This window comes from Phodopus roborovskii, unplaced genomic scaffold (genome assembly GCF_943737965.1).
Source record: "Phodopus roborovskii unplaced genomic scaffold, PHOROB, whole genome shotgun sequence".
Taxonomy (NCBI): Eukaryota; Metazoa; Chordata; class Mammalia; order Rodentia; family Cricetidae; genus Phodopus; species Phodopus roborovskii.
Window position 1 is genome coordinate 3,135 of NW_026126265.1, and position 62,569 is coordinate 65,703.

The 62,569-nt window shown below is 39.4% G+C and overlaps 2 protein-coding genes across 3 annotated transcripts; one reads left to right on the top strand and one right to left on the bottom strand.

The window, feature by feature from the left end:
• Positions 1-4,396: 4,396 nt before the first annotated feature.
• Positions 4,397-45,335, top strand: Acot9 (acyl-CoA thioesterase 9). 2 transcript variants are annotated; one of them, XM_051179684.1, is made up of 16 exons: positions 4,397-4,538; positions 9,670-9,767; positions 10,941-10,967; positions 11,841-11,886; positions 13,956-14,126; positions 14,385-14,422; positions 25,537-25,620; positions 25,939-26,042; positions 36,148-36,224; positions 40,778-40,845; positions 43,021-43,132; positions 43,285-43,375; positions 43,534-43,619; positions 44,168-44,255; positions 44,406-44,556; positions 45,174-45,335. In XM_051179684.1, the coding sequence occupies exons 1-16, from the start codon at positions 4,519-4,521 to the stop codon at positions 45,260-45,262; spliced, it is 1,350 nt and encodes a 449-aa protein (XP_051035641.1). In that variant the 5' UTR covers positions 4,397-4,518; the 3' UTR covers positions 45,263-45,335. The 2 variants fall into 2 exon arrangements, with proteins under 2 accessions (XP_051035641.1, XP_051035642.1); XM_051179685.1 differs by lacking the exon at positions 10,941-10,967.
• A 4,537-nt stretch (positions 45,336-49,872) lies between these two features.
• LOC127218669 (E3 ubiquitin-protein ligase RNF168) lies at positions 49,873-51,252 on the bottom strand. The gene has a single exon (XM_051179689.1). It carries the CDS (start codon positions 51,250-51,252, stop codon positions 49,873-49,875), a length of 1,380 nt encoding a protein of 459 aa, XP_051035646.1.
• Positions 51,253-62,569: the final 11,317 nt, after the last annotated feature.

Genomic DNA, 62,569 nt, shown 5'->3' on the forward strand with positions numbered 1-62,569 from the left:
CAACAGATCTGATTCTCTCATCGAACATCTATGGACAACTGCATTCATGTGCACATTTCTAGACATACACAATCATGATGTGTATGTATTCCCTAAATAACTGCCATAAAAACGGAGAAATTCTAGAAGGTCACAGAATGGCATTTCAGATTTATGGGACAGATTCAATGGAAACTGTGTTTTAGAGTCCCTGCCAATTCCAGCATTATTTTTCTTCCTAGATGGATTCTGGGGAAATATTTTCTCTTCTATATTATTCATATATGTTTTATAGTAATTCCATAACATTTAGCCAGAGGGAAGGTAAAGAGGGAATTTGTACCATTTGTCTTTGCCCCAATTTGCTAATGAAATTTGCTCAAATAATTCATGATAATGGTGTGATAATTTTTTCTTCGATTTTGCACTATAGCTTTTATTTTTAAACACATCACAACTTGATTAATTAGAAAGTGTGTCCTGTATTCTCACCCAAATTTTCAGTTTTGACTGTGAGAGACAGGGTTAGTGACTTAAAATATCTTGTTTTGATCTTAGGATCCTTGGACTAAAGTTCTGGTTCTGCCAGTATTGCTTTAGGCAAAGCTTCTAATTTCTATATGACATTTCCTTGTAAAAAGTTGTTATAATAAATATTGATGTTGCTATTAATTGGTAATTAATAAAAATGGAAGTAAGAGGTGAGATCAGGAACCACCAGGAACATAAGCAGTGAGGATTAAAGATAAAAATGGATCAGAAGTGTGTGATGTAAAGGCTTTCTTTATAACTCAGAAATTTAATGCATGCATGATTGCTGAGTTGAGTTAAGCTGAACTCATTCATTTCTTGATCCTACTTCTGCTCACCTCCACCTCCAGTCCAATAATGATTGACAGTATGGCTTAGATAATTACTTAAGACATTATAAAATCTCAAGAAATCATATTTAAATGGACCAGCTAACAGTCTCTTGATCTTGAGTGAAACTGTTTACAGAATAATGTTAATCTAGGATTATTATCAGAATTCAGTTTTCTCTGAACTCTCAGTTTGCATATTTTGCTGGATACTGACCCTCAAGCATGTTATATTTCCATTAGAGTTTAGGGACATTCATGGCTCCAGGCATTGTCTATGAACTTTGACATGTGACAAAAAAACTGCAGCAAGTAAGACATGCTGAGAAAAGGTGAATTAGTCTTTCCTAGGAACGAGCCTTTTAATTGGTCAGCACAAAATCATACACATACAAGCAGCACTAAACTCAACATGTTGTATTTATATATTTGTGTATGCATATATATAGATCTATACATATGTGTGTAACAAATATACATATATTTGTGTGTAATGATAGTAAACAAAATAAAGAGGTCCTGAATTTGAGAGGGAGTAAGAGAGTATGTAGAGGAATTAGATGGAGGAAAATAAAGGGGGAAATGAGGTAATTAATTATATTTTAATTCAAATAAAAATATATAAGAAAAAAAGGATGAGAGGGCTGGAAAGTAGCTTAGAAGTTAATGGCACTATGGTAGTTTGAATAAGAATGGCCCCCATAGGCTCATATATTTGATTGCTTAGTCACTAGTGAGTGGCAATATTTAATGGGTTTGGAGGTATGATTGTGTAAGCATTTTTTTGTCATTGGGAGTGGGCTTTGAAGTTTCAAAAGCCATGCAGGGCCTAGTGTCTCTCTCTCTCTCTCTCTCTCTCTCTCTCTCTCTCTCTGCTTATGGATCAGGATGTAGAATTCTCAGCCACTTCTCCAGCACCATGTCTGTCTGCCTGCCACCATGTTCCCTGAAACAATGATTGTTGGAACACAGTTCTCAAATGAAGCTGTGTGAGGAGAATTCTGATTGCTTGTAAAAAAACAGGACAAGAGTCCTATGGCCTCAGTCCTCCAAAGCATAGGGTTGTTCTAGGAATATGCTTTTGTGCCCCTCCCAGGATCATGGTGTTGCCTCCTTGGTCATGATGTCTCTTCACAACAATAGAATGGTAACTAAGACAGGCAGGCACTGTTCTTACAAAGGAACTAAGTACAGTTCCCAACAATCACATCTGTTGGTTGACAGTGGCTCACAAACACCTGTAACTCCACTTCTGGACTCCGCAGGCACCTGCTATCACACACACACACACACACACACACACACACACACACACACACACACGTCTAGATACACACACATGATGAAAAACTTTAATTTTTTTCCTGTAAATAAATAAATAAATAAATAAATAATAGTTTGAGAAAGATGTTTTAGAAGGACAGTCAGACCTACTTGTAAGATGGTTCATTCACATAGTTCTTAACAGGAATAATAGAAAAGTAGCTAAGATGATCTCCTAGTTTATTCTGTACCCTTTTCATAGTCTTTGGCATTAGGGCTCAATTACAGGACCAAACACATGCTAGGCAAATACTACCACTGAGCTAACATCTCAGCAACATGGCCCCACTTTAGTTTATTTTGAGACAGAGTCTCACTATTTTATGGAGACTGGCTTTGAACTAATTGCAAATCCAAGACTAGCTTCAGAACTTGTGATCCTCTCACCTCATCCTCTAAGTAGCTGGTATTTCAGACATGCGCCATCACATCTGCTTCATGCAGATAATTTTGGATAAGCTATGTAATGTGAGAAGTAAGCTAATTTTAAAACACAGTATCTCTAGCCTATGAAATCATACCATAAATCAGTTTGAAAGCTGGTGACATAGTCTCTAAGGAAAATTCTTTATTTAAACTGGATACCCAGAATCTATATGGTTCTCAAGGAAATACATTATTAAAATTTTTGATCATATTAAATGACTGAATTATAATGTTTTATTAGATTTTTTTATTTATTGTTCTACTTGTAGGTACCATCCCTGATTTCCAAACTATTATACATAAATGCCTTACGACAGCAACAAGAACAACTGAGACATCAGGGTTGCTAAGACATCAAAAGAATTAAAAATATTTTTATGTGTATGAACCTTTGCATGTATGCATGTATGTATGTATGTATGTATGTATGTATGTATGTGTACTATATATGTGGCTTGGTATGTGCAGAGGCCAAAAGAAGCCACCAGATCCCCTGGGATAGTTTTGCACTGCATGTGCGTGCTGGGCATGAAACCTTGGTCCCCTGCAAGAACAGCAAGTGTTTATGACTGCTGAGCCATTTTTCCAGCCTGGCTAAAAAATTGAGATAGAGACATACATGAATGCTGGTTTTAATATGGCTTCCCTGACTTCAGAACTAAGACAAGTGAGCCAAGTATTGAAACTTTTCCTACTGCAGTGGAGTCTATGGGGTTCATCGCTCAGGACTTTTTGGGTTTTGTTTGTTTGTTTTTTTTTTTGTAAAAAAAAAATAAATATTTTTCATTCTCACTAATGATCACTAATGGGCTCATCTCTACTAGTAGATTGTGACTCAGAACCTGGTGGTGGGACTGGGTGAGGGAATTCCTGTTAAGGACTCACATTCCTCTAGGAATGTGCCTTCATGCCTAATTCCTGAAGATTTTATTTATTCTGTCTTTTTTTTTTTTTTTTTTGTCCTTATTTGGTACTGGACTGGAACTAACTCTGTTGTCAGGCAGATCTTGAATTTGTGATCTTCCAGCCTCACTCTCCTTGGTTGCCTAGATAACAGGCATGGGCCTCCTTTGAAAAATTCCCTTGAACTTAATTTTTCTCTCTAAGCATTTTTTAAACCAAAGCTTCAAATAAAAACAGGAACAAAAGCCGGGCGTTGGTGGTGCAAGCCTTTAATCCCAGCAGAAGGAGGCTGATCTCTGTGAGTTAGAGACCAGTCTGGTCTACAGAGCTAGTTTCCAGGACAGTCTCCAAAGCTATAAAGAGAAACCCTGACATGAAAACAAAACAAACAAACAAAAACAACCAGGAACAATATTTCTTATGGCCTAGACCTCACTTAAGCCCAGGCTGTTCTCTATCTGGAGGCTCTTCTCTGGCCTCAGTCTACCTATTGCTGGCAAAACAAGCTCGGTACCCCTGTTTTAGAAAGCTGCTCAGATAATGCGAAGGGCAACAACCACGGACTGGGAGTAAACCTGCAAGAGTCAAGAACTAAAGCGTTCAAGTCCAGCAGAGGTTCACCCAGCCACTACGTCACTCCGCTCTGCGGAGGTGTGCAGAGTGGTTCACTTACTTCACAAAGGAGGTAAGAATTCGGTCTGTTAGTCTAGGACCCCACCTAGCTGATTGAATAGGAAGTTCCATTGACTCCGTCTCCAGCTGCCCGCCAATCAAACATCAGGACCTGCGTTCTCTACGCGGTAGTCCCGCCTTCCGTCAGCGTAGCCCGGCCCTTCCGACAGTGAGGCCCGACCCCTTCTGGGTGCCCTAGTGGCTTAGGCTCCGAGGTGGGGAAGCAAGATTCCATACTGCGCGGTTTTTGGTGTTTGGACTCAGGCTCACACTCACGCTCTTTTGCCATCTGTTTGCCTCCGCCCAGGAGTGCGAGTGACTTGATTGTCCACCCGTGGCTAGGCAGTGAATTGCCATGAAGCGGGCAGCGATTCGGTAGGTGGCAGGGTGTGGTAGGGTTACTTCGGAGGGACGCTGTCCGGGGATTCCCACGCCTTTGCCGCGCGGAGCTAGGCGGAAGAAGCCTTGGGCGGGACAGAAGCAGTGGTTGTTTGACTTGACTGCAGGAAAAGGCACCCGCAGCCCGTAGCCAGGCCCACCAGTCAGCCTAGCCTGGAAGAATGCCACCCTGCTTTAGCTACAGTTGGCACTCTTAAAAGGGAAGATGCAGGGTGTTCCCTTGAAATTCCCGTCCTTTTGCTCACCAGGGGTGTGGCTGGAACCTTGGGTTAGCCCCTTTTCCAAAAACAAGCCAGTCAGTATTTTCAGTTCCACCTTGCTTTGCTAGCCCTTTTCTCTTTGAAAAACATTTTGGAGGTTACACACTTGACACACTTGGAATCTGACTTAAGTATGTTATCACGTGTGCAAAGATTGTAGAGTACCGTTTGGCTCTCATAAGCTGATTCATCTGTTTTTATGTTTTTAGTTTTATTTTTGTTATTTTATATGTAGAGTGTTTTCCTTGCAGGTACGTCTGTGCACCACATGCATGCCTGGTGCCTGAGGAAGTGGTGAGCCTCCATGTGGGTGCTGGGAATCAAACCCAGGTCCTTTTGCAAACAAGTGTTTTTAACCACTGAGCCAACTTTCCAGCCCCTTGTTTATTTTTGAGACAAGGTTTCACTATGTAATCTTGGTTGGCCTAAAATTCAATACATATATCATCCTGACTGGCCTCACACTCAAGAGATCCACTTGCATAGGGCTTTCCAATGCTGGGGTTATGGGCATGCACCACTACTTCCAGTTCTTATCTGTATGTTTATTAATTGGTCTGAGAGAAAAAGGCCAAGCAGTACTACTGGCTGGTCTCAGACTTATGACAGCCCTTCAGCTTTCAACTTTTCCAAATCTATTGGGATTTACAGATGTACATTATCATGGCCAGTTTAGAACATGGCTTTGATAAGTAGAAAGGTGCTTGTAATGAAAGTGCTCCATTGGACCACATGGGTGATGAGAATGTCTTTGGTAGATATAATCTTTCCAACTAGCATAGTTAAGGACCAAGATCTTTGGACTGCAGGGCATATCTGGCTGTCCCTAACCCACAACATGCATGTTTTTTTCTACTTACCTGGTTTCCAAGAGATGACCTTGACATGGGTCCTACTAATTTGCTAAGAGTCTTTGATCTGCCTTTATTGTTCCTAGGAATCTTGCTATCAGGTGAATCAAGTGGGTTATCTCCCCATTCACCAGCACCTAAGCTTTGTCAGACTATTTGAAGACAGGTTGAAAGTCATTAAAAGAAGGGCATGATTCCCTTTAAACTTCTTTACGTTTTGCGGCCTTGCCTTTGTGCCTTCTTCCACAAGACCTTTTAAATGTTGCAAAACTTTATTTTCATGTGTATGAGTGTTTTGCTTGCATGTATACATGTGTTGCATAAGCATGCCTGCTGTGGAGGTCATGAGAACATGACATCCCCTGGAACTGGAGTTAAAGATGGTTATAAGCTACCATGTGAGTACTGTCTCCAAATTCAGGTCCTCTACAAGAGCAGGAAGTACTCTTCACTGAGCAATAGAGTTGGCCCCATTGGCTGAGGATAGTGGCTGTTCTTCCAGTTGAACCTGGTTCAAGGACTCCAGTTGTAGGAGATCTGAACTCCTCATTTGGCCTCTTTAGGTGCTGCATGCATGCAGGCAGAACACCCATATACATAAACATAAAATCCAAACTTTTAAAAAGAAGCAGTTGTAATTATTGAGCTATCCCTCTAGACCCACAACACCTTTCTTGAGCTCTTCTACCAGTTCAGAAGTACTTCCTTGCACAATATACCTTTGTGTTCTTTTCTTGGCAGTCCTATTGAACATTAACTACTGTCAATGTCTAGTAGAGAGTAATCCCTACATTAGTACAGACTGTCTGAGCGGATGATATTATTTGGTGTTTGCTTGTGTAGCTTATTCCTGGACATATATGAGTCATCTTACTTAATTTAGTTAGTCTCCATGTTGAGGCATTTTTTTCAAAGTAGTGGACATATATGCCTCTGCTATTATAACTGAGGTGAAGCCCAGGCTTTCACTTATGCTAAGCAAGTCCTCTACCACCGAGCTAACAGCCACTCCCACCCCCCCCCCGCTTGAATTTTCTGACAATTTCTTGCCATTTTCTCCATATTTAGAACCTAAGTTGGAGCCAACCCATTTCTTTTCATATTTGCAGGTGACTCTGTAAGCTCCCTAGGCAAGCCATGGAGAAGTGGAAATTCTCGGTCATCTTTCATTAGAAAGGTTCAGTCTTGGGGTCCTGTGACCTAAGTATCCTAAATGACCCATGACAGTTTCCTCTAAAAGCCTAGGGATTATGTTTGGTAGTCTTGGGGGTTTATCAGAGATAAGGGAGAGCACAGTGCTGTTAAGAGATTTTTGTCATTATACAACATCACAGAGTGTATGTATACAAACCCAGATGACACAGCCTAGACCAAATGTTATAACTTATAGTTCCTGGGCTGTAAATCTATAGCACAGTACTGTATTAAATGGTGGGAGCAGTTATAACACATGGTGAGTTGTTTGTATGTCTAAAACAGAAAAGATGGAATGTTAATATGATGTGGAAAATAAAAAAGGATGCACTTCTTTATCATTAAGGGAGCTTATGGGACTAGAAGTTGGTCTAGGTGAGTCAGCTCAAAACACTAATATGTTACAGCTGTTAAAAAGCCATACTTTTTCATATAATGGTTCTATAAACCTTTTTTTCCCAATTTTAAGATACACAGTTCAGGGACTAGAGAGATGGCTGTGTGGTTAAGAGTACTTGCTCCTCTCCCAGAGGACCTGAGTTTAAATCCCAGCACCCAAGTCAGACAGCTCACAACCACCCATAACTCCAGCACAGTAGAGCCATTGCCCTGTGCTGGACCTCACAGGCACCCATAAACACACCAACATGCATGTCCACATACCCACATACAGATGTACACCTTTACCTCTTGAATGTTGTGATTGCAGGCATGTGCCGCCACCCTTGATTTTATGTATGCCGGAAACTGAACCCAGCACTCAACCAACTCAGCTATATGCTCATTTAATACAGTATTTTTAAAGTGTTCAAATTGCCTTTGGATATATTTCACATCTTTTAAGGCTGCATACAAAACTTAGGGCTATGAGACTAATTTGGAAATATGTTGACCCAGGTGTCTGTATTCAGTTAACCCTTTTTATGTTACTGGGGTTTGAACTCAGGGCCATTTTGTCTTTTAGCTAATGGTAGCACTGGAAATGATTAGCTTTTCTTTTTGCAGTGTGTTCTTCATATTTGTGTGTGCATATGGGTGGAGGTGTGTGCACATGTATGTTTGCAAGAATGTTTGTATGTTTGCATGCAGAAACAAGAGGAGGCCACTAGATATCCTGCTCTATCTGTGGCCTTATTTCCATGAGACAGGAGCTCTCACTGAGAAGAGAGTTTATCATTTAGGCTAGACTGGCTGGCCAGCAAGCCCTGGTACTCTTCCTGTCTCTGGGGTTAAAAGCATCCATGCAGCCATACCTGACTTTTTTATGCTTGTGGATATCTGAACTCACTAAGCTATCTACTCAACCTCTGTAATCTTTTTTATTTAAAATATTATTGTGTGTTTATATGTATAGTCTAATGATATATGTGTGTGTATGTGTGCCATGGTGTGCATGTGGAGGTCAAAGGTCAGCTTTGTGGAGTCAGTTCTTTCCTTTACTTTTCTGTGGGTCCTGGGGATTGAACTCAGGTTGCTAGGATTGTGACTTTATCACCCTCCATCCCCTGTATGTTCTTTAAAATTAGTTATGTTCTGTTGCAGAATCCTGGTTTATGAGACGGCAGGATACAGGAATACATACCATACTTCTGCGAGTAATAGATTTGAATTTACATAAAATGTATACAATGATGAAAAACAGACAATCTAAGTCATATTGTGAGAAAATTCAAATTTGAAGGTGAAGATCAGAAAGACTAGAATATTAATCTGTGTAGAAAAGTACAGAAAAGGGAAAGGTTACTGTGTGAAAACAAATGCCAAGTGACTGGCAGCCATATTGATGAAGAATAAAGAGGGCATAAAGACTAAAGTCCTCTGGAGAGCATTTTTGTTGTAGTGGGCCAACAGGGATTGTCTCACAGCTAAAGAAGATGACCAGGTGGCTAAGGAGTTAAAATCCAGTGAGCAAGTGTGCATAATGATATGTTCTGCAGCTGAAATAATTGGCTTGGTGAAAGGTCAAAGATTTATTCTAGCAGCACATAATTATCAACTATATGTAGGTAGATTTTTAGAAAGGTTAGTGAGTGACTTTCACTGAATACTGTAACTCAGTAGCTTATTCTAACAAAAGGTGAAAATGTAATGTTTTGGTTAGTCATTATCCTCACATTATGTATCAAGAATTTGCTAGTAACTTGAGCTAGAATGACTTGACAGTATTTAGAATTCTTGATCCCTTCAGTTAGTTTGCGACTTCCACAGATTAGTTTGTTAAATTCTAGTGTGGTGTGTGTGTGGGGGCGAGGGGGGGGGGGAGGAAGAGACAGACAGAGAGGGGAGGACTGAGAAGAGAGAGAGAAGGTTTCATTATTTACCCCTCGATGTCCTGGAACTCAATGTGTACATCAGGGTGACCTTAAACTCACAGGGATCTGCCACCATACCAGACTAATATATGTTATTACCAATATGGAAATAATTTAAGTGTATATAAGTGTACGGTTGTCAACACTTAAGCAAGAGTGAGCTAACATCAGCTTATCCAGTTTATTTTTGAGAGGATTAGTAAGGCTCCTTTGGGTACATAGTTTTTATTTTCTTTCATTAGGGTCCTAGGAAATTTCTAGACAAGCCTAGTAGGTACTTTTCTTTGACTACAAAGGGCTGATTCAAAGTTCAACAATGATTAGTTGGTAGTTGAGTTGATCTTACTTATCAAGGAAATTGGTGTGATAATTAAGAACAAAGCATGTACTAAAACTGGTGTGTGACTGTATACTCTGGAGGAGATAATGCCTTGCAGATTCCCAGAGAAGCAGCTCTGGGAATTTAAGTATGCTTTCTCTTGTTTTCCAGGCTTTGTACCTTGAACAGGGGACTTCTTATTCATGGCAGAGGACTGACACAAGGATCCCAGTACACCCCAAAACAAGGACCCTTACACATACGTGAAGGCAAGTATGATTGTGCTTACCTTTTGTGCCTCCGTGATAAACAAGCCCATTTCCCTTGGCCTGTGCACCCAGTCATGGCAACAGTAATGAACTGTGCATGTTAAAGATTGACTTTTAATTAATTACACATATGTGGGGGTGTGGGTGGAATTTGCACAAGAATACATGTGCATGCAGAAGTGTCACTTTTCCTTGGAGTTATAGGTGCTTCTGAACCACCGGATACAAGTTCTGGGAACTGAATTGAACAAGAGCAGTACATGCTCTTAACCACTGTGTCATCTCTCTGTCCCTGAGGCATACATGTTAATTGCCAGTATTTCATAAACATCACATGTATAAAATAATGAAGATAGTTACATAATAGCTTGAGTTAGAAATCAGAGTGAGAATCTGAGGTGTTCCTAGTAGCTTTTGGGAACTGAGGTGTTTCTTCTTTCCACTTCCTGTGTAGAGCTACAGAAGATTGGAACAGAGATATAGTCATGAGGAAGAAATGAGCCTGCCATTTGTTTCATCCTAAGTGCTCGTTTGTAGTTTTGTTAGAGGGACCATATTAATGGATGCTTAATTGCACTTAGTTTTACTTACTAAATAGTATATGCAGACTATGGTGTGTCTTAGAAATTAGAAATACTCATACAAATTAAAATTGTCACTTTTTTAAAGTGAAAGAACATGAATGTGTGTAAAATTAAAATTTCTAGGTCCTCAGCACCTACTGCCTTTCACATTGACCAAACTAGTGAGAACTATTTTATGTCAGTGACTCATAAGTAGTCTGTATAGTGTTTTGTGCTATTTTGTATGCATTCTTTTATTTAGGAGGAAATTCAGAAATAAGATTAATTTACTGATGGTTATGTTTTGCAATTCTTTATTATTTAACCATAATTAGTTAAATTAATTAAATTAGCACCAAGTATGTGATGTATATGCAACAGTCTGATAGCAAATCCACTACTTTCATGAGACTGCATGTTATTCTTACCACAACTTTTTTTTGATTCTTTAGTTAATGAAGGACAAAGTATAACTATATTTAATTTCCCATGACTGGAATGTATATTTTAAAATGCTAGAAGATAAACCACATTATTTGAAATATTGTATATTTACTTTCTAATTTCAAATTACTGCCAGTTGTCTAATTACTTTCCCCTTTCCATATAGCATGTTCATCTATCCATGTGAATCATGGTGTGTGGTAATTAGTATCAATTTTTCTCTTCAGCGCTTATGTTTTGTTTTAAGCTAATTCACTCCTGCATAGTAGAATTAAATCACATTCTTTGCTTTACATTGACCCAAGTCTTTGCTTCATTTTTGTGGCTTAAATTGTTCTAATTAGAATAATATAAATATATACGAAAACAATTTCAATAAAGCTCAGTTTTGGATATTAGTAGTAGTTGCTCAGCTATGTCATTTGATCTAATATGACCTATAAGAAGATGGGTGTAGATCCTATTTATAAATGTCTTTGTTGATAGACTGGGAAGATATCTCAGTTGTTAAAGTACTTGCCATGCAGGCATGAGAAGCTGAGGCTGATCCCTAGTACCTGTGTAAAGAAGCCATGTGTTGTGGCTTATGCTTGTAATCCCAGCACTGAGGATGTGGAATCATGGATACTCAGAGCTCATTGGCCAGTTATCCTAGCCTACTAAGCAAACTTCAGGCCACTGAGAAACCCTGTTTCTAAAAACAAACAAAATGGATCACACCTAAATAATGATACCTATGGCTGTTCTCTGACCTGTACATGTGTGCATACGTGCACAAAATATTCTATCCTAAAGGGATTGACTTTGATAAAGCCCTTTGGGTGAAAATTTGAAAATTTTATGATTTATTTAAATAAACCCTAGTAATTGGCAAAAAAAAGTACGTTTATTTGCACTAAAGAGACAGTATAGTTGTTAACCGTTTTGAGATTGCAAAGACCTGATCCCATCCCTGAGCTGTTGTAGCAGAATCTTGATACCTTTTGAGTGCATGAGCAGCTTTACTTAGTTCCTGAGCATTCTGCCCTAACCCATACATGGAGTAATGTCTTTATTTTTGTTTCAGTTCGGGATAAATTACGGGAGATAGTAGGAGTATCCACAAACTGGAGGTATGCACTTTGGTATTTCATCCCCAAGGAATCATGTTATGTTGCTGATCCCCTTCTATGGATGGGGATCCCTGTGGAGATGGGGCTTTCCTGTTGGTGGGGGGGAAGAGCAACATCTTAATGTATTACTCAGTTGATGCATTATCACCATGAAAACTGCAATTTATGTATATTGTGCATTTTCAAAACCTGTTTAGGTATATTCACTGATTCTTGGAAGAAAACTTGTGACGTGTGTATGGCATACTTTCCTATTCCTTCTTTCTTTTTTTTATCTTTTTCTTTTCTTTTCTTTCTTTTTTTTTGAGCACAGTGAAACTGAAACTCACAGTTAAGGCTTGGGACTTGAACTCAAGTCTTTTGATTTTGCTCTTTCATGTAACATGATTCCTTTACTCAAAGATATATATATATATATATATATATATATATATATATATATATATATATATATATATATATATATATATATATATATATATATATATATATATATATATATATATATATGGGCTAGGAGAGTCCTGTGGTTTGGGCAGTGGGTGGGGCAGATCTTGGTCCAAGCCTAGGGCTCCCTTGTTGTGAAGGCAGAGAAGGCCAGACTACAGGACTAGAGTGGTGAACTGTCTGTGGGATCCAGGCTCAATCTCGAAGGTTCGGGGAAAGGCTTGGATAAATAGGTCAGGGATACTCATCAGACTAGTCAGCAGATAGGATGCTTGCTTGTGGAAGTCTAGAGGTTGGCTGAGATGCATATAGGTTTGAATGGCCAGACTAGGTCCAGGAACTTCCAGAAGAACAAACATCAGGTTGTTGGAAGTACTCACCAGGCTAGACCCTGGAGGAGAACTTCTGACATCTGTGTATGGAGTGGGGTGGTGAAGATGGGGCAAAGAGACCTATGTGTGGATTCAGGTGGTACATTGGTACAAGTCTAGAGATTGCTTGGGGTGCAAGAGGAGGTAGACAGACTAGGACTAAAGTTTTTAAAACAACATCAAGATTCAACAACAGTTTTAAAAGTTACATCTGGTGGTTTTTAACTCTTTATTCTCCCTAATCTAGATTAATTGGCAGTTTATATCTGTTTTTCTCCATGAATTTGACTTTCATAGGGATAAGATGTTTGTATTGAGAGTGTTGCACATTCTCAGCATATCTAGTACCTCTTAATTTGTTTCATCTGCCTTTAATATTTTTTGTAAGCTGAACTTTCTGGCAATAATAGTTTATCATTTAAATTTGGAAAGACATCTTATGTAATGGTGCTACTAACGTTTTAGTTTTCTGTTTGTTTCTCTGTTGTCTTCTCCTTTAGCCTTTTCTTTCCTCCCTTCTGTCTTTTAAAACTGTTTTCTTCCATTTTTGCCCTTTATTCTCCTTTGCATACTTCCTATGGATATCATTCATTTATCTCACTTGTCTCTTTTCAGAAATTGAATGGATGGGAGGGGAGGGAAAGAGAGAGATAGTCAGAAAAAAAGAGAGAGGTAGAGGAAAATGAGAATATGAGAATGAATATGAACATGATAGGACACAGAATCTGAGAGTCCTCTGTCTCTTGCCAGCATTTATGTATGTGTACCATGTGTGTGAAATGCCTGATGAGGCCAAAAGATGGTATCAGAGCCTCTGGAACTGGAGTTGCAGATAGTTTTGAGCCACCATGTGGGTACTGGAATTGAATCTGAGTTCTCTGCACAAGCTGACAGTGCTCTTAACCACTGAGCCATATCTTCAGCACCTGAATACACTTTTTTCATAAGCTGAATATGTGATCCATGTAGGTGTATCTCTATCGCTAAATATGTGTTTCTTATGTATGTGCCCAGTACCCAGGTATTTCAGTTGATAGAGCGTGAAACTCATATCCAAAAGCCTAAAATTATCAAGAGATATGCTCAATGCACTAAGTGCTTCATGGGAAGGGAGTGAAGGAATTAAAGATGAGACAGGCATTGATCCCTTCTTCCATTTATTATGTCTGACTGACCTCTTTGAAGGAGTAGATACTAGAATTGTGGGACAGCACTGTTCTTGTTTTATGAAGCCTCACCTTTTCTTCTCAGAGACCATGTAAAAGCAATGGAGGAAAGAAAGTCACTTCATAACTTTTTGGCTAAATCACAGAAAGCCCTACCACCCAGGAAAATGAAGGACAGTTACATTGAAGTTCTCCTACCTTTGGGTAGTGACCCTGGACTACGAGATAAATATTTGACTGTTCAAAACACAGTAAGGTAACACTGCATTATTTTCATTATTGTCATTTGTTGTAATTTTTCCTTTTAAAATAACTACTGTGAGATAAAATTCATAAACCTTACAGTCCACCTATTTGAGGTATATGACTGTGTAGTTTCAGTATAGTGAAAGACTTGTGTAACTATTTCTGTAGTCGATTTTAGAGCTCTTTCTTTATCCTGAAGTACATTGTGAAATTTTAAAGGGATGTCATAGTGATTTTCATTTAATTCATATTTTGCTTTATTTCACAGATTCGGCAGGATTCTTGAGGATCTTGACAGCTTAGGAGGTACAGGTATTCGTATTATTTACAGGTAGACAGTGAATCCCTGATAGAAAGGCCCATTTTATTCTTTATACTTTTGTCTAAAAGGACAAAAAAAGTTTTCATTGTCATTTTGTTTTTCTTATGAATATGGATTTCTATTTAATGGAGTTACCATCCAAATGAGCCTTCTTGATGATGATTTTTAATTTTCAAATTTAGTTTGGATGCTGGGGATTGAACCCAGGTCCCCAAGCATGCTAAGCATGCACTCTAGATGTAGTTTTTTCCTCAATGTCAGGGAACACTATTATCTAGGCATGACATGGCCATTGCACTATTGAAATTCCTGCAAGTTATTGCCTGCAAAAAACCTATGTAAGATTGGGTCCTTTGGCATTCCATCATAGAGGGGTAAAGGATTTAGAAGGGCATGTCCTGGAATCTCTATGTGCATTTAACTGCTGTTATGTGTGAGGGGCTTATGAGGCCCTACTCCTCCCTGAGGATCTATAGACAGTGGTTGTTGGGGAAGGAAGAGAAATTTTCTTCATTGGTGTAGTCACTGGTAAATTTTGCTTGTTCATGTAAATGTGCTTATGCCCATGTAAGCACCCCATTTAAACTCACTGGGTCACTAAAATTTTTAAAAGTTTTGGGGAGTTGTTGAGGATGGGGAGGACAGGGTTTCTCAGTATAACAGCCATAGCTGTCCTGGAACTCACTCTATAGACCAGGCTGGCCTGGAACTCACAGAGATCTACTTGCTTCTGCTGCCTGAGTGCTGGGATTAAAGGTATACAACACTCCCACCTAGCTTTTTTTTTTTTAATTTTATATAACAAAGTCCAATTAAATGAAAACAAACATTTATACACAATATTTGGGAATTTGGGCGTCGTTCTTTCCAAACTACTTCCTGCTGGTAAGGGGCACTGTCTTGGGGGATTCGAAGAAGATTCAGATATCCTAGCTGTAGTCTGTAGGGCTGCTTTGTCCAGCTGTTTGGAATGTAGGATCAGCTTGTACTCTGTTTCAGGCGGTCTGGTGTGATCAAACCACATTAGTCTGTAAGGAATCCACATCTTTTCATTTTCTGTGGAAACAAAAATAGAAATACTTTTCCCCAGTAACTTGTTCTTCAACTTAAATTTTGGAGTCAAAGCGTTTTTTTTTTTTTTTTAAATTTATTATTTTACATGTCGATCCCAGTTCCCTCTCCCTCCCTCCCTCCCTCCCTTCCAGCCCTCCCTCCCTCCTTCCCTCCCTTTTGCCCTCTCTGCCCTCTCCCATGCACTCTAAACACCCTCCCTTCCCAACCCCCCACCACAATACCATATATAGGGGAATGCCATCCAGTTGGGGTCATGTAGATCTGACAGGTCCTGTGAAGTAGGGACTAGGGCTTCTCTCCTATCTCTAGAATAAGGCAGTTATCCCTCCATGGGGGATATGTTTGCAAAGTCCTTTTGTGCACCAGGGATACATCCTGGCTCCACTGTCTGAGGTCTCTTAGACTGCTCAGACCTTCTGGCTAAGACCCATATTCAGGGGGGTCCGAGTCAGTCCCCTGCTGGCTTCCCAGCTATCAGTCTAGTGGCCCTTAGCTCCTCCTTTTCAGGTAAGCTGTCTCTATGTACTTCTACCGCATGGTCTTGTCCTCTCCATCTGCTTCTGGGTTCTAGTTCGGCTCAGTGTTTATGTATGGGTGTTTGCTCCTGTTTTCAACAGGCATTAGTTGAGGACTCCATGGAGATGTTAGTTGTTGATCTCACTCTCCGGGAAGGGCATTTATGATAGCCTTTCCACGGAAGCTGAGATTGTTAGTTGGGAGCAGTCTTGTAGTTCCCTCGACCTTTCTTTGTGTTCAACTTTATCTTCAAACCAATATTGGCTCCCTCTTTTATGTTCTCTCTCTCTGCTCTCTCTCTCTCTCTCTTTCCTATTTTCCATTCCTAACCAGGCTCAATCCTCCTGGTCGCACATGCCTTCCTCTCCTCCCTCTCATTTTCTCCTACTTCTCTCTCCATTAGCTGTCCTCCCCCACTATACCTGAGGTCTGGGGGACTTGTCCCTTCCCAGTTCTGTGAGGGACTTTATATGAATCTCTTAGAATACAACTTGTATCCTAGTGCCTCTGGTGATGTGAATTATAGGCTGGTGATCATTTGATCTAGTTCTAAAATCCATATATGAGTAAGTACATACTGTGTTTCTCTTTTTGTGACTGGGTTACCTCATTCAGGATGGTTTCTTCAAGTGCCATCCACTTGCCTGGCAATTTCAAAATACCATTATTTTTTTCTGCAGTGTAGTATTCCATTGTGTAGATGTGCCACATCTTCATTAACCATTCTTCAATTGAAGGGCATCTAGGTTGCTTCCAGGTTCTTGCTATTACAAATAGTGCTGCTATGAACATAGTAGAACAGATGTCTTTGTTGCATTGATGTGAATCCTTTGGGTATATGCCTAAGAGGGGGATTGCCGGGTCCTGTGGTAAACTAATTCCCATTTTCCTGAGGAACCACCATACTGATCTCCAAAATGGCTGTATGAGTTTGCACTCCCACCAGCAGTGGAGGAGTGTTCCACTTTCTCCACATCCTCTCCAACATAAGTCATCACTGGTGTTTCTAATTTTAGCCATTCTGGCAGGGGTAAGATGGTATCTCAAAGTTGTTTTGATTTGCATTTCCCTGATAGCTAAGGATGTGGAGCATTTTCTTAAGTGTCTTTCAGCCTTTTTGATTTCCTCCATTGAGAATTCTTTCTTCAGTTCTGTACCCCATTTTTTAATAGGGTTATTTGGTGTTTTGTTGACTAGTTTCTTGAGTTCTTTGTATATTTTGGAGATCAGCCCTTTGTCGGATATAGGATTAGTGAAAATCTTTTCCCAGTCAGTGGGCTGCCGTTTGGTCTTGTCAACTGTGTCCCTTGCCTTACAGAAGCTTCTAAGTTTGAAGAGGTCCCATTTATTAATTGTTTCTTTCAGTGTCTGTGCCCCTGGAGTTATGTTCAAGAAGCGGTCTCCTATACCAATTTGTTCAAGGGTACCTCCTACTTTCTCTTCTAAGAGGTTCAATGTGGCTAGATTGATGTTGAGGTCTTTGATCCATTTGCACTTGAGTTTTGTGCATGGCGACAGACATGGGTCTATCTGCAGTCTTCTACACACCCTCATCCAATTGTGCCAGCACCATTTGTTGAAGATGCTGTCTTTGCCCCATTGTATAATTTTAGCTGTTTTGTCGAAAATCAGGTGTTCATAGGTGCGTGGATTAATATCAGGATTTTCAATTCGATTCCATTGGTCTACCTGTCTATTTTTATGCCAGTACCAGGCTGTTTTCAGAACTATAGCTCTGTAGTAGAGCTTGAAGTCAGGAATAGTGATGCCTCCTGAAGTTCTTTTATTGTATAGGGTTGTTTTGGCTATCCTAGGTCTTTTGTTTTTCCATATAAAGTTGATTATTATCCTTTCAAGGTCGGTGAAGAATTGTGGTGGGATTTTAATGGGGATGGCATTGAATCTGTAGATTGCTTTTGGCAAGATTGTCATTTTTACTATGTTTATCCTACCTAACCAAGAGCATGGGAGGTCTTTCCATTTTTGGTATCTTCTTTAATTTCTGTCTTTAGAGTCACAAAGTTCTTATTATATAGATCTTTTACTTGTTTGGTAAGCGTTACACCAAGATACTTTATGTTGCTTGTGGCTATTGTAAAGGGTGATGTTTCTCTGATTTCTTTCTCTGCCTCTTTGTCGTCTGAAAAAAATAGGGCTACTGATTTTTTTGAGTTTTCTTGTATCCTGCTAGTTTGCTAAAGGTGTTTATCAGCTGTAGGAGTTCCCTGGTAGAGTTTATTGGGTCATTTATGTAAACTATCATATCATCTGCAAATAGAGACAGTTTGACTTCTTCCTTTCCAATTTGGATGCCCTTGATCTCCTTTTGTTGTCTTATAGCATTAGCTAGAACTTCTAGTACGATATTGAAGAGATATGGAGAGAGAGGACAGCCTTGTCTTGTTCCTGATTTTAGAGGAATTGGCTTAAGTTTCTCTCCATTCAGTTTGATGTTGGCAGTTGGTTTGCTGTATATTGCTCTTATTATGTTTAGGTATGTTCCTGTTATCCCTGACCTCTCTAATACCTTTATCATGAAAGGGTGTTGAATTTTGTCAAAGGCTTTTTCAGCATCTAGGGAGATAATCATATGGGGTTTTTTTTTCAGTTTGTTTATATGGTGGATCACGTTGATAGATTTTCGTATGTTAAACCATCCCTGCAATCCAGGTATGAAGCCTACTTGATCATGGTGGATGATTTCTCTGATGTATTTTTGAATTCAGTTTGCCATTATTTTATTGAGTATTTTTGCATCGATGTTCATCAGGGATATTGGTCTTTAGTTTTCTTTCTTAGTTGTGTCTTTGTGAGGTTTGGGTACCAAAGTTATTGTGGCCTCATAAAAAGAGTTTGGCAATAAACCTTCTGTTTCTATCTTGTGGAACAGTTTGAGGAATAGTGGTAATGGTTCTTCCTTGAATGTCTGGTAGAATTCTGCACTGAATCCATCTGGCCCTGGACTTTTTTTCGTTGGAAGGCTTTCGATGATTGCTTCTATTTCATTGCGGGTTATAGGTCTATTTAAGTTGTTTGTCTGTTCTTGATTTAATTTTGGTAAGTGATAGTTATCCAGAATCTTGTCCATTTCCTTTGAGTTTTCAATTTTTGTGGAATACAGATTTTCAAAGTATGACCTGAAAATTGTCTGGATTTCCTCTGTGTCTGTTGTTATGTTCCCCATTTCGTTTCTGATTTTGTTAATTTGCATGTTCTGTCTCTGCTTTTTCGTTAATTTGGATAAAGGTTTATCTATCTTGTTGATTTTCTCAAAAAACCAACTCTTTGTTGCATTGATTTTTTGTATTGTTTTCCTGGTTTCTATTTTGTTGATTTCAGCCCTCAAGTTGATTATTTCCTGCCGTCTGCTCCTGCGGGGTGAATTCGCTTCTCTCTGTTCTAAGGTTTTCAGTTGGGCTGTTAATTCATTTATGTGACTATCCTCTGTTTTCTTCATATGGGCACTTAGTGCAATGAACTTCCCTCGTAGCACTGCTTTCAAGGTGTCCCATAAGTTCTGGTATGTTGTATCCTCATTCTCGTTGAATATTAGAAAGTCTTTAATTTCTTTCTTTATTTCTTCTTTGACCCAGGAGTGGTACAATTGCAGATTGTTAAGTTTCCATGAGTTTGCAGGTTTTCTGCTATTTGTGTTGTTGTTGAATTCCAATTTTAAAGCATGGTGGTCCGATAAGATACAGGGGACTATTCCTATTCTCTTGTATCTGTTGAGGTTTGTTATGTCTCCTAGTATGTGGTCGATTTTAGAGAAGGTTCCATGTGGAGCAGAGAAGAAGGTATATTCTTTTGTCTTTGAATGGAATGTTCTATAGATGTCTGTTAACCCAAGTTGAGACATAACTTCTGTTAATTCTTTTGTTTCTTTGTTGAGTTTCTGATTTGTGGTCCTTTCTAGTGTTGAGAGTGGTGTATTGAAGTCTCCCACTATAAGTGTGTGATGTTTTATATGAGCTTTGAGTTTTAGTAGTGTTTCTTTTACGAATGTGGGTGACTTTGTATTAGGGGCATAGATGTTCAGAACTGAGACTTTGTGTTGATGGATTTCTCCTGAGATGAATATGAAATGACCGTCTTCATCTCTTTTGACTAGTTTTGGTTTGAAGTCTAGCTTGTTAGATATTAGGATAGCTACGCCTGCTTGCTTCTTATTTCCATTTGATTGGAAAATCTTTTCCCAACCCTTTACCCTGAGGTAATGTCTATCTTTGGAGCTAAGATGTGTTTCTTGTATGCAGCAGAAGGATGGATTCTGTCTTCATATACATTCTGTTAGCCTGTGTCTTTTTATAGGTGAGTTAAGACCAATAATGTTGAGGGTGAGTAAGGTCCATTGATTGTTGATGCTTGTTTGGTTTAGGTTTGTTGTTGGCAGTGGTATTGTGAATATATTTGTTCTGCTTCACCCTAGGTTTCTGGTGTAGTTGGATTATCTGTTGCCTACATTTTTGTGGGCGTAGTTACCTTCCTTGGGTTGGAATTTTCCTTCCAATACTTTCTGTAGGGCTGGATTTGTAGATACATATTGTGAAAATCTGGTTTTGTCATTGAATATCTTGTTCTCTCCATCTATATTGACTGAGAGTTTTGCTGGATATAGTAGCCTAGACTGGCATCCATGTTCTCTTAGTACTTTTAGAACATCTATCCAGGACCTTCTGGCCTTGAGGGTTTCCATGGAGAAGTCAGGTGTAATTTTGATAGGTCTGCCTTTATATGTTACCTGTCCTTTTTCCTTCGCTGCTCTTAATATTCTTTCTTTATTCTGTATGCTAGGTGTTTTGATTATTATATGTCGAGGGGTCTTTTTTCTTTGGTCCAGCCTATTTGGGGTTCGGTATGCTTCTTGTACTTTCATGGGCATGTCCTTCTTCAGATTTGGAAAGTTTTCCTCGATGATTTTGTTGAATATGTTTTCAGCACCTTTGAGCTGGGCTTCCTCCCCTTCCTCTATGCCTATTATTCTTAGGTTTGGCCTTTTCATGGTGTCCCACATTTCCTGGATGTTGTGTGTTAAGGATTTGTTGGATTTATGGTTTTCTTTGGTCGATGAATCTATTTCTTCTAGTTTATCTTCTGCGCCTGAGATTCTCTCTTCCATCTCTTGAATTCTATTGGTTATGCTTGTCCCACCTAGCTTTTAAGGGAGTTTTAAAGGCAAGTTAGAGATACCATATGAAGAATTATTTTCCCTGAATCATATGTAAGATATTAAATTTTAGACTACCATATATTTTAGTTTATATTTCCTATAAAGTAGGAGATTTCTTACATGACCATAACACTACCATCAAGATCAGAAGCTTAACACTGTTTAATCCTCAGGGCTTTGCCAGTATTCATTGGTGCTCATTTATTAATGGAAGGCTCACTTTGCATGCATGGGTTACATTTGTCAGTTTGTCAGAAATAGAAACCCTGTCTTTCCTTGATTTTTGTAAGCTGATACTTTTGAAGGTTGCAGGCTGCTTTTCTTACATATTCGTATAGACAAGCCCTCTCTGTGGGCTTGCCTGATGCTTTCTCATAATTAGTGTCAGGATCTGTGTCTTTGGCAGGAACACCATTGAAGAGATGCTTTGTTCTTACTGTCTCTCATCAAGTGATGCTTGACTTTTTTATTTGTCTAATTCCTGATAAGGTAAACTTCCATTTAATGAATGTGGCATCTGGAAAATTTTCTGTAAAATTACTCCTTTCCCCTTTGCAGTAAATTAGTATAGTTATATAGGACACTATATAAATGTCCCGTTCCATGCAATTCTTTCCATTTTTATCATTATCAAATTCCTCTTCAGCATGTTAACAGTGCTGGAAATGGAGCCGATAGCCTTGTACATGGCAGATAGGTATTATTCCAGCACTGACCTACATTCTTATTCCCCCAAATACTGTTAAATTTTGAAATATCTTGCTGTGTGGGATTTTCCTGGATCTTGCTATGTAGCCCAGGCTGGCCTCATTTTATAGAACTGAGCCATCTTCTGTGTCCCCCTGGGCTTTAAAACTGTGTCTTCCATCATTCTTTGAATACTTTTAACTTTCTGACCAGTAAGACATTCTAGACTGATGTTATCCTTTCTCTGGCCCAGCCAGCCAGTTAGTCATGTCTCAGAGGAACCCTGGTTCTTTTTACTGGAGAATGACATTTAGAAACCAAGGTCTGTGTGATGGAAGTAGTTGTTGCTACTGGTTGTCACTATGCAAGGGTATTTATGTTCATATGTGTACTACTTATTAATCTCTCTATATATGTGGAAGCTGTGATTTTAAATAGGTACCTCCTTCAACTTTAGCACTGTATGGTTTGCACTTCAATATTTATAATTCCCTTTCCAGTTAGCTCCATTATCTTTAATATATGCACTAACTTGTCCAGCTTCCTTCCTGTAACCCATTTACATTGGACTCTGATACCCTGGAAAAAAGGTCCTTTCTACATGGTCACTCTCTTCATTGTTTTTAACATGCAGCATGTTACCATTACTTTTGTTACCTCTCTAACCAAGTATCATATTCATTGATAAATGTTGCTCTTCTTACTCCTTCCTATTGACATTTAGACTGAACTGTTGGGAAAGGGCTTAAAGAAAGACTCTGATGTCTCTTAAAGTATAGATGCGAGCCCGCTTACATATAGCTACCCTTCTCTAGATTAAAAATTCTTAGTGGTCTTTAAAAATTATATGCATTTATATGTCTGCATCTTTGATTTTCTTAGCTGTCCTTATATGCACAAACTCTTTGCCATTGCCCTCAGTTTTCTTTTTAAAATTCTTACGTGTGTGTGTGTGTGTGTGTGTGTGTGTGTGAGAGAGAGAGAGAGAGAGAGAGAGAGAGAGAGAGAGAGAGAGAGAGAGAGAGAGAGAGAGAGGAAGGGAGGGAGAGGGAGAGAACAGGCAATCAAAAGGAGTTGGTGGTTGTTCCTTTCTACCGTGTACCGTGAAGATTCTGGGGTTGACCTGAGGTTGTCAGGCTTAGCAGCAAGTTCCTTTGTTCCTTTAGTGGCTGAGCCATCTTGCTGACCCTACCCTTGTATTCCTTCTCATTACCTCCTGTCAGTAGCCAATCCCTTCCACCTGTTCTCTTAGTACATTTACTTCCTTCTTCAGGGAATGTGCCATTGCCATATCACTTAGACCTTTTTCTTTATATCCCAAGCCTTTCCCCAACTTTACTTTTCCTACATTTTATAAACATCAAGATTCTCCATCTCAAAATGAAAAGCAGAGAAAACCCCTTTTCCTTAAAAACATTCTCAGACTTTCTCCCCCCCCCCTTCATTAGAAAAGTCCTTTTGTTTCAGTGTCCCTTCATTGTGTGATCTACTAAGTCACCCCCCCTTCCTAATCTCTTTTATGGCTTGTGATATTGTTCCCCTCATTCTTGGTCTCTGGTGATGTTTCTTCTTGACACTTTGGCTGCTCTTTTCCATAGGTTCCTTTTTCTCTGTTGATCCATTAAATGTTTACTGCCCCAGTGATTTTATCTTCTGCATTTCTGAAGGCTACCTTTGTACATGCTGGAAAAATAATATCATCAGTTTTCAGCCCTTCAGTTGCTATGCATATGCTGAATGCCCCTTTAAAAGTAATTAAATGTCCTGGCCTCCCCTGAGTTCTTGCTTGTCTTCCTGTCTACTGGATGTCTTCGTTTGAATGTCTCAGTGGGTTTCTCAAATTCAACATCTTCAGCTGGCAGTTATAGCTCAGTGATAGAGTGCTAGTTAAGTGTGGTTGGAGTCAATTCTTAATTCTGAACAACAACAACAACAACAACAAAAAAAACCAAACATTGCAATGCAATTGTCCCATTCTGCTCTTGCTTTATTTTCTCCCACTCATCTAAGCCGAAACTTGAGTTTACTCAAGGCTTGCCAGATCTTTTTCTTACCTCTTGAATCTTTTTATCTCCCATTCTACTACAATGACACAGGTCAGAGTCACAAGCTTTCTGGGAACCAGACAGGATTTTAAATGGAGTTTCTTGCCTTTAACATTTCATGCCCCAGAATATCCTTTAACAGGTATATGGAGGGAAGAATTAACTGCCATTCAGCAAGTATTTATTCAGCAAACTTGGTCCTAAGGATGGATGAGACACATTTGAATGGATCATGGTGGGGAAAGCAAGGACACCAATCAGTGTATAACTGTAACACAAATTTAAATGAGTCCATATTCTTAAGCACATAGAACCATATTGACAAACATGTAATGTGTATTAAGATATAGAAAGTATACACAGGACTTAAGGACAGTGCAGGAGTCAAGAATGTGGTTGGGATAGCTAAGTAAAACAATAGCTTCGTGCCTGTGGAAGAATCAGGAGGAAAATAGGTAGCTGAGGCCTTGTGCTTAGTTCCACTCTTCTAAGGATATTTGCTTGATACTGTCAGTATGTGCTAGGTCATAACTCTCATTTAGCACTGTTTCCTTGGGGTGGTAACAAGGTCCTTGGTAGGTCTAGGCTTTGGAATTTAGTTTCCTTACTAAATAGAAAACCGAGGAACAGTCAGATTAAAGGATCTCCAGATTGATTCCATTTATAAAGTCTTTGATGCCAGCTATAGTAGTAGCACCCAAGAGACTTGAGACAGGGGCTGCAGAGATGGCTCAGTAGTGAAGAACACTGGCTGCTCTTGGGGAGAAGCCAGGTTTAATTTTCAACAGCTACATGGCATCTCACTCTGTATGTGACCCTAGTTCCAGGAAATCCAGTGTCCTCTTTGAACCTTGTGCTGGCCAGTTTTTTATGTCACCCTGACACAATTGTCATTTGAGAAAATTTGAGAAAATGCTTCCATAAGGCTTAGCTGTAATTAGTGATTGGTATAGGAGGGCCCATTCTATTATGTGTGGTGTCATTCCTGTGCTGGTGGCCCTAAACTCTATAGAAAAGCACTCCGAGCAAACCAAAAAGAGTAAGCCATTAAGTAGCACTCCTCTGTGGCCTCTACATCAGCTCCTGCTTCCAGGTTTCTGTCCTATTTGAGTTATTGTCCTAATTTCCTTTACTAATGAATAGTTATATGGAAGCATTAGCCAAATAAAACCTTTCCTCTCTAAGTTACTTTTTTATCATAGCAATAGTAACCCTAACTAGGTCAGAACTCTATAGGTTCCTGCACGAATGCAGTACAAATACATGCATGCAAGTTTGCACATATAAAAAGAGGGGAAATGTCTTTGTCATGTGTGGAGGCTCACATCTGCACTTCTAGTACTTAAGAGAATGAGGTAGAAGAATCACCACATGTTTGAGATCAGCCTGGGATATATATTGAGTTCCAGGTCAGCTTGAGCAACAGAATGAGACCTGTCTCAGTAAATCAAAAGAAAAAAGTCCTTGGTTCTAGAATAAGATCATTACTTGAGTATTAGGGGATTTTATTGAAAATAAGACCTTTTGTGAATATCAGGGAGACAATTGTAAATGGAAGAAATAATTCTGCTTTTCTGTAATTTTGTACTCTTGTGGTTTCCTACAGTTCTTGTTTGCTACATGCACAACAAAAATCATTCTGTTACGATGTCTCCTTTATCAATAGTGACAGCCCTAGTGGACAAGATTGGTAAGCAAGATCAGCTTCTATGCATACTAGAATTATTGGGATTGGGGAAAATTGTTTGCATTACAGGGGATTTTAATATACATATGAAACTATCTAGATGTTTAACATGATGCTTATATAATTAGGTGGAAGAGTTTAAGTTGTAGTTTGTATAGTCTTTGCATGCTCTCAAATTTTTAGGTTATTTTGTATATCAAAATTATTTTAGTTTTGAAGAAAAATAGAGTACAACTTGTCAGCTTTTCAAATGATATTGTTCACTTACAGTACAGATTTTACTGATATGGTTTGGATGTCTCTTGGCTTTCTATTTTGCAGATATGTGTAAACAGAGCTTAAGCCCTGAACAGGACATTAAGTTCACTGGCCATGTTAGCTGGGTTGGAAAGACATCCATGGAAGTGAAGATGAAAATGTTCCAGGTATGTATCCCTTATTTCAAATATAATCAGCTAGTCTCACTTGACCTAAAGCTGTCTATATTCATGGACAGGTGTAGCTTCAAAACAACAGTTCAAGGAGGGGTAGCATCTTCCTATACAAAGATGGACACATTATCAGCTACTTACATTTAATATATATATATTACTTTGTAATCATACACAGGTGTACATTAAGTTGCTTGTATTTGATTTTGCCCAGGAGTATTTCATAAAAGTCTGAGTGGTACTAGATGTGAATTGGATTGATTACTGTATTTTCTGTGATTGCTGTACCACACACTGGTGACTTTAAAATCTCAGCAATTTATGGTTTGAAATTGGAGTCTCTGATTCCCAAAGCAGGTTCATATATCCTGCAGGAAATTATCTTTGCTTAACTCTTCTTGGTTTCTGGAGGCTTTTCTGCTTTTGTCATTGTGTCCTGGTTAGAGTTTCTATTGCTGTGATGAAACACCATGACCAAAAAGCAGGTTGGCGAGGAATGAATTTATTTGGCTTATACTTCTCTATTTCTGTTCATCACTGATGGGGGTCAGGATAGCAACTCAAACAGGGAAGGAACCTGGAGGCAGGAGCTGATGTAGACGCCATGGAGGGGAACTGTTTACTGACTTGCTCAGCCTGATTTTACATACATATATACATACATACATATTAATTTATATATGAAACTGTCTTTTTTACATATTAATCCCAGTTCCCTCTTCCTCCCATCCTTCCATGTCCCCCATTGACCCCCCCATCTCACCCGAATCTACTCCCCAGGGAGGGTGAGACCTTCCATGGGAAATCATCAAAGTCTGTCACATCGTTTGGGGCAGGGCCTAGGCCCTCCCCCATGTATCTAGGCTGAGTCTGTGGGGCCTCTGGCGGTGGAACCCTAGTACATGAATGGACTTTGGGAGCCCATTTCCCATGGAGGGATACTCCCTCAGCCTGTTTTCTTATAGAACCCAGGATCGGGTGCCCAGGGATGGCCCCACCCACCATGGGCTGGGCCCTACCCCATTGATCACTAGTTAAGAAAATGCCTTATAGCTGGATCTCATGGAGACATTTCCTCAGCTGACACTCCTTCCTCTCTGATGACTCTAGCTTGTGTTGAGTTGATGACCAAACCTGGCCATTACACATTCCATGGTTTTCATGTGTCTGTGTTTCTGTCTTTTATCTTACTAATATGCTAATCATATTGGATTGAAGGACCACTGTGCTCCAATATGAACTAATTTTTGTGCTTTTTTTTTGAGATAAGGTTTCATGTGACCCGGGCTGGCCTTAAACTGGTCCTCAAGAATGTATGACTATCCAATGGAGGACTAGATTGTGGTGGCTTTGCCATCAGCACAACTGGTGAGGGAAACTTACAGAAGCAGTTGGAAGCTCTTATTTTGTTTGGGGGTTTTGTTTTTCTGTTATAAGTTCATCTCTGTAGTGTGTGTTAACTTCAACTCCTGATCCTTCTGCCTCTACCTCTCAAAGGCTGGGATTTGAGGCATATGCCACAATGTCTGGCTTCATTTTGTTTTTTGTTTTTTAAAAAAAGAGCCACACTTTGTAACACAGGTTGTCCTGGAACTCACAGCAGTCCTCCTGCCTTAGCCTAGCAAATGCTGGAATTACATGTGTGAGTTACTATACCTGGCTTTCATTTTATCTGTTGTCCCTTTTTTCAAATAATTCCCACCTATATGTCTGGAGGTTAGGCCTGCCTCATACTTTTTTGAGAAGAAAGACACTTCATCTCTTCTCTTTTTGTGGTACTGGGGATCAAACTCATGTTCTTGCACATACTAGGCAACTGCTTTATAACTGAGATACTTTATCCAGCCTCCATTAATAGTATTTGGGTGGCAGTTAAAACAGCTCCTCTCATGAGCACAACTCGGGGGATAATCAATGCAGACACCAAATAATTTAGAGTTTTCTCAGTATTTCACTGTGGAAAACTTCAGAGTGATTTATTTAATTATGCTGTGGTAGTCAATGGACTTATTCAGATGCATTTTGTTCTACTATAGAATTCTAAAGCATTTTACCTCTTGGTAAGAAACCAACTCTAAGACTTGAGAATTGCCTGGTTTGCTATGAATAGTAGTTTGGCAAAATAGGTAAATTTGCTTTTAGGATTTTGAAATTTTATTCTTTGGTAAGTTTGAACATGCATAAAAGGCATTTTAAACATATGTACCCCTATTACCCTTTTCTAACTACCTTTGAGTCCCACTGAACCACCTCTTCCCTTCTTTTCAGCTAGGTCACTTCATTCTTTTATGTCATCTTTTGTGACCCACTGAATTTAATTAAGGTTGCTGGCTTGAGCATGGGTGGGGGGCTATTTACTGGAACAGTGGCTACCCCACTGAGGAAAATGACTCCATCCCCACTGGTAGTCATTAACTGCCAATGGCTGCTCAAGGAGCGGGGAGTCCTCCCAAGCCCCTTCTCTATCCCTGATGGAATGTTTGAGGGACCAGTCTTTCTGGTCTTGTGCAGGTAACCATGGCTGCTGTGGGTTTGTGAGTGCAGTGGCTAGATACTGAATAGGAAACAGCATTGTGCATCACTTTTCCCCAACTTCTGAGTCCTAACAGGTTTTCTGCCTCCTTTCATGTGATGGTCCTCAAGCTTTGTGGTGGGGGAGGATATATAGGGCTGCATCCTCAACAGCCTCTTAATTCTCAGCACTTTTGACAGTTAGGTGTCTGCATTAACTATAAGTAAAGTTTTTAAACCTTAAATACTGTATCAAAGTGATTGAATTGTATTCCCATATTTATGTAATTGACAGTAATGCTGTTTTTTTTTCTTTTAAGAATACTAAAACAAAACACTTATAAAGTTGCTGTGGATGTTTTTATGATTTATAGACACTTATCAAAACTTACTGGTTAATTTCTACCATACTTATTGCTGTGCACAGTAGATTCCTGGCCTAGGGCCTGCATTCCAGGGAATCACAGCTATAAATAAGTTAGAAAAAGATACAGAATTGAGAGAGAGGAAGGGAGAGGGAGAGAAAGAAAGAGAATGAAAAGTCAAGTCATATGTACCTCTAGCCTGTCCTTTCTCTCTTGGTTTGCCCATGTTTAGCAGGTAAAATTTCCAAAGCTAATCTTAGATCATGTCATTCTAATTTCTAAAAACCTTCAGTGACCATTGGGTTAGGATGCATATTTCTTTGATTAGGTAGTGCCCAAGGTGCTCTATAAACTAGATGCAATCTACTTTTCCAACTTTATTCCCTTTAATTTACCATTTATGTATCTTTTCTTTTCTTTTTTGTTCTTTCAATGCTGAGTTTTGATTCCAGGGCCTTATGTATAATAGGCAAGTGCTGTACCACTGAGCCACATCACAGCCTGTATATCTTCTCAGTGCTCACTGGTGATCCTTGAGTAGTCTGTGAGTAGGAAACCACATATCTTTGCATTCCTATTGTGTGACACTAGCAAGTGTTAATTGCACTAAATCACAATATAAATATTTAGCAAGCAAGCATCTGTTAATGCCTTTTTCATTACCTGAAATGCCTTGTGCTCTTTTTCTGTGCATTCCCACTGTGCTTTAGGGTCACATCTTGTTTGACCCCTTCTTTGACTCTTCCAGCTTGAAACACTTGTTCCTTCTTGAAGAAATACTGTGTTTGTCCTTCCTGGTACCTGTTACTCTCTGCCCTACAAAACGGTATACAAACATTTTTTCTATTTCACTAGATAATATATGTATCAACAGCAGTACCTGCGTTTGAGTCAGCCAACCTACTTCCCAATATGTTCATGAAATCAATTTGGCCACCATAATTATGTAGCATCTCTTTTGTCCTGGGTGTAAGACAGTGAGCAAGACACACAGAGAGAGTTCCTTTCTTAAAGCTGAGAATGTGATTGGGACTTCTCATACTATGGCAGCAGACAAGTCTGGGAGCACAGTCCAGAAGCAGAAATGAGGATAACCTTTAGAATCCACTCTAGTGAAATAATTCTGCCACCTAGAGTCCACATCCCAATGGTTCCACAATGACCCAAAATAGTGCCACCAGCTGGAGATCAACTGTTAAAAGACGAGTCCTAATTAAAGGAGCAAGCATGAGTCTGTCAGAGACATTCCACATTCAAACCGTATCATTTCTCCTGTGATCCTCTAAGGCTCATAGGTTTACTCATAAAGCAAAATGCATTTAGTCTAACTTTAATGTCCTCTTAACAGCTTCAACTCTGTTTGGAAGTTGCACCTCAGGAACTTGATGGGTTGGAGAGATGACTCAGCAATAAAGGGTGGTTACTACTACAGAGGAATGGAGTTTGATTTCCTGAACCCATTCTTGATATCTCAGGATGGAAGATGGATGCCTCTGGTCTCTATGGGCATCAGTACTCAATTATACACACATACACCCACCCCTACCCACAGACACACAGACAGACAGACAGACAGACACACAGAAAGAGAGAAACAGAGGGAGAGGGAGAGAGAGAGAGCAAGAGCGAGACTGAGCTCTAGGAGGATCTGACGCCTTTGGTACAGACAGGGACACACAAGATTAAATACCATTTAAAAATTTTGAAGCTGTGAACTTATGTAAAATCAAAAAGCAATACTTCTTTTATAAATAGTACATGCTAAGCTTTCCCATTTCAAATTTCAAGAGAGGAATAAGAAAGTAACAAGACTGGAACCTAGTAGAACAACTATTAAACTCTGCAACTCCATGTCTAGTGCCAGAGCTATGGTGGCATTGTTGTATACATTGTATCTTCATATAATGTATTTTAATCATTTTCACCCATTTTTGTGCTCTTCTTGAACCCCTTTTCAACAAGTCCCATTCCTTTACGATCCAATGTTTTATCAAATTGCTTGCATGAGCATAGATAGGGGTTATTTACTGAAGCATAGGCAACATACTAGTGGCTATACCCCTGAAAATGATGATTCCTTCCATGACCAGGGCTATTAAATGCCAGTAGCTCCTCCCAATCGTTGATTGGTAATGTTGACAGCCAATCTTGTGCAGGTAAGCCCAGCTGCTGTGAATTTACAAATGCAACAGTGTGACATGTCTAGTGTTTCACAGCATTCCTCCCTACCCTCTGGCTCTTAAATTCTTTTGGCCTTTTTTCTACTTTGTTCCTTGGTTGGATGATGATACAGATGTCCTATATAGGGCTGGAGCTCATTAATTTTTATTGTTTTGCTTTTGCTTTTCTGTCTCTCCCAAGTTGTTCTGTAATTCTCTGGGTAGACGAGGCTGACCCGAACTCACAGAGCTTCACCTGCCTCTGCCTCCTGGGTGTTGGAATTAAAGGTGTATGCCATTACACTTGTCTTTATCTCATTAATTTTAAATTGAGACTCGTTCAAATTACAGGACACACACACACACACACACACAGATTCTTTGCCAGAATGTAATAGGAATACACACACACACACACACACACACACACACACGGATTCTTTGCCAGAATGTAATAGGAATACACACACACACACACACACACACACATACACACACACACGGATTCTTTGCCAGAATGTAATAGGAATGGCCTGTAGTTCAGGTCCTGATAGAAGCCTTATTCTCATCTGAAACTCCATAAGCTTAGTTTTACTACCAACAATTCCAATAACATTCTGGTCTGCTGAACTGTTACCAGAATGGTTCAATAAACAAGACTGAAACTGTAAATATTGTCAGGTCTTTCTGTAAACCATTTCTAAATGCCCAAGAACAGCATAGCCCAGTTTGTCACAACCATCTTTCTTCTTGATACCAGTTTTCTGCACTGGTTACTTCTGTTTCTATTTTCTTTCATTTTTTTTTTTTTTAGATTTTTGTTTTACTTTATTTGCATGAATGTTTTGTCCTCGAGCATATATGTGCACCATGTGCATACCTGTTGAATCTCCTGAAATTTAAGTGACCTATGATGATTTTGAGCCACCATATGGCTGCAAGAGCAACAAATGCCCCCTCCCCCCCCTTCAGTCACTTTTCTTGTTACTATGACAAAATACCTGGAAAAAAATCAGATTTATTTTTGTTACTGGAGAACTGGAAAATGACTTCTCCTTTGCATAAGGTGATCTAATGATAGAGGACCCTTCCCTGTAGTGTTTCTTCTTTCCTAGACAAAAACAAAACAAAACAAGTCACTAGAGACCAGAAGGAAAGTTTAGGAAAACTAATGAAACCAGAGTTCAACACAAGGCAGTTGAGTCAGCAAATAGAGAGCCAGTTGCATCAGCTCACCTCAACATACATTAAATTTAGATAAAAGAATATAATGTCTTTAAGAATTTTGAAGGCAGTTAGTAAAAGGATTTACCTGATGGAACATAGGTAATGGTGAGCACAAGTAAATAATAATAATTCCAAAAGTAGGAACTATGAATCCCAGGTCCTCATATCATCTGAACTTGTCCCCTATGGTTCATTTTGAAGAGAAATACAACTCCGTGACTGGTGGCTTAACTGTTTCAGTAGGGTCCCTGTATCTTACCTTAAACAGTCACAGGTGAACCCTGTCAGTAATTCTTTGGAGTTTGGCAGCTGGTGGAGTACATCTTAAATCAGCTGAAGTTTGTTGCATAGACGACTATCTTTTAGGAGCTTATAGAACTGTTCTTTTATTTCTTTTTCTTTCCTTTTTATTCCTTCCTTCTTTTCTTCCTTCCTTCCTTTCTTTTTTGTTTTTTTCCGAGGCAGGGTTTCTCTGTGTAGCTTTGGAGCCTGTCCTGAAACTCCCTCTGTAGACCATGGTGGCCTTGAACTCACAGATCTACCTGCCTCTGCCTCCCCAGTGCTGGGATTAAAGCTGTGTACCACCATGACCTGGCTAGAACTTTTTAAATGAGTATGTGGTCATAAAAATTGCATTTATTATTTCAAGTTTCATATGCAATCACATACTTTAAACATATACACCCTCATTACAGAGATCTACCTGCCTCTACCTCCCCAGTTCTGGGATTAAAGGTTTGTGCCACCACCTTCTGGCTAGAACTTTTTAAATAAGTATGTGGTCATAAAATTGTGTTTATTATTTCACAGTTTCATATGCAATCACATACTTTGAACATATTCACCCCCATTATCCTCTCTTGTTTCCCTCTCTTTCTCTCCAGGTCATCCTCCTTTCAATGGAGTTTTGATGACCCACTGGGTTTAATTAGATTACATGCAGAAGCATGGGTGGAAGGTTATTCACTAGAAAATGGGCAACTTAGCCAGTGGCTATGCCATGGAGACATGGGATTACCCGTTGCACAACAATCATTAACAGCCAATAGCACTTTATGGAGAGGTGAGACTTCATGAGACCCCGTTCCTGGTGGAATATTGATTTGGACAGTCCTGTGTAGGTCTTGTGTAGTCACCAGCTCTTCTTTGAGTTCATGGGCACAACAGCCACATCATATCTGGAGGACAGAATTCCACAATCTTTCCATCTTCTGATACTTAATTTTTTTTTCTTCATTCTGTCTTCCATGATATTCCCTGACCCTTGGATAGGGTGATACAGATGTTGCCTTCAGGGCTGTCTCTAATTTTTTAATTAATTCATTAAACAGCTGAGGGTGTTAATGCCTGCCTGTGATCTTAGCACTTGGAAAGCTAAGGCATAAGGATCATGAGTTCAAGATCGCCGTTGCCTACATAGGAAGTTCAAAAAGTCAGGCTGGACTACATGAGACCATGTCTCATAATACAAAACAAAAGAAATTGATCAAAAGCATCATTGTCCACGTGCCAAGACTCATTCACCCCCTTTAATGAACCTTTATATACCTAGACTATACATATGTAGGTCTCAAAAAATAGGAATTTTTATCTAAGAATTATCTGAGCTGTCTAAATGGTTTTCTCTAGTTGTTGGAGGGGAAACCTGGAAAACGGAAGATTTAGTCCTGAAAGGGGAGCGGTTACTGAACTGAAGACCCTTCCCTTCAGAGGGAAGGCATTTTTGCTTGAGTGATTTCTGTGTTTACAGAGAGGCCTTCCTGCTGAGCTATCATGCCAGCCCCATTTTCAATCAGAATTTGTTTTTGTTGTCCTCCCACTTTCCCCTTCTTCTGCATTACTGACATCTTTTGTTCCTTCCCACACTTAGTCCCCCCCCCTTTTGGTTTTTCAAGACAGGATTTCTCTGTGTAGCCCTGGCTGTCCTGGAACTTGCTCTGTAGAGCAGGCTGGCCTCGAACTCACAGACATCGTCTTACCTCTGCCTCCCAAGTACTGGGGTTAAATCTGTGCACCACTGCCTGGCTTTCAATTTTCATGTCACACAATGACCTTTTTAATTTTTGTTCAGCATTAATGGATTCTCCTACTAGTGTAGCAGCCTCTAAGGGATCCTAGTAGCCTTTATAGAATACTTTTAGTTTCCTTGAACACAAAAAGTTTTCTTAACTCCCTTTTCCCTTTAGGTTCTGATGTAATTACATGAATATCTGAATAAAACCTCAGACCATTTATCTATAGTTTTTGTAAAATATAATTGTAGCAAGCTAAATTTCATTTTTAAATTTATGAGCCTAAGTTCTGTACTTGAACTGGATGTTTTGGGTGTGTCCTATAGACGTTCTGAAGATGTATACAGGAAATCATTAAACTAGGAAAAGCAGAGCGTGCCAATAAGAAAGTTTTACGATGTTGAACATAAGTTTCTCTGCCGTTTGAGATAGGCACTGTGCATATATGTTACAGTTGTGTAGCTTGGTACTCTTGTGGGAGTCCTAACAGCGGGAGTCTCTGACTCTTTTACTGTCTTTTTGGGACCCTACTGCATATTCTGGGTTGCCTTGTCCAGCCTTAGTACATGGAGAGGTGCTTAGTCTTGCTGCAACTTGATATGCCATGTTTTGTTGATACTATGGGAGACCATGCCTTTCCTAAACAGAAATGGAGGAGGAGTGGATTGGGGGTAGAAACAAAGGTGGGGGTAGGGGTACTGGGAGCAGAAGAGGGAGGAGAAACTGAGGCCAGGATCTTAAATAAAGAATTAAATTTATTTGAAAAGAATTAAATAAATAGGCAAAAAAAAAAAAATACAGGAACTTTTAGGATCAAGACAGGATGGCCTGGAGCATATATCATTCACAGAAGTAGCCATTACTTGGATATTTATGAAAATAATGATAGCAGAATAAGAGTTGAAGAGCTAGTAGAACAGAGAATCTGGACTTTTTATTGACAATTAAACACCACAAGTTTGACTAGAGACTACTGGAATGTGTTTGCTTTTTTTCCTGGAATAGTATCTTTAATGACATCCATTTAAATAGATCTGAAAACTGGCACTGTACTCAGAAACTTTGTGTCTGTTTAGTCCAGTTTAATATTACCAGATCTTCCACCGGTTAGTTAAATTTTCCCTGTCCACTGTCACTTCATTCTGCAGGATATGCACTGGTTCCAGCCTAACCCCTGGATTCCCTGTGGCCTCTCTGATCATGACTGGAGTTGCAAGGCCCTTTTAGAGGGCTTCTATTTTCCTTTGGGCCTTGGTTGACCTTGAAAGGCATGAGTCAAAATACTAGCTATTCTCTTAGCATTGTTTTTATTGTTGTTATTGTTTGTTTGTTTCTGTTTGGATTTTCTCTCAAATCTTTTGCTGTTGAAAACCATGGAAAGATTTTTTTCAGTCATATCTATATTTATATCTACATCTACATATTTGTATCTATATAGAGAGGGGGTGCCACAGTCACACAAGACTATAATCATAACTCAAGGTAGCCTGAAACCTACCAGCTAGCCCCAGACTCACAGGCTGTGTTCTGACTCCGCTTCCCCAGTTGCTAGGGTGACATGCATGTGCTACCACACCTGGCCATTTTTTTTTCAGTCTTAAAGAGATAGTAGTGGGTTCTAATTTTGACATTGGTATAACATTTGGATAACACCTCAACCTAGAACAACTTTAATTCTTAGGGGTTTGACATTTTTAGCCATATTCACTCAAATGGTATAGTAACCTAAGATAATCATAATAATTCATACTGTCAGAATATTGTGGTCAGTCTTTCTGGTGAATGCATTCCTTATAACCTTATTTTTCTTTTCTTTGTTCTTTAGTTGCACAATGATGATGCATTTTGGCCTGTTTTGGATGCAACCTTTGTAATGGTGGCTCGGGATTCTGAAAATAAAGGGTAATTGATGCTTTTCCATAATTCCCGAATTTGAAGATTTTCAAAACTACATAAGACTGCAGAGAAACCTAACAAATTTCTTTCATAGTACCCTGTGCCTGCAGTTGCTGATAGACATGCCATTTAGTGATAAACACTCAGCAGTCACTTGTTCTCTGCTTTTTGAGTGATAACGAGTCTCCATTGATCTTTGGCTATTGCTTCTCTCTGTAGAGCTAAAAGGAACAATTATCTGCCCCATTAGTCCTTTATACCTTCCTGCCCTCTGGTATGACAAGATGGTTTCGACCCATCTTTTCCCCCTTTTATTCTCTCATATGTTTCATCCTGACTTCAGTTTTGACTCCCTTCACTCCTCCAAGACCCTTCCCCCACCTCTCCTCTCCCCAAGACTTCCCACTCCTTTGTTTCCCTTCCAATGAAGAACAGGCATCGTAGGGATATCCATCAAATATGGCCTAATAGGATGCAACAAAACTGGGCACAAACCCCCAAATCACAGCTGGAGTTGTCAAAAGGGTTCCAAGTGCAAAAGAATCAGATGCCCCCAACTCCAATTTTTAAGAGTCACACAAGAATGCCAAGCTATGAGACAAAATCATATTTGTAGAGGACCTAGCTCAGACTTATACAGAGTCCATGTTTATCACTTTGGTCTTTGTGAGCTGCTATGAGTCCTGCTTTAGTTGATTCTGTGAGCTGTGTTGTCATGGTGTCTTGATCCCTCTGGCTCTTGCAATCTTTCCTTGCCCTCTTCTGCAGGATTCTCCAAGCTCTACCTAATGTTACACTGTGGGTTTCTGCATTCTTCATCTGCTCCCATCAGTTGCTGGATGAAGACTCTCTGATGACAGTTGAGCTAGGCACTGATCTATGAGTAAAGCAGAATATCATTAGGAATCATTTCATTAGCCTCATTTTGGCTAGTTGTATTTAGTTCTATTCTAGATCATGGGCTATTCAGCCTTTGGTTCCTGGGTACCCACACAATGTCAGGCATGAGCTGCCTCTCATGGAGTGGGCCTCAAATGGTGGCCCACTCCCAAAATTCTGTACCACCTTTACCCCAGCACATATTGCAGGTAGAACAAATTATAGATCAAAGATTTTGTGGCTAGTTTCATGTTCCAGTCCCACTGCTAGTAGCCTTGCTTGGTTATAGAAGATAGATGGTTTGGGATCTGTATTCCCTAATACTAGGGGACTTTAGTAGGGTCACCCTCATAGATTCCAGGGAGTTTCCACTAGGTTTCTACATAGCTTCTCCTCCCCACAAATTTCCCACAGTTCCAGTCATCTCTCCCAGTACACTTTCCCTTATCTTAATACCCTTCCTTCTGAAGCCCCGGTTGAGTCAGCCATTTGTCTATAGAATCCTGGGGCTCCTTTAGTGAGAATTTATATCTGGCTCCAAAATATAAGCACTGGCACTATATTGGCAATATTTTGTCACTTGTTTCTATGCCTCGGTGTATAGAGCTAGCATATGTGTTAAACAAACAAAAAACCTCAGGAGTTTAGATGGACATTTCTGTATGAAATTTAACTATACAGGCCTTATGGTTTTTACTCTCAAATTGAGTACTTGGTTTCCAGCCACAGTTACTTGCCCAAGGCTTGCAAACTGAGGGCTGTTCAGTTGGGTATGGGAATTGTTGCTCTACTGCTATTTGCTCAGGACAATGTGGTGACCCAGTCACATATGAATTAGAAACACAATATAGGAGTCAGTGATGAGATTTTTTTCCCTGTTATATAGAAAGCTTGTTTGGAATACCAAGATTGAAAACTCCCTTAAGGTAGGTGTAGTGGCACATGGTTTTTTGTAATTTTAATACTTGAAAGGTTGAGACAGGTAGATTCTTAGTTTTTGTCCAACTTAGGGTAATTGAGACCTCTTCTAAAGAAAAAAAAAGTGCCTTAATAACTGTGATCTGAACAAAGAATAATACCTGTCTGCTGCTGTTAGCTCCAGCTGACCTTCTGTTCCCAGCCTGGCCAGAGTCTCATTTGCAAACACTGAGGGTATTGCTTGAAGTTTCTCTCTGAGCAGATGCATTTCAACTTCCCAAGTTTCCCATTTCAGTTCTTTTGTTTTTTTAAAATCAGTGTTCTCAACTTGAGGGTTGTGACCCCTTTGGGGGTTGCATATCAGGTATTTATGGTTCATGATAGTAGCAAATTTACAGTTATGAAATAGCAACAAAGTAATTTTATGGTTGTGAGTCACCACAACATGGGAACTATATTAAAGGGTAACAACAGTAGGAGAGTTGAGAATCACTGCTTTAATGCATTTTTAAATTTTATTTATTGATATGTACATGCACATGACATGGCACATATATGGAGGTGAGAAGACAGTCAGTTCTTCTTCCCCTATGTATGTCTGGGGACTAAAGGTCAGGGCATCACTCTTGTCAGCAAGTTCCTTTATGGGCTAATTGACATTGCTGGTCCTATGTAGTGCTATATAGTTAGTGTGTGTGTGTTTGTGTGTGTGTGTGTGTGTGTGTGTGTGTGTGTGTGTGTACGTGTTGCATAATATCTTAGTTACTTTTCTTGTTGCCATGGTAAAGTACCCTGACAAAAGAATTTAGGGGACAGAGAGTTTCTTGTGACTCACAGATCAAGAATACAGTCCATCATAGTAGGGAATTAAGGCAGCAGAAGATTATAGTAACTGGTCAAATTGCATCCACAATCAGGAAAGATATAACAGTGAATGAATGCTAGTGTCCAGCTCACATTTTCTACTTTCTATACTCTGAGATCCAGACAGTGAACAATGCCACCTATAGTTGTCTGGCCTTACCATTTCCATTAGTGTAATCTTCTTCCATGGGCATGCCTAGATGCTAACATAATTTAGACAATTCCTCACATACCCATGTAGGGACCTGTCTTCCATGTGAGACCAGATTCTGTCGAACTGACAACAGTAACTAGCACAGAATGCATTCACTCTATGGAATGGTGAATTTCAGAAAGAAGTTTTTGTAAATGTGTATTATAGACTTTGATCATATTGACCCCTACCATCTTTTTTCTTCTCCTTCCTTCCTCTACATTTTCCCAGATAATGTAATTTCTAATATCATGTCATATATGTTTATGTTCTTGTCTGAAATCTAATATTCACAAATGATGTATATGTTGGATTCTTTAACTACAGTGAAAAAACTCTTTTTTTCTTATTTTTTTTTAATTATGAGGAATTCATTTTTTGTTTTGAAGAATTTTTATTTTTTATTTTATTTATCATTTTTGTTGATTAATTATAGTTGTTATTTGCTTTATTCTTTGTTTTGAAGAATGCTGAATGATGCAGTGAATCCTCATAAAACTTTTACCTAAATTCCCCAGTCAACATGGTACCACATTTATTCCTCTCTTACCCTCTGAAATTACGCACGTGGATCATTTAAATGTGCATTTTTGTTGACTTCAGTTCTCAGTAGTTTAATATATGTCTCTTAAGAATGAAGTAATTCTCATGACTTCAATGACTTTATATCACAATAATTCCAACTTATTTAATAGTGAAGCACTTATATTATCTAATACATGGTCCACATTTGGATTTTATCAGAGGTACCTATAATATCCTTGTGAAGTCCCAGCTAAGATTCAGGATCTACTAAAGCAGAGGTTTTCATCCATCCTAATGCTGTGACCTTTTAACCCAGTAATTCATGTTGTGGTAACCCCCAAACAACATTATTTCATTGCTACTTTATAACTGTGGTGTTGCTGCTCTTATGAATCATAATGTAAATATCTGATATGCAGGATATCTTATATGGGACCCCTGTGGGGTAGAGACCCACAGGTTGAGAACTGCTGCACTAAAAGGGCCTGCATTTCACTTCGTTATCATATTTGTTTAGCAGAAGTACCCTTCTATCCTGAAGACATTGAGATGTTTGTAGAGTCCGAGTAAGTTGTCTTACAGACTGTTCCAAACCAATATTTGTATTGTAATGAGTAGAATCAGGTTTAACTTTGTGGTAAGTATCTGTATCCTGTTTTCTTTGTCCCTTTTCTTTTTCTCAGCCTGGCCTCAAACTCATTATGATGATGACCTTAGACTCCTCATCCTCCTTCCTCTATTTCCCATGTGCTAGGATTATAGGCATGTGTCACTGTTGACTTCGGTATCCTTTTTATAATGTGAACTTTCTAGTACATAGGTCTAGAAGTTGAAGGCTTACTTAATTGTTTCAGTGTCAATGTATGAGACTGTCAGTAAGCATTACCTGAAACAAGTGACAAAATACGACCTTTTCATGTTGGCAATGCTGGCCCTTAGGGCTTTACATATGCCAGGACAGCACTCTATCATTGAAATATAGCCCTAGTGAAGAATTTTAAAATGGTAGGCAGTTGTTCATTTTAATTTCTTATTAGATGATAGCATAAATAGAATACACTTTTAAAAAAATTAGGTTGGCCTTAAACTTGACACCTTCCTATCTCTACATCCCTAATCTTGGGATTACAGAGGTGAGTTATCAAGCACACATATTAAGCTTAAATTTTCTTTTCTTTAGGCCTGCATTTGTAAATCCACTCATCCCTGAAAATGCAGAAGAAGAGGAGCTCTTTAGACAAGGAGAATGTATGTTAACTTATTTATAGAAAATAAAAATTTAAAGCCTACTAATTTTACTGTAGAAGGGAATATAGAAGATTATATGGCTCCCTAATAACAGTCAGATGTCTTACACATATCAGGAAGTTTTTGATAGTAAAAAAAATTACAATATTTTTTCTCATGGAGTTCATGGTTTGTATAGTTTTATTGATAAGAGTATTAAATGAAGCAATTTTACTTTACACTTTTCTTTTTTTGTTGTCGTTTCTTTTTTGTTTTTATTTCTTTATTTTACATATCAATCCCAGTTCCCCCTTCCTCCCTCCCTCCTCTCCTTTCCTGCTTCCCTTCCTCCCTCCCATACCCCCCTGACCCTCCCCCCCCCACTTCACAGGGAGTGTGAAGCCCTCCAGGAGGGATCATCAAAATCTGTCAAGTCATTTGGAGTAGGGTCTAGGCCCTCCCTCCTGCCTCTAGGTTAAGGGAGTATCCCTCCATGGGGAGTGTGCTCCCAAAGTCCTTTTGTGCACCAAGGATACATCCTGGTTCCACTGTCAGAGGTCCCATAGACTGCCCAGCCCTTCTAATTGAGACCCACGTTCAGGGTGTCTGAGTCGGTTCAATGCTGGTTTCCTAGCTATCAGTTGGGGGTCCATGAGCTCCCCCTTGTTTAGGTCAGCTGTCTCTGTGCATTTCTGTAGCCTGGTCTTGTCCCAATTTTCTTATCACTCCTCCCTCTATGCAACTGGATTCCAGGAGTTCAGCTCAGTTTTTAGCTGTGGACATCTCCTTCTGTTTCCATCAGGTACTAGATGAAGGCTCTATGATGGTAGATAAGTTAGTCATCAATCTCATTATCAGGGAAGGGCATTTAAGGTAGCCTTTCCTCTGTTGCTCAGATTGTTACTTGGTGTAATCCTTTTTTTTTTTTTGGTCTCTCGAAATTTCTCTAGAGTCAATTTTCTCTTCAAACTTACAATGGCTTCCGTTTCTATGGTATCTCTCTCTCTTTTTTTCTCTTGTCTATTCCTCCCCTGACTCAATCTTCCTAGTCCCATGTGCTTTCCTCTCCTCCCCTTCTCTTTCTCCTAGCTCCCTCTCCACTCACTGCCCCCCCCACTCCCAATATGCTCAGTAGATCTTGTTCCTTTCTCCTTCTGTGAGGGACCTTGTATGAATCTCTTAGGTTCCTCCTTGTATCCTAGTTTCTCTGGCATTGTGAATTATAGGCTGCTTGAGAATTTCATACATACATATAGTGTATTTTGATCAAATCTAACCACAATCCCCACCCTTCTTTTCCTTTCTTCCCTACCCACTGCCCATTTTTTCCCTTCCAACTTCATGTACTCTTTTTTTAAATCTAAGTTCACTTAGTGCTGCCAGTATGTGAATGGGGACAGGGCCATTTACTGGAATATGGATAGCTATTGTTTTGTAAAATGGGAAGTATATCTTAGTGGCTTACATGCTAGTTACGTCAGGGCTCTAGATCAGTATGATAACCAGTATACTCCTAGTAAACTGATAAAATTTCCATCTGAAAGAAATTACTCAGGCTGGAGAGATGGCTCATTGATTAAGAGAACTGGCTGTTCTTCCAGAATACTCAGGTTCAATTCCCAGCACCCACATGTCAACTCACAACTGTCTGTAATTCTAATTCAGGAGGATCTAGCACCCTCATACAGACATATATGCAGACAAAACACCAATGCACATAAAATAAAAATAAATTACATCATTATAGAAAAGTCTTTAGCTGGGCAGCAGTAGCACTTTCTTTTAATTCCAGAAGTCAGGATGCAGAGGCAGGTGGAGCTCTCTGAGTTTGAAGCCAGCCTTGTCTGCAGAGTGAGTTGCAGGATAGCTAAAACTGTTGCACAAAGAAACCCTATCTCTAAAAACAAAAATGTCTTTAAAAAAATAAAAGCAAATACTCACTGAATAAAAAAAAAAGTTTCTTTTGTGGTTTGGGGTTGGAAGCCAGGGCCTTGTACATGTGAGGAAAGTGTTTCACCACTGAACTAATCCATCTCTGGAAATTTTATGCAGTCTCTACTGCCTTCCCTTGGGGAAAAAAGTATATATATTATTCTGGTGGGATTTTGAAACTTAGACATACTGTGTGCTGCAAGTCACCCTAGATGCTGTGGGGTGACTCTCCTGATCATACTTCCTCGTTTTTGCGTATTCCAGTGAACAAGGGACGAAGGATTGCCTTTAGCTCTGCTTCATTACTGAAAATGGCTCCAAGTCCTGAAGAGAGGAATACCATACATGAGATGTTTCTTAGCACACTGGATCCAAAGTAAGTCAAGATGGGGAGACTGCAGATTGAGAAAGTATTCAAGTCCAAGGTCTTCTCCAGAGCCACACTTGACCGGGAGTGTTTTTATCCTGTTTCCTCTCAACAGTGAAAATATGACAGTAACTGGGTTTAATTCATCTCCCCTTGCACAGGACTATAAGTTTTCACAGTCGAGTTTTGCCTCCTAACTCAGTGTGGATGGAGGATACAAAGCTCAAGAGCTTGGATATTTGTCATCCTCAGGTACTAGAACTTTGTGAGCAGTCTTCTGAATGTGCTAGATTGCATTCATAATTGTATAAAATTTGACACATCTTTAAATGGCCCTTTCCTGTGGTATTGTTAATTTATTTGTTCTCTATATAACACAAAGTGTTATTAATACTAATTTGTTTTTATAGGAGCGGAATATTTTCAATCGGATATTTGGTGGTTTTCTCATGAGGAAGGCATATGAACTTGCATGGGCTACTGCTTGTAGCTTTGGGTGAGAGCAACTTAAATTAACTTCTGAGAAGCAATTTATTATATTCCACTGAAACATTTTAAACCACTCTGAACTACACTATAGGATTATGCTTTTTATAAGAACTGTATGTGTTCATCCTCGTGTGTGTGTGTGTGTGTGTGTGTGTGTGTGTGTGTAATTTGAGATGACACTGACCATATAGGTCCCAAATCACTGTTTCTTTTCCCTTTTTTGTATTGCTGTATTCTTTCAGGTCTTTAATTAATGGGCTAAGTTTCTAAAAGCAAAGTCATATGCCTCAGAAAATGTGTCTTTTTACTTAAAAACTTTTATTATATATTCCTAGGCTATGCCATACATGAATATAGTGTATTTAAAGCATATCCAGTCCCAGAGTTTTGCTTTAATGAATATCACCCTCATAATGGATGCATTTTTAATTTTCCCTTTTCTTTACATTTATTGTTTTTGACCATTGTTATTTTGCATCATTGAATTAATTGTTAAGGGAAACATTTTAGACCTGAATTGTGCAATTCACTCTAATTTTTGGCTTTTTCCAATAGTGGTTCCCGGCCATTTGTTGTAACGGTAGATGATATCATGTTTCAGAAACCTGTTGAAGTTGGCTCTTTGCTCTTTCTTTCTTCACAGGTAGGTGTGTCATGAAAGGGGCAACATTTTTTTTTTTTTTTGTCATTTGGGTTTATATAAGAAGTTTTTACCTTCTGTGTTTCTTTTTTGAGTGGCTACTTTCATCTTTGCTAAAGCATCTGATTAAGTCTTACATCTGTAATCTGCTAGGTATGCTTTACTCAGGACAATTACATTCAAGTCAGAGTACATAGCGAAGTGGCCTCTCTTCAGAGTAAGGAGCACATGACCACCAATGTCTTTCATTTTACATTCATGTCAGAAAGAGAAGTACCCTTGGTTTTTCCCAAAACATATGGAGGTAAGTTGTGATGATTGTTTCTTCCTAATGAAAGAAAGAAATTCTCAAGGAAAAAAAATTCTCCTTTTTTCCCCATGGCAGGGGATTGAACCCAGGGCTCTTCATGTGTTAGGCAGGTACTCTGCCACTGAGCTATATTCCCAGCCCTCATCTTTTAAATTATCCCTGAACTCAGAGATTCACATGAGCTAGTTATGTGCTCTACCACTGAATTATATTTCCACCCCTCTTACTTTACATTATCCTTACCAGTGTCTCCAAGCCTGTAACCCTGGGCCTTATCTTTGGGAGATTTGTGTTTTGAAGTTCTGTAACCCTGAAAGCTAAAGATGCCTTTTGGGCCCCCGGAGTGGCTGTTGCTTCTTTGCACAGATGTTGTACAGGGAGCTGGTGGGAACTGCAAACAGCCACTGATAATGAAGGAGTAGTGCAGCCAATAAAATGATAGGGTCAGGGTCTGCTCTCCGAGGATCATTGTGTAGTACGAGGCCCAAAGTGCATCCCTGTTGCTGGCTTTTCATATGCAGTGCTGTCCTAGTATTCCAAAGTAAGCATTCATCTGTATGATTGTCCAAGGTACTGCACATTTCTCCATAGATGTCTTTCTTGTGTTTCAGAGTCCATGTTGTATTTAGATGGAAAGAGGCATTTCAAGTCCATGAGTGCCCCAGGGACCTTGAAAAAGGACTACTCCGTGGAGCCCTAGAAAAATCTCACTTATTGCAAACCAGCACTCCCTGCATAGCGGCATGTGCCTAATAAAGTCATACTGAAAAGTATTGATTTTTGATTACTTTTCATCCTCCATAAAGGGGACTATATTCAGCTTTTAGAATGAGCCAAAAAAAAAAAAAAATACAGTTGGGCATGTTCTTTGGAGTGACATTCTTTTTGAGCCTGACTGGTTCTAGTATGTTGTTTAAAATCCCATCAGTTCTATATGATTGTTTGTTGTTGATGATGTTGTTTTCCCAGACAGGATTTCTCTAGACCTGTATGTCCTGGAACTCACTTTGTAAACCTCAAATTCACAGAGATCCACCTGCCTCTGCCTCCTGAGTGCTGGTATTAAAGTGTGCCACCACTGCCTGTCTTCTCTGTTTTTTGCATCCTCCCCAAGGTTTTATTGTTGATAGAGGGTAGATGGAAAGGAGGTTAAAGGAATTCATGAGTCTATGGCATCTGTAAATATTTATGGGAAGGTTCAAATCTAAAAATATCACAAAGAAGTATCCGGATACATGAAGAAACTCAAAACCATTTGTCCCTTCTTGAATTTAGTAGATATTCCGTGCTATGGGCTGGGCAGGTTACATCTGGTTTAAAAACAGTAACTGTTTATATGCGTCTGGAGTTATTTGTATGCTAGTCAGGCATTTGAGCTGTGTGAGATCAGTTTTTCTTTCAAGTACCATGGTAAGGCAGGATCTGTAACTCCCTGTAGGGTTAGCCACTCAGGAAACTGAAGTGCATGCAGGTTAAGTGCCTTGTTCAAGGTCTAGCAGCTCAGAAGTGGCCTGCTGGCAGTTTGAATGCAGGGTACTCTTAAGTACAGCATACATTCAAGGAATATAGCAGGTGTCACACCCTCTGGGAACTCAAAGGGAAATGTTCCGTTTCTGTTTTTCTTGCCTCCCCTATCCCCCATTCCTTAGCCTTCTCCTCGCCTCTTATTCTTTACTCTTTCTCTTCACCCGTTCTTTTTCCTTTTTGGTATCATAGATGAAACCCAGGGATTTGCATGTGTTCCATTACAGGGGTTATTGTCTATCATGCATTAAGCCCTGGGTTCATTCCCCGCACCATATAAACTGGGTATGGTGCTGCATACCTATAATCCCCCAATCCAGAGGTCGAGACAGGGGGAATCAAGTTTAAAGTCAACCTCAGCATTGTGATGCATGCCTTTAATCCGAGCACTCAGGAAGCAGAAGCAAATGGACCACTGAGTTTGAGGCCAGCTTGGTCTACATAGTGAATCGTAGAACAGCTAGGGGTACATAGTGAAACCTTGTCTCAATAATAATGATAATGATGATAAAAATAATGATTCCAACTACATAGTAAGTTGGAGGACAGTCTAGGATGAAACCCTGTCTCAAAACATATAGATGAGATCAATTTTATTTTTATTAATTTTATTTTTATTCCTTTAAAATTCATTTTCTTAACATCTGCACAGCTTTAGTTGTCACTGAAAAATCAAGCATTTTTATATTCTACCAAAGTGAAAAAAGTGCATTCTAATAACTGGCACTGATCTTTTTATTAGTCTAACAAATTCACATATGGTAGAAAGAACAAGACTAATAGAGAAACATATAACTAAAATAAACTCAGTCAGGGAGACATATTCACAAACAAATATATAAACACTAAATATTTCAAAGTATAGCCATTAAAATAATTAGATCTGCTCTAAGAGGATTTAATTACAGAAGTTTTATTTTGAGGAGCTCCAAAAATGTACACTCTGAAATACTGCTCCTAGAAACAATACTGATGTGATAAGAAGATACATTTTTTTTTGTTTAGACAAATTTCATTAGTTTCCAATTGATACTACATTATCATCAAAATCATTGCTCAAATGACACTTTTTTATGAGGAAAGGCAAATCAAAATTGAAGTGTGTGTGTGTGTGTGTGTATGTATATGTATATCTGTATATCTATCTATCTATCTATATATATACTATATATTTGTTTATTTATTACTGGGTATGTATATTTTACTATACCCAACAATAATGATATAGATAACATTAAGTATAGAAAGACTAACAATCTCATTACATTGAATTAAGAACTGACAAACCTGAGCCAAACTGGAATCCAGATGCAGAGAGGGAGAACAAGACCAGACTACAGAGACAGATGACCTGAACAAAGAGGAGCTAATGGGCCCCCATACTGATAGCTGGGAATCCAGCATGGGACTGACTCAGACCCCCTGAATATGGGTCTCAGTTAGAAACCATGGGCAGTCTAAGGGATCTCTGACAGTGGAACCAGGATGTATCCCTGGTGCACGAAAGGACTTTGGGGGCACATTCCCCATGGAGGGATACTCCCTTAACCTAGAGGCAGGAGGGAGGCCCTAGTCCCTACTCCAAATGACTTGACAGATTTAGATTACCCCTCCTGGAAGGCATCACCCTACATGTGGAGTTGGGGGGGGGAATGGGAGGGGAGGATGTTCGGGGGGCATGGAAGGGTGGGGGAGAGGTAGGAAGGGAGGGAGAGAGAACTGGGATCTATATGTAAAATAAGAAAGAAAAAAAAAAAAAAAGAACTGACAAACCTAAGGTAGATTGGCCATAGGCCATAAAGGATAAACACTACATATATGAATTCTAGCTTCTAAGTTTTATGTATGTGAATTTGTGTTGGAGTGGGTGTGTGTAGTGTTCTGAAAACTAGGAATGAGCCCATTAGAGGAGGGAAATGAAGCTTTAAGGTGGGGAGGGCACTAGAACACCTGATAGGAAAGTGGAAGGGGGGATATTGAGGTTAGGTTTAAGTAAGTGTGTGTGTGTGTAATGTGTGTATGTATGTGTTGGAGGATAAAGGGAGATGAAGGAAAGGAGGGGATGGGGTAGAGGTCAGGGAAATGAAGAAGAGGAGAGGGTGGGAGTGAAAATATGAGTAACCCTGTATACAATGTTTGTAAGCTGATTGCAATTTATTAAAATGTTAAGTAAAAGGCAGAAAGGATAAATGACTCTTAGAAAAGTTAGAAATGTCTGCTAAATGTTGATATTAATTAAACATGACCAATAGACAGAACGGTGTCTTCTGGAAGCCTCTAGCAGTCTCCATCAGGTGCTAAAGATCTAGATGGTCTCTGGAGAGTTGCTATTGTCAGGTTCATGTTGACAGGTGGAGGCTGGAATCTAATGTCTTCTGGCTTCTTCAACTTTTTCCATCTGGGATCCTGGTCAAGACTTTTCCTTCAGTCACTGTCCTACATCCTATCCTCTCTGGAAGCACTTAGCTCAAAACCAACAACAACATTTATTTTTTCTATGTTTGGCACTGGGAACCAAACCCAGGGTCTGAATGCTTTATAGTCAAGTGTGCTAATTCTGAACTAAATTCTCAACTCATTTTTTTTAAACTTTTTTGAGACAGGGTCTTGCAATGGAGCGCGGGTTGGCCATGAACTTGTAATTCTCCTGTCTCAGTTTCCTAGGTACTGGGATTACAGGCATGTGCCACCAAACCCAGCCCCTAAATACCTTACAATTTGTCTCAATACATATACAAATTAGTATCAACAGAAGGAATACTATGTGGAAATAATGTAATTATTTCAGGTTCCTTACCATAAAAATTTTTTGTAACTACTTTCTTGGAGTAAATTCCTATATTCCTATTCTTTTATTTTTTTTCTGTTTTTTTTTTTTTTTTTCTAAACCAATGACTGAATTCAGGGCACTTTACCACTAACTTATACCTATACTAACTTATATCTCTAGCACTTTTATCCTATTTTAAGTATTTTTTGTTTGTTTGTTTTCTTCAGTCTGGTCTGACTGAGACAATGTCTCATGTAGCTCTCTGGAACTTACTATATAGACCACGCTGGCCTAAAAACCACTGAGTTCTACCTGGCTCTTTATTCCATTCAAAACAAAACAACAACAAAAGAAAGAAAGAAAGAAAGAAAAACCCTCTTATCCAGCTTGTTTGAGTAGCAAGTAATTAATGAGTTGGGGTTGCAAGACTTCAAGAGGTCTAGTGCTCCCAAGGCATTTTATATTGGTAAGAAGTATCCAACTTAATTATCACTCCTGCTAACAACAGAACAACTATTAAAAGCATGATGGCTAGGTACCCTTGCTCATGACTTGAGTTTTACAGAACCACACTTATCTTCTCTGTAATCATAAGGTCCATTAATGAAGAATGCAGGTTGATGCAGTAATACTCATCTGTAAATACATTGCTCAGAAGGCTGGCAGGAGGATCTCAAGAGACCCTGTTTCAAAAAACAGCAAAACAACAAAGACATTAAGAGTGTGTTCATAAAAGGACAATTTTAAATATTTAATGATACATTCTATCACAGAAAAGAAAACTTCAAAATGCAGTTTTAGGTGTTCAAAATGGTCTACTCTGCATTACTTTGTTTACCTCTCAAAATACTTGAAAAACACTTTTCTGCAAATTACTTGGCAATGAAAACTCTGTTTATAATTCCCTGTAGCAGAGTATGTCGTCTTTCCCCCATTAAGATTAGTTAAATGCTTCAACTGCATCTTTTAAAAAGGTGATTAATTTAAGTTTTAAATACTTTATATTACTTTACCTTTCAGATGTCCTTATATTTGGAACTCTCTCCTTTTGCTGAAATGTCTGCAGGGAAGGTAGACTTTTCACCTCGCATTTTTCTTTCTTCTTCATCCAACACTCTTTGAAGCTCCAATGCAAATAGTCTATCTTGTTCTTCTTGCTGATGCTTCTCAAAATACAGATTCTCCAAATCTATCAGCCTTTTGGTAATTAAGAGTTGTGCTTCATCTTCTTCTGAGGAAGATTTGGGGGGCATTTCACAAGGAGTGCCAGGCTCACCAGCTGCTTCAGATGAAGATTCCTGATTATTTCTTTTAGAAGTATGTTTACTGCTGGAAGGGTGAGACATTTTATCTTTTGCCCCAGTTGTGTTGTTTCCAATTTCCTCTAGCATGCCTGATACAATGTGTCTACTCTCTGTTTCAGTAGAAGAGTGAGTTGTGCCTTCTTCTGATTTAATGTACTTAGGTGTGACATAAAGGTTGTCATTAGAGCAGCTTGGTTTCGATGCCTCATTTTCCAAAGTGCCCATTTTCGCATCATAGCCATAAAACAATGCATAACGTGAATTTATAGCACCTTGGTTTGGAATTTCAGCACCTCTTGACACAGTAGCTGCTTCAGCACCTCTTGACACAGTAGCTGCTAACATACTGTCTTTAGTTTTCATTCCTTGTCCTGTAGGTTTCTTCCTATCACTGTCAGTTTTCACAGATGTTTTGTTGCCATCTTTCACAGTGTCATACTGTGATGCTGACTGAAGCCAAGACTGAGTAAGAGCAAACTTTGGAACACTGTCACAATGTTTTTGTTTGCTTTTTTTCTTTCTTGGGGATGTTGCTGGTTCACCCATGCTGATTTTTTTAGCCTCTTCCTCCTCCCTTTGCCTTTGTTCTTCCAGTCTGAGCTTTTCTGCCCACATTTTTTCCTCCTCCATGTCCTGTGCCAATAACTGCCTTATGCATTCCTGAGTAGCTATGTTTTGTTTTTCCTCGGTGGCCTGGCGCTCAGCCGCCAACTTAATCATCTCCTCTTCATATTCTTTCCTCAGTTCCCCAGGATTACTTAGCACTCTAACTGGCTTATCATCACTAAGAACCAATGATGGCAGTTCCTCCCCAGGGCTCCTGCGTCTGCATTCCTCTGGATACTGAGCTTGAATTCTCTCCCACAGTTCCTTATTGATAAGACTATTTACATGAGTATGATACCGAGCCCATGAAGAGACCCAGGTGCGGCAGAAGGGGCACGATAAAAATGTTTTTCGGAGAAGTGCCTTAAAACATGACTTACACATTGTGTGGTTACAAGGCAGAGTTATAGGCTCGATGAGGAATTCCATACAAAGGAGACACTGGCAGTCTTCTAAAGACAAGGTCTTGGCTTTAGATAAGGCCATTTTAACAAATAACAAGTCCCAATTTACACCAGTACTTCCGCAGCCTAACAGGATGCTCCGTGCTCAGCGGCAACAGTAATGGCGCTGAGGGAGAGTCCACCACTTCCGCTGTGTGTTAGTGATATCCGGTTACGGCAGCCCAGAGGCCTCTGCCAGGTCTTAGGAATGTTCTAGAACGTCCTTTGTGTCTATCAGCCCCATGTGAGTACTTTTGACCAGTCTTCCTACTACATAACTGTTGTAATATATTCCTCTGAGGGAACTTGACATTTTTATATATTGTTTTATATATATGACACTAACTGATTTTGTAGTCCAGACCAGTCTGGAGCTTGTTGTGATTCTCATATCTCAGCCTTCTACATGCTGGGATTATATACATGCTGCCACCATTCCTGAGCAATAAAATTTCAGTTTGTTTAGGTTTTCCTTCAATATGCAGTCTCTGAGGATGGTGTATTACTGATTTTTCAAAAGTTCTGGTGTCTTGTGCTAGAAGGCAAGATTTATTTCAAGCATATATTGTTTTCGTTTCTTTTTTTATGGTTTCTGGAGACAGGGTTTCTCTGTGTAGCTTTAGTAGACAAGGCTGGCCTCAGACTCACAGAGATCTGCCTGTCTCTGCCTCCGGACTGCTGGGATTAAAGGCGTGTGCCACCACCATTATTACCCCACGCATATATCCACCCCCACCCCCGCCCCTGAGTGAATTCCTGCTAGTGCTATGGTGTTGAAAACCAGGAGCTAACACCAAGATATTACAAGGTAATAAATTTCCACAGCTAGGCCCCTCCTGAGAGCAGGAAAATGTAAGCAGCCATCAACCACAGCAGAGAGAAACTTATATAGGTCTTTCATGACCTTTGTAAGCAAACAGCTCAGACAAAAGCAGAACATTTTGCTGTTAGCATTTAGTGCAAATACAATGTCAGATTTTTTGAGGGCTTTGTGATTGGCCAGTTTTGGAAATCATTGTCAAGTCAACCTGGTTTTTCAGAACGTATGCAATAGGAATATGAATCTTACTATACCTAAGAAATACGAGTAAAACATCAAGATTTTGGAAACGGGTCTAGGAGCAGAATAATGAGAGGAATGGAGGCTCTGTTATTTTTTTTCAGCAGATTAAGTAAATTATTTTACCGTTATTAAAATCAATACTGAAGGTAGAAATGGGGGAATCAGCTTCTAACATTAGCTGAGCTTTATTCACAAGTTACATTGAAAAACACTGACCTGACAGCACCCTCCTTGGATATATTATAATGCATTTTAGCTTACAAAAGATCAAACTAGCACCCGCAAAACCCTTCTTCCCTGCTCTGGAGGTTTGGATCAGGATTTAAGAGCACTGGCTACTCTTTCAGAGGACAGGGTGTGATCCACTACACCCATGTGGCTGCTCAAAATTGTGTAACTTCAGTTCCAGGAGATTCAGTGCATGTACATGGTGTACAGACATTTATGCAAAACATTCATATAAAATAATAAAATTTAAAAACCCTATTTCAGCTTCTAATACAAGCTCTTGTGAACCCTATTTGATCACAGACACATTTTTTAAAATGTAAGAACATTAAGCAAACTAGGAATTTCTGTAGCTTTTAGGAAGCTTCAGATCATACTCTATATTGTAGAAAGAAAAACATTATCCAAGAAATAAGTTGCTATCTATTTACACTATAAAAATAAGTTATTAGTTTGTTTCTTTTTAAATATATTCATTTTAGTTGTAAAATTATGATACATAATTATGGGAAAAAGTTAATATTTCAATACATATGTACAATGATTAAATGAGGACAACTGGCATATCAGCCTCCTCAAAAAGTAATTCTTTCTGTGCTGGAAGCATTCAAAATCCTACTTTTTGAAACGTATGTGTCATTAATAGCTAACCTGTTATGCTGTGGGACATGAAAGTTATATCCAGCTAATCATCCCTCCTGCAAACTCCTCTTCTAAAGCTCTCATAGCTACAACACATTATGTGAATGAGATCAATTTTTTAGCTTCCACACATAAAACAGAACACATGGTATTTGTCTTTCCAGTGCCTGATTGATTTTTATTAACTTAATGTCCTCTGGTTATATGTATGTGCAAAGAATATAATTTTGTTTTGTTTCTTTACGGCCAAGTAGTATTCCAATATACATCACATTTTCCTTATCCATTCATCTGGCTCTTGTTAATAATTCTGCAAAACACATTCATAAGCAGATGTCTCTTTCAGGTACTTCTTCATTTCCTTTGGGGCGGGGAACTAGTAGTGGCATATCTCTGTGTTTTTTTGAGAAAAAATCAATGCTTTCATGAAAGCTGCAATACTCTCTATTCTAGATAATTTAAAACAAATTTAGAATAAGAGTTTATACACAGCTGACTTTTCCAAACTTTAAGGCTGTCAGTCTGTAAAAAGCAAATAAACAAAAACTCCCAGGAGTATTGTTGCTGCTGTTATTTTACAAAACATTAACTTGTAATGGTGTACTTTACCAAAATAACTGAATAATAATTTTTAGCATTATGATTCAATCATTCATTCATCTTGTGTCTAAGAAGAGAAATATGCAAAGAACTAGTTCTGGACGATGATAATGGTTAGTTTATAATGCATTCTCTTCCATATTTAAAATAGTCTTATAACATTTAAATTTGTATGTGCATGCATGTACATTAGTCTGCATATAGAGAGGACAGACAACTTGTGGGAATCAGTTCTTAACTTTCACCATATGAAACATGAACCCTGGGGGTTAAACTCAGGTCATCAGGCTTGTCAGTTAGCACCTATATCTGCCTTCCCATCTCACTGACCATTTTTTCTCTATTTTGATGAGGATAATTTGTTGCTCTATCTGCTTCAGGCCAATAGCTTAAAGCTATTTTTTTTTTGTTTGTTTGTTTGACACAGGGTCTCACTGTGTAGCTCTGGCTGTCCTGAATGAAACTCACAATGCAGACATGGCTGGTCTCAAACTTACTGAAATTCACCTGCCTTGCCTGCCAAGTGCTGGGATTAAAATTGTGCAGCACGACACTCAGCTTAAAGCTAATTTTTTTAAATTAAAAATTATTGTGTGTGACTGTATCATGGCATGTGGTGGAGGACAAAGTGTGTCTTTGTGGATGGAATCAGTTCTCCTTCCTCATTTCTGTGGATTCCAAGGACTGAACTCAGATAGTCTAGCTTGCATCTACAGGAAGCAGGTGTCTTGACAGCCCTTCAAGCTAAAATGTAATAATGCTTTCTACTTTAGCATGAAAACATTAATAAATTGTGTTGAAAACCTCACACTTGGTATATAGACCCTCCACAATGATTTGCATGTAACCAAAATGTGACAAATTTTGATTAAAAATCAGTTTATAATAATAAAATAGGAAATTTTATATATGGCTGACTGACAGATATTAGGTCTTTACTGTCCGTCAATTATTTTGCTAATAACAAAAGTGTAATGTATCATAGCACTGGAGGGATGGCTCATTGGCTGAGATCACTGGCTCCTCTTCCAGAGAACCTGAGTTTATTTCAAAACACCCTTGTTTGGTGGCTCACAACCATCTGTGACTCCAACTCAAGGGGATCTGATAGCCTCTTCTGTCTCAGAGGACACTTGCAGACATGTGTTTATATAAACACATATCCAAAAATAGTAAGTTCTTTTAAAAGGTGGGGATTTAGGGGCTTAGGAGATGGTGCAGTTAGTAAAGTGCTTGCTTGCGTGGATGAAAACCTGCTTTTGATTCCCAGTACCCTGATTTTAAAAATGCTGAAAGTGGTGGCATTTGTCTGTAAGAGGCAAAGACAGGATGATCCCTGGGGCTTTCTGGCCAGCTAGTTTAATCATTGAACTTCAGGTTCAGTGAAGAGCCTGGCTCAAAAAATAAGGTGAAGTCATAGAAGAAAACACCTGATGTTAACCTCTGTCCTTGTTGAACATACCTTCAGCCACATGCATGTACTACATATGTACACACACACACACACACACACACACACACACACACACAAAATAGGGATTTAAACAGGATGTGCTGGTACACAGCGATAATCCAAGCAATTGGGAAGCTGAAGCGGGAGGATTATAAAGTTAACAGCCTGCCCAGGCTGCATAGGGAGACTGCCTCAAAAGCAAACAATGGGGATTTTCTGTTAAGGTGGGTTTAAGTTTCTAATATTGCATGATCTTCCAAGCAGAGCAACTGACATCTTCACGATACCCATGGTGTCTGCTTGTGAAAGCTCAGTACAGCCAGGCTTGCTGACCACTGATATTTCCTAATTGAGGGGTGTGGAGGTCATGGAACCCTCACCTGAGTATCAAGCCAGCCCAGGTACATGCAAATCTGCATGACTTAACTCCAAGTGGAGTCAGGGTCTGGGTTAGGAACTATAGTATTTAGACTGGAGTTTGATTGAGAGGGGCTTCAACAGCAGCAGCCAAGGGAAAGCCTTTATGTAATCTGGGTGCAGACCTTCCAGTGAAACTACTTTTAGGGTTACCAGTGCTCCTGTTCAGAACCCCTTACTCTGTAAGTAAGCTTAATAAACTCCTTGATACCTTGGGGTGAATTTCAGTGGAATCAAACTCTGGCTTGCCATTGGACCTTATGAGGAGGAGGTAGACAATGCCTAGTCCCCCCACTCCAGGTTAAAATGCTCACAACAAAGATCTTTGACTAATTGTTTTTCTTCCTGGTGGAGCTGTTCTGTCATAGGATTATTGTGATCTAAAGGGATCAATCTGGTTCTTTGAGCCAGAAAGTGATACCATAGGCCGTTTATATGAAATGTTGGAAAGGGTGCTAGTCTAAATATTTGTGGCAATGAGATCCCTTTTGCGTCTGGCTTATCTAGTTCTGAATCATGGGTGAGGCTTAACTTCTGATCTTGTTCCCTCCACCACAAATGGAAGGCACCTTTCTTGTTCCACGCTTCTCTGATGTATCCTCTCCCTCCCAGGCTGCTTCAAACTTATGATCTATCTGCTCCAGCCTCCTGAGTGCTCTGATTTCAGGCCAGTACCACCACACTTGGTTTAAGCCTATGGATTTTCTCCAATTGATTTATCTGTTTTGTTAACAACACCATTGTTCTGAATATGTACATATCTTGGAATTAGGGTTGCGAAGCTAGCCTTTACAACTATCTGAGCTATTTTTCTAGCCCATTACATACCTTAAAAATAAAATAATCAAAAGGTCTTGGAGAAATCAGGGATAACAGGAACATACCTAAACATAATATGAGTAATATACAGCAAACCAACTGCCAACATCAAACTGAATGGAGAGAGAGAAACTTAAGCCAATTTCTCTAAAGTCAGGAACAAGACAAGGCTGCCCTCTCTCTCCATATCTCTTCAATATAGTACTGGAAGTTCTAGCTAATGCTATAAGACAACAAAAGGAGATCAAGGGGATCCAAATTGGAAAGGAAGAAGTCAAACTGTCTCTATTTGCAGATAATATGATAGTTTACATAAGCAACCCAATAAACTCTACCAGGGAATTCCTACAGCTGATAAACTTCATCAAACTAGCAAGATACAAGATAAACACAAAAAAAAAAACAGTAGCCCTACTTTTTTCAGACGACAAAGAGACTGAGAAAGAAATCAGAGAAACATCACCCTTTACAATAGCCACAAGCAACATAAAGTATATGGGTGTAATGCTTACCAAACAAGCAAAAGACCTATATAATAAGAACTTTGTGGCTCTAAAGAAAGAAATTAAAGAAGATACCAGAAAATGGAAAGATCTCGCATGCTCTTGGATAGGTAGGATAAACATAGTAAAAATGGCAATCTTGCCAAAAGGAATCTACAGATTCAATGCAATCCCCATTAAAATCCCACCAAAATTCGTCACCGACCTTGAAAGGATAATAATCAACTTTATATGGAAAAACAAAAGACCCAGGATAGCCAAAACAACCCTATACAATAAAAGAACTTCAGGAGGCATCACCATTCCTGACTTTAAGCTCTACTACAGAGCTATAGTTACGAAAACAGACTGGTATTGACATAAAAATAGACAGGTAGACCAATGGAATCGAATTGAAAATCCTGATATTAACCCACACACCTATGAACACCTAATTTTCGACAAAACAGCTAAAAGAATACAATGCGGTGAGGACAGCATCTTCAAAAAATGGTGCTGGCACAATTGGATGATGGTGTGTAGAAGACTGCAGATAGACCCATGTCTGTCGCCATGTACAAAACTCAAGTGCAAATGGATCAAAGACCTCAACATCAATCCAGCCACATTGAACCTCTTAAAAGAGAAAGTAGGAGGTACCCTTGAACAAATTGGTATAGGAGACCGCTTCCTGAACATAACTCCAGGGGCACAGACACTGAGAGAAACAATTAATAAATGGGACCTCTTCAAACTTAGAAGCTTCTGTAAGGCAAAGGACACAGTCGACAAGACCAAATGGCAGCCCACAGACTGGGGAAAAAATTTCACCAATCCTATATCTGACAAAGGGCTGATCTCCAAAATATACAAAGAACTCAAGAAACTAGTCAACAAAACACCAAATAACCCTATTTAAAAATGGGGTATAGAACTGATTTCCTCTCAATAGATTAAATCAAAAAGGCTGAAAGACACTTAAGAAAATGCTCCAAAGAACTCAAGAAACTAGTCAACAAAACACCAAATAACCCTATTAAAAAATGAGGTACAGAACTGAAGAAAGAATTCTCAATGGAGGAAATCAAAAAGGCTGAAAGACACTTAAGAAAATGCTCCACATCCTTAGCTATCAGGGAAATGCAAATCAAAACAACTTTGAGATACCATCTTACTCCTGCCAGAATGGCTAAAATTAGAAACACCAATGATGACTCATGTTGGAGAGGATGTGGAGAAATGGGTACACTTCTTCACTGCTGGTGGGAGTGCAAACTCATACAGCCATTTTGGAGATCAGTATGGCGGTTCCTCAGGAAAATGGGAATTAGTTTACCTCCAGACCCAACAATCCCCCTCTTAGGCATATACCCAAATGATCCACATCCATGCAACAAAGACATCTGTTCAACTATGTTCATAGCAGCACTATTTGTAATAGCAAGTACCTGGAAGCAACCTAGATGCCCCTCAATTGAAGAATGGATAATGAAGATGTGGCACATCTACACAATGGAATACTACACTGCCAAAAAAAAAATAATGGTATTTTGAAATTTGCAGGCAAGTGGATGGCACTTGAAGAAACCATCCTGAATGAGGTAACCCAGTCACAAAAAGAGGAACACAGTATGTACTCACTCATATATGGATTTTAGACCTAGAGCAAAGTATCAACAGCCTATAATTCACACCACCAGAGGAACTAGGATACAAGGTGTATTCTAAGAGATTAATATAAAGTCCCTCACATAAGCGGTAAGTGACAAGTCCCCCAGAGCAAAGGGGAAGTGGGGGGAGCAGTGAATCGAGAGAGAAGTAGGAGAAAACAAGGGGGAAGAAAGGAAAACACATGCGACCAGGAAGATTGAGCCCAGTTAGGAGTAGAAGACAGGACAGAGAGAGAGAGAGAGAGAGAGAGAGAGAGAGAGAGAGAGAGAGAGAGAGAGAGAGAGAGAGAGAACATAAAAGAGGGAGCAGATATTGGTTTGAAGATAAAATGAACACAAAGAAAGGTCTAGAGAACTACAAGCCTGCTGCCAACTATCAATTTGAGCTTCCGGGAAAAGGCTACCATAAATGCACTTCCATGTTAGTGAGATCAACAACTAACTTCTCCATGGAGCCCGCATCTAATGCCTGTTGGAAACAGGAGCAAACTCTGATACATAAACACAGAGTTGAACTAGAACCCAGATGCAGATGGAGAGGATAAGACCAGGCCGCAGAAACATATAGAGACAGCTTACCTGAACAAGAAGCCAGCATGGGACTGACTCAGGCCACCCTGAATATGGGTCTCAGCCAGAAGGACTGAGCAGTCTAAGGGACCTCAGACAGTGGAGCCAGGATGTATCTCTGGTGCACAAAAGGACCTTGCTAACACATTCCCCATGGAGGGATAACTGCCTTAACCTAGAGAAAGGAGAGAAGCCCTAGTCCCTACTTCACATGACCTGTCAGATCTACATGACCCCAACTAGATGGCATTCCCCTACATATGGAATTGGGGTGGGGGGTTGGGAGGGGAGGGTGTTTAGAGTGCATGTGAGAGGGCAGAGAGGTAAAAGGGAGGGAGAAAGGGATGGAGGGAAGGTGAGGGAACTGGGATCGACATGTAAAATAATAAATTAAATAAAAAAAAATGCTTTGACTCCAAAATTTAAGTTCAAGGACAAGTTACTGGGGAAAAGGGTTTCTATTTTTGTTTCCACAGAAAATGAAAAGATGTGGATTCCTTCCAGACTAATGTGGTTTGATCAAGCCAGACCACCTGAAACAGAGTAGCAGGTGATCCTACATTCAAAACGGCTGGACAAAGCAGCCTTACCAACTACAGCCAGGATTTCTGCATCTTTTTCAAATCCCCCATGACAGTGCCCCTTACCACCAGGAAGTAGTTTGGAAAGAACTACGCCCAACGTTCCCAAATATTGTCTATAAATGTTTGTTTTCATTTATATGGACTTGTTTATATAAAATAAATAAATAAACCCAAAAAGAAAAAAAAATCTCTGTGGTTCTTGAGAGCACCATTATTTTCCATGTAGGATAACATCTTTTATTTTACTTTAAAAACATTTTAAATATATTATATGTATTTTGCCTGAATGTTATGTCTATGCACCTTATACCTGCCTAGTGCCTGTGGAGGCTTAAGAGGATATCATATCTCTGTAATTGGGGTTACAGACGGGTGTAAACAGCCATGTGGATGCTGGGAATCAAACCCAGGTTTCTCTGATTAATCTCAGTCTCTCTCTCTCTCTCCATGAGTTTTTCTCTAACCATTGTAAGATTTTTTTTTTATCCCTGATCAATTATCATAGAAACAACAGGTTTTTCCAAAAGCCAGACACAGATTACTTGACCTCACACAAGGTAATCTTACCTGTTATTTTACCACCTCTAGGCCCTGATCAACCTTTCTAGTTCGTTTGGAGAGCATTATATGAGGCACATTTAGATACCTCATCTATACATGCTCACCAAATAGTTTCAGGGGTTAAGTAATGTTGCTGCTGTCCAAATGAATTAATCCATAGGAAGAATAGCAGGCATCAGAAAGGGGGAAATGTTTAGAGTAAACGTTTTGAATATTAAACAAGCTTCAGGCCCTTTTAAGTCCTCTAACATTAATTTGGGATGCTCCCAGTCACAGTGAGATTTTTCAGTCAATGGACTGACAGTCTGCTTAGTAGTACATGAACTATCCTTACTTATTACATGAACTAAGTGTCTAAGCATTACCTGCAATCTTGGCCAAATTCTGCCTGGAAATGATTAACTCTATCCCCAGGGTTTCCCTGTTTCCCAATGGAGAGATTCTTTAAAAGGAATTTACTGATCATTAATTTTATTACCATAGAATTACATTTCCCTATTGTGCATTTCTTTGGAGTGGCTTTTCTTTTTATGTATTCATCCTTGCATTTTTTAGGAAGCCTGTGGGTTTTTTTTTGTAATGGGGGCTCCCTTTTTTCTGACAACTAAGGGGGTCAGCTCTAGGACATGCAGTTGTAAACTCTGTATTCCTACCTAAAAAGATAAACTCCACATCTTTCCTTTTTCCATTACAGCCAGACATTTAAAATGGGTGTCAGTGAGCAAAGTTCAAGATGAAAATGGACTATATGGACTTCTGGCGTGTAGCCAACATTAACTAATACATTCTCTTTATCCGTCCTCCTTAGTTCCAAGGTCCAGGCCTGAGAGCAGTGGTTATTCATTGGACCATGACCCTGTATTCATACCAAACATAAGACTCAAGAAGAGGTAAAGGGACAGGGAATAGAATGGTACAGGGTGTAGATGAAACCTTAATTTTAATGGGTCTATAGTCTCAGAGACAGTCCATTTGACAGCATCCATGGCTTCCACTTTCTGAGGTGTGGTGGATCCATGGTGTAATGCCAGGTATCGTCATAGTCAAAGGTGTGGAGAGAATCACCATGTATGGTCCTTTCCAAATTGGTTCCAGTTCTCCATTGGCTACCGGTTTGATCAAAAACAGTATCACCAGAATTGAACACCCCTGATGGTGGACTTGGAGGTTGTCTGGGTCTATCAGGCAGTGCCAGGTTGGGCTATATTATCAGAATAGCAATAGGCATCACTGGTTTTAGGGTCTTTGTCAGGCAGCCAGGTCAGTGGCCCGACAGTGGAGGACAGCAATTTGTAGGGGAAGTCAAACAACCTCTAAGAGGGCCAAGATTTTCTTTTTGTTTTTAAGGTCCTTTCCACCAGAGGTGAGAAGTCCTATTTTTCTATTGGTCATATCATAGACATGTGAAGTATAGTGACTGTCCATGTATATGGTAGTGGACTTTCCTTGTCCAAACCATCTGAAAGCTTGGGTCAAATCAATCAGTTCTGCTCTCTGTAATGAAGTATCTGGCTTGGGCCCAAATTGTTTCAGTTAAAGAAACTACTGAAGCTCCCATGTACCTTGTTTCACCTTTCATTTTGTGACAGTCATGGACAAGCACTTGCATCATCAGGCAATAGGGTAGCTAAATTGTTAGTGGTGGGTTTCTCAAACTGGTTCAAGGTTGGTCCAGGAGTAGGTATAATACTGGGTCACAGTTCTTAGCTAGCCAGTGTTCTGGTGGGCTTCAGAGTAGGGCCTCAACTGCATTGTGGGGATACAGTGAGTATAAGCTCTTAACCCAGTGTTAACTTGTGTGGTTTTTTTTTTTTTTTTTGTTATTGTTTGTTTTGTTTTTTAAGACTAGCAGAAGTCACCACAGATCTTAAACAGGTAGGCCATTCTGTGGTTACAGGATTTAATCATTTGGACAGATATGTCATAGGACATTTAAATGGCCCCAAAGTTTTGGTTAAAACCCCTCTTGTAATATCTTTTGTTTTGTGGGAAAACAGATGGGAAGGTTTTGAGACATCCAGAAGTGCTAAGGTTGGAGCTGAAGCCAGAGCTGTCTTTAATGCCCCAAATGTCTTCTTTTAGTCTCAGTTAAGATTAGCAGCTCGGTGTCCCCCTTTGTGCTGCTATATGAGACATTTCTGTTTCCAGTGCATAGAGGGTTTGTTATTTCTGAAAACTCTGTAATCCAGAGGCAGTAATACCTAACTGCACCTAGGAACTCTCAAACCTATCTGTTAGTATTTGGAGTTGGGATCTGAAGGATAGCATCAA

What these genes read in the sequence shown, in the direction of transcription:
- LOC127218669 (XM_051179689.1), bottom strand. Translation starts at nt 51,252, where the DNA reads ATGGCCTTATCTAAAGCCAAGACCTTGTCTTTAGAAGACTGCCAGTGT.
- Acot9 (XM_051179684.1), top strand. Translation starts at nt 4,519, where the DNA reads ATGAAGCGGGCAGCGATTCG. An exon ending in ACTGTTCAAAACACAGTAAG is followed by an intron (nt 14,127 to 14,384) that starts GTAACACTGCAT and finishes TTTATTTCACAG; the next exon opens with ATTCGGCAGGATTCTTGAGG. An exon ending in GCTCTTTAGACAAGGAGAAT is followed by an intron (nt 40,846 to 43,020) that starts GTATGTTAACTT and finishes TGCGTATTCCAG; the next exon opens with TGAACAAGGGACGAAGGATT.